This window comes from Photinus pyralis, unplaced genomic scaffold, assembly GCF_008802855.1.
Source record: "Photinus pyralis isolate 1611_PpyrPB1 unplaced genomic scaffold, Ppyr1.3 Ppyr1.4_LG8, whole genome shotgun sequence".
Lineage (NCBI taxonomy): Eukaryota > Metazoa > Arthropoda > Insecta > Coleoptera > Lampyridae > Photinus > Photinus pyralis.
In genome coordinates this window covers 9,104,462-9,176,550 of record NW_022170819.1, presented here as the reverse complement: position 1 = coordinate 9,176,550, position 72,089 = coordinate 9,104,462, and the positions used below count along the sequence as shown (strand labels likewise).

The following is a 72,089-nucleotide window of genomic DNA, read 5'->3' as shown; positions in this document are numbered from 1 at the left end:
CAAAGATCCAAAACGAACTAATTGCAATAGCTGGTAATGCCGTTAGAAATGAAATTGTCTCAAGAATAAAACAGGCAAAATATTTTAGTGTTATTTTGGATACAACCCCTGATGTATCGAAATCGGAACAATTGTCATTAGTAGTAAGGTATGTAGAGAAAAATGGGAAAACATGTTCAATTGAGGAGCGATTTCTGATGTTTATTGAGGTAAAAGAAAAAACCGGTTATGCATTGGCCAATATCCTTCAAAAAGTGTTACAAGAACTAGGACTAGATATTCAAAATATTAGGGGACAGGCTTATGACAATGGTTCTAATATGGCAGGTCAATATCAAGGCGTGCAAGCTAGGATACTGCAAGAAAATCCTACTGCAAGATTTGTCCCATGCTCGGCGCATAGTTTAAATTTAGTGGCATTACACAGTGCTTCAATTAGCCCTGAAATAATAACTTTTTTTGGGATTATTCAAAATTTGTTTAATTTTTTTGCGCATTCCACTGTGCGATGGACTAAACTAAAAAATGCATTAAATATTACCCTAAAAGGATTTAGTGATACAAGGTGGTCTTCCAAAGCATTAGCGTTGAATGCACTTATCACTCAATTTGAATTGGTTTTGGATCTCTTAGAAGAAATGACTGATGTTTCAATATATTCTGGTGAAACAGTAATTGGGGCAAAAAATTTTCAAAAAAATCTTAAAAATTTCGACTTTGTAATTCTTTTAGTTTTTTGGTCATCTCTATTAAATAAAATTAATAAAATAAATCTCTTACTGCAGAAAAAGGACTTAACATTAGATACCGCTTGCAAACACATTAAAGGGTTATTAGAAGAAATCAAGGAAAACAGAGATGGTTATTTTGAAAAATCTGAAAGAGATGCTTTGCAGATTTGTCAAAATTGCACTCTTTCAACGGAATATAAGGAAGTTCGAAAAAGAAAAATTAAAAAGATGAGCGGTGAGCTTGCTGACGATTTTTATTTAGACCCAAAAACGAAACAAAAACAGCTATTTTTTCAAGTCATCGATTCAATAATAACGCAGTTAAGTAACAGATATAAAGGTTTACATGAGATTTGCAGTGATTTTAGTTTTCTTAATGGGTCAGTTCTGTCCAAAATGAGTCTTTCTGATACTGAAAAGTGCATCAATGCTTTGTGCGATAAATATCCCAACGACTTCAATTGTACTGAATTTATTCAAGAAGCAGAAAGTTTTAAGTTTCAAACGCAAGAACTTTTTGATATCCAGGGACAATCTGCATTGGAAATTTATCAAAACCTACATAAATATGATCTAATGGCAGAGTATCCCAATTTTGCTACAGCATTACACATTTTTCTAACAATACCGGTCACTAGTGCTTCTTGTGAAAGAACTTTTTCAAAATTGAAACTTTTAAAAAACTATTTACGATCGACCATGTCCCAACAAAGATTATCTAATACTGCCATATTATCCATAGAAAGGATCATTGCAGAATCAATTTCTTTTGATAAATATATATCAGATTTCGCATCACAAAAAGCCAGACAATGTTGTTTGTAAAATTATCTTTCTACTCAAATATTTAAGTAGAGCGTAGAATTTCTATTCGTAAGTAAGTACCTATTTGATTTTATAACTACACATTACCATTTTTTTGTTATTAAAAATAAACTTGTTCTTAAAAAAAATATTAATGTTTACCCCCCCCCCCTCCCCCCCCCCCTTCCCTTGGTAGCGCTTTCTCTAGGGGGCGCAAAAAAGTAACCTTGCCTATAGTAGAATATAATGCAGTTACGGGCCCTGGGGACGACCTTTGCAGGCCGTCGGAGAGAAAATATTTGGTGACTCGTGGAGGTTCTTAAATAATAAGGTTTCCTCAAACTTCTGAAGGCTCTTAAAATTAGTTGAAAAACTCTTTCGGTACCAATTTTAAAAAATCCTCTCAGAAGGTACTAAAAGCTCTTAAGCCCTAAAGAGGTTTCAGAAGGTTGATGACCACTGAAAGCTACCAAAAAACCTTAAAAAACTTCGAAGAAACCTAATATGTTCTTAGACCACCTAATGGATGTATGTGATTGGGAAGGAAGACACGTTTCAGCTTAGAAGAAGCTTTCATAAAAGCTGTTTTTGCGCAGGCCGTTCTCTCGATAGGAGCCTTTCCTTTCAGAATAGAGAAGATATTCACGAGTTGAAATCTAGACACAAAAGGAATGATTTTGATGAGATATTGCGATGATGGTATTCGAAGAATGCAAGGGCGGATACACCTGGCAGAGTCTTTTTGTAAATATTCCGTACACAAATATGCTGTAGGTGAAGTTTTCGGGGGGAATATTGCGGGATATATAATCCAGTGCGAATATCCCGAAGCGGTCAATTTACCTGAGGTGTCGAGAATATTTATGAGTTCAGTTTTCACTACGAATTTACCTGGGGCGAAAATTCCTCAGTGTCAAATATTTTGTAGAAGAATTTATCAGGGTCGAATATGCCAAGGTAAACGACGCTAATCTGTAGGCGGATTTTCCTTTTGAGCGAATATTCCGGGAATGAATTTGTGATAAATTCTGTGAGCGGATATTTTTAAGTCAACCTGAAAGAAACCACCTTTGCGCGGAATATTCAGGAGGGAGAATATTCCTCTGTACGTTTTCCGGAAATTAATATTCCGAAGTCGAATACTCTTTTGTGGCAAATAATTCGGAAGGAGATTATCTAGGACTGAATGTTCCGATGGAAAGTATTGTACTGGAAAGATAAGGAGAAAGAATACTCCCAGTCAACTTTTAAAGCGAGTTTCCTTAAGAGATAATATTCATTAAAGCACTGGTGGTGAGGGTTCAATCCCGCAGCACCTTCACTTGGGGGAAAGAGCATTGTTCTGGAAATGTAGTATCGTTGACATGGCCGGTGACCGGTGTTAAATTTCGTTCAAAGCGGACGTGTATTACTTGCTCTGCAAGATATTTTGTAATTATCTGAAGTAATTTTCATTTTAATTTACGGTGCATAATGTCGTATCAGTGTAAAGAGTGTCGTGCACCAATATCTGCAAAAACATTGAGCGTATCTTGTGATAATTGTTCAAACGTTTATCACATTAAATGCGCCAATATTTCTAAAGCGCAATACGAAAATATAAGTGCTACACCTGGATGCGTTTGGAAATGCACTGCGTGCAATGATAATACCGGAGAAATGGCCAAATCGTTTGATAATGAGCAACTATTAAAAGCTATTGAAACATTAAATCAAGCAGTAGCAATGCTTAAGGAAGAAGTAAAGGCATTAAAAGCCGAAAAGGATCATGTAAATATGGAAGTGATTATTAGTGAAATATCTGAACGTCAAAAACGGTCTAATAACATAATAATATTTAAACTCAAAGAATCGAACGAAGATATGAAAACAGTAATTGATATTATCAAAAATATTGCTCCCAATGTCGCCACAGACGAAATCACTATAAATCGCTTAGGAAAAAAGCATGATAATTCACCTGCACCTCTCAAGGTGAAATTAGGTAGCAGAGATGACGTTTTTGCTATATTGAAAAATAAGAGGAAGCTCAGAGAAACCCATCCCACTATTTCAATTGGCACGGACCAAACGAAACTGCAACAAGAGTATTTTAAAAGGATCAAAGGAGAGTTGGAGCGCCGCAAAGACACCGGTGAAACAAACCTTTTTATTAAGTATATAAACGGCGTTCCTTCCATCACCAAGTCAAAAAACGAATAATCACCTTTAGTCACATAAATATTCGTTCACTTACCAGTAATTTTTTAAGTTTTAAGGAGTTCTTAGGAGAAAACCAACATGATGCTATAGGAGTATCGGAAACCTGGCTAAATTCAGATTATCCAGACAATCTAATAGGGGTACCCGGTTATAATATAATTAGGATGGACCGTCCCTCTCGAGGTGGAGGGCTTGCGGTATATCTAAAAAGTGAGTACCTTTATAAAACAGTAATCTCGAATATTAGTCTAAATGGAATTGAACAATTGTGGTTAATTATTTACATAAATAGTTTTAAAATTGCTTTAGGTGTTGTTTATAGACCACCAAGTGTGAGTGCTAGGTATCTTAGTGAGGTATCAAATTCAATAGAACAAATTTATTTGGAAACTGACTGCGTTGTGATGACCGGTGACTTAAACATTAACTTATTGTGTCAATCAGCTGACCATAAACTGTTTTCATCTATGTTATCGGAATTTAACATGCAACAAATAGTGAAAAATCCCACAAGAATTACTTATCAGACAGAGTCGTTAATTGATGTCATTTGCATTAGTGAAAATATTGTGGTTAACTGCTCTAATAATATTGATCTAGAAAGTAACACAGATCATTTACTAACCTATGTCACTTTTAAAATAAATGCTAAAACTGTTCCGGAACAGCTATTGTCGTATAGAGACTATAAAAATTTTGACACCGAACAATTTCATATCGATGCAAGTCATATAAACTGGCTAGCAATAGACAATATTGGGGACTTAAATAGCAGAGTAGATTACCTAAACACAGCTATTATTACTCTATTCAATAACAATGCTCCAATTCGCACCATAAAACTCAGTCGCAACTTTAAACCTTGTATAACATATAATTTAAAACAAATCCTTACTTTAAAGAAAAAAGCATATAATAAATATATAAAATTAAAGACCCCATCCAACAGACAATACTATGTTCAATTACGCAACTTCGCTAAAACTGCAGTTAATAATGAGAGGAGGGCGTATATGAAATTTGTGTTAAAACAGAGTGAGGGGAATCAAAAGATGCTGTGGAACAATCTAAAAAGCTGGGGAGTATCTACTAAAAAAGTTAAACATTCTTTGCCACAACATTTGCGCGAACCACACAAAATAAATAATTTTTTCCTCAAATCGGCAGGTAACACAAGCATAGACTTAAACGAGGTGACATACTTCAAAAACAATAAATTAAGTGGTAAAACATTTTCTTTAAAGGAAGTTAATGATAACGATATATTTTCCGCGCTATCACAAATAAAATCGCAATCATACGGTCATGATGGATTGAATATAAAGATGATTAACTTAATTTTACCTTACTGTCTGACTCTCGTAAGAAATATTTTAAATGATTCTATTAAACGAGGCACAATGCCCGATTGTTGGAAAATGGCGGATATTATTCCATTACCTAAATGTAAAAATCCTCAGACGCTAAATGATTTAAGGCCAATATCAATTTTGCCAGTTTTTTCCAAAATTTTAGAAAAGTTAGTTGCAAAACAGCTAATCGAGTATTTAAAAGAAAATAAAATACTACCATCTATGCAGTCGGGATTTCGAAAACATTACAGTACTGCGACGGCGTTACTAAAAGTCAGTAGTGATATAGCTTCGGTTAATGATAAATCTCTTTCTTGCATTCTGGTGTTATTAGATCAAAGCAAGGCGTTCGATTTGGTGAGTGACGAACTCTTATTGGCCAAGTTATCTTACATCGGTTTAGATCAACTCACCCTACATTGGTTTCAAAGTTATTTGTGTGGTCGTAGGCAAAGGGTGAAAGTTGATCAGGACAATATCTCTGACTTTATGCTAATAAAAAGAGGTGTACCACAGGGTAGTATATTAGGTCCCATTTTGTTCTCTATTTTTACCTTTGACCTACCATACGTGATAAAGCATGCTAGTGTTCATTTGTATGCAGATGACATACAAATATATAAGTCATGCTCAGTGCGAGATATCGAAGGAACAATAAAGTTATTAAATGCGGATTTGGATAGTGTCTCAAAGTGGTGTACAAGGAATGGACTAAGGCTAAATGCAACTAAAACCGTAGCTGTGTGTATAGGCTCACAACAGCAGAGAAGCTTAATCTGCAATAGTAGCTTGTCAATGGATGGTATCTACATTCGCTGGACAGAATGCATAAAAAATTTAGGTGTAATCATGGACAGTAGATTAAGTTTTGATAAGCATGTCGATCAGGTTTATAAAATTACTTTTTTTAAATTGAAGTCTTTATACCATCTTAAAGATAAGCTTTCACAGGATACTAAACTTAAACTTGTCAAGGCGCTAGTTTATCCCCACGTAGACTATTGCTGTACGGTTTACTACTACTTCTCATATGCATACAGCAAAAATAAAATCCAAAGGATTCAGAACGCATGCATGAGGTTTGTTTGTAATATACCTTATCGTCACCACGTTACACCTTTTTTGGTTATGCTTAATGAACATACCATGTTTGAAAGAATTACTTACTTAAGCTTAGTCATATTACATAAGATTTATCATACTCAAGAACCACCATACTTATATAATTTGTTAATAAGAAGATCAGAAATGCACAATATTAATATAAGAATAAATAGCTTTACACTTCCACAACATGCAACCGTAAAATATGAAGGGTCGTTTGAGTATTTAGCATCATATCTCTTAAATTTAGTATTAAGTAAAATTGAAATGCCACCGTCGACTTTCAAAAAATTCAGTAAAGAATTCGTTAGAAATCTCACCTGGAAGGAAATGTAGTTATTATTATTATTATTATTATTATGAGGATTAATTTTTGTAGTTCAATTTTTGTTTTTGCATACTGTTATTTTTCAATTAACCATGTTACACTTTTTGTATGATTTATATTTTAGATGTATACCTACCTACTTATTGTAATTATATACCTCCGCAATTTAGGAACGAGAAAATGTAAACTTTTATTTTAAGGGGAAATGGAAGAACGGTTTTTACCGAATTTCCTCCTTTTGTGTATATTTTCTGTACGCAATAAACGTTATTATTATTATTATTATTATTAAAGGGATCATTATCCGGAATTGGTTATTTCGCTAGTAAATATTCCTCTGGGCAGAGTTTGGGAACAAAATATTCCAAGGGCAGTAGACGATCTCTGTTGAGAACGGATATTCCTTAAGCAGAATGCTGTCCAGGCACATATTTCCGTGGTTCCGTTATATGTGACTTTTTGGTGCGCAATCTTTTGGAGGTGAGTATTCCTAGAAAAGAAATATTCCAAGAGGAATATCCCGAAAGCAAATATTTCGGAGGTAAATTGAATTGTGTGGTGGAGAGGGGGGGGGGGGAGATGTAAACATTTCAGAGTGTACCTTCTGGCAACCAATTTCCAAAGACTAATTTAACTTGGAGCAATCTTCTTCAAAAACTGCGGTTGGGTGTGTGGTCATCCCAGTGCAAGGCGGAGGGCGTGGTGTGTATCTTTACTACTTCGTTGCCTCGTCTGACCCAACTATTCGTGCCCGCCAGGGCTTCTAGGTTCTTGGCGCCCATCTATTTTAAGTGGGAATTCCCGGCGTGCTGGTCTTTGGATATCTCCATCACCCTTTCGCCTAGTTGGTATTGTGTGCGGGATGGTCCGTAGTTCGTTTACCGGTTGCGGTATTGAGATTGGTCTTTGTGAACCGTTTGTATTACCCCCTATCGCGCCTCCCTGGGAGAGGTTATTCCCAAGCTTTCCACTCCCCTGGCCTGGATTGGTTGTAACCGAATAATTCGTGCTTTGGTATTACTCCTGTGGCGGCGTTCTGCCTTGTTCCCAGAGTGAACAGCACTATCGGAAGTATGATGGTTGCCGAAGCCCTATGAGTTTGGAGCCCCTTATTTATTTATTGGATTGATAGTCCAACGCTCTACCACTGAACCATAAAGTCATACTTCGAAATAGACTGTATATACAGAGTATTCCTAAATATGATGTAAATACGTTAATTCTTTACCATATTTAATGACTAATAGTTCACATAAACATAGGCCCGCAAACGCTCTGGTAACAGATCAGTAATGATCTACATGGTGTTACAGTTCTACCCTACACAGGATACAATTTTCAATGCCAACTATCAAAACTAATAAAAACAATGTATTACCCAAATAAGGTCAGAACCTACTGGACCATTTTAAAAATTATACTTTCATTTGGCCAACTACGGAAAATTCATTTTTTTCGCGATAACGGTGAAATTCTTTCAATCTACCAGTGGCGCATCGAAAAAAAAAGTTCAGGTATAGAAAATGGAACATGACCAATGATTTAAGCCCCTAAGCGAAACTTTATATTTCAAATTTGAGCAAATATCTCAAAAACTACCGACGAATCAAAACGAAGCGTTTAGGGACCTATGTTTATATGACCTTTTAAAAAAATATGCCAAAGAATTATCTCCTGTATTTACATCACATCACTCAGTTCCTAGAAATGCTTAAAATATGCTTTGTGTTTTTTAGAAGAATGTGAAAGGGAGGGGGGGGAAGTCACACGCAGATTTTCGAGAAAGGTTAGAGATATTTCTACAGAATGTTGCCAAATAAAAATTTGAGGATTTTTCGCAGAAATATACAGGGTGTTTTTAATGTTATTTTGAAATTATAGCCCTATTGTGTCTCAGAAACATGGGCCTCTCGCTACCTTTCATTTTTTGCCAAGCTCAATTGCAGGAAAAAAGAACTGTTCAAACACTAAATAGGAAGCTAAGTATTAGAGGTATTCCGGAAACACTGAGTAGTAAATGTGCTTCTGCTACTACCTCAGGAAAATTTTGTGTCATTTCAACCCCAATTTCTAAAACTTATAATCAAATATTAGAAAACAATTTTTATTGTATAGTAAAATTTTGATAATCTGACATATATGGGACCACGCAACAGCGGGATTATCAATGAATCCGAATTAGCGAGGGTAATAGACTAAAAGGACAATTTTACAATGAATGTTTACATACTATACAATGAAATACAAAATATTGTTGTGTAAACAACGTTATTTCGGTTTAAGCACCTAAAATAATGACGAGACGCCCTGTGTATGAGTGTATTTAAATTACAGTAAATCCGGGGGGATCTTCGAATAAACACAGAATTGGTTTATTTCATTTGAATTTGTAATTTCCGTACTTGTTTTTCCATTTTAGAATTGTAGAATTAATTATTATTTGTGTATATGCGGTCAACTACACCACCCACAAAGCACCTGTCCAACTAGGTTAAACTTTAAATTAAGAATTTTGTAATTTCTCCTCATATACATCAGACATATGCTACAAAGAAAAATCCCAATATTGATTGAAATTCGGAAGTTGAATCTCCCAAATTTTTAATTTCAGACGTACACTCTTTACCAACCGTCGCCAACCAGCACCATTTTTTTTGTTTCTCACATATTTAACGGAATGCCACTTCCATCATAGAATAATCTTTGTCCTCCGGTATTTACAAATAATGCGCCAATTACAATTAGACGCCGCGCCGGCTGCGAGGGAACGCTGAAAATAATGCGCACATCGTTGGCCACCCCCAAATCCCGACATCTAGGAATAAGTTCAAAAAATATTTAACTACACACTATCTAATAAAAATTTCCGCCAGACAGTACTTTTCTTCGATGCGTCTTATTCTTTACGTACATAGGTACCTTAAATATTATGTGAATATGTTGTTGTGTCAAAAAAATGGGTATGGGAATCAATCAGAAATTATTATTAAACCCTTTCAAATGTTGCAGGTTAAGGTATTAAAATTCTTCCAAGGCCAGCAAAACCTAAAGATACAATCTATGATAGTAGGTACCTAAATAATTAAGCAGTAGTCCAGGTTGTTGTTAGCCTCAAGACCTTTGTTAATTAAGTATAATGAATTGAAACGGTAGTTTTATTAAAATTTTAACACAAAGCAATTAATTTGATCCCATTTGCGAAGTAAATTTGGTGATCTTAAAAGTAAAACAAAAAACGTTAGGAAAACTTTTAATTTGCTAACTTATAAGTAAAATTAATTTGTAGAAGCGCATCCTCTCTAAAACGCCTTGTCGTATCCGTGACGTGTACCGTCTAAACTAACTTAGTTAATTGTTAGTAATTGGTGGTGACACTTGAAGGTGTCTGTGTAGTGGTGCAGCTGGCAACGGCAGCAAATTAAGTTTTCAAAAGTTAGTCTAGGGGCGATAAACCCGCTGAAGTACGTAACGCTAACTACACAACACACCAGTCAGACCGAAAAGAGTAATTATTTTTCGGACGTTCGCGAATTTTTCTTTTATAAATAAATTATGCGATCCACGAACCCGCATTTGTACCGTATAACATAAAAGTGATCTCAATTTGCTCTACAGTAGTTTGAAATCCCAACGCAATAAGCTGAATCTACCCTTAATTCAATCAGGAAGTCCGAATCGAGGTGGCCGTGCAGACAATGGACAATCGTTGTGTCGCATCTGGACTACATAGTACTAACTTGCTCCCTCGAGGTTTTTGATCGTTTGCCCACTTTAAGTTTTACTAAGCCCTTTAGCGGACTTGTTAATTCATTTTATTGATTTTACTCATTCCTTTATACCTACTTAGTTTACACTTATTACACGTTTTGTTTTAATTTTGTGCCAATATATACACTAAACCGGAAATGAACAATTTTTAAAGTTGAAGATTTTTATTTTTGTTTTGTATTCTAGAGCCATCTGTTATCTCTTTGATTAAATAAGATCCTAATGTACTATTCAATGCAATAGTATGGCTATTCTATTGCAGATGTCGCTAGAAAAGTGTTACAGATCTCTATAAAGTTACAGAAATCAGTTTACGATAAGTTCCATACACTCGAGCAATACAGAAAGCAGTAGTTCACTATAACTTCCTACAACTACAGATAAATTGGGTATTTTATCTGTGCTACAACTTTATCCTCGACTTTATCCTTGTATTTCGTGCAGTTTGCGAACATTTCACTAGACACTAGACGCACTATACTATGTTGATAGGAACCGTGGCAACCTTTATATATGGAACCGTTTACCACATATGTATATAACAATCTGTGCGGTCATTAAATTTATAATATAATAAGAACCTTTACAATGAAAGGAATACATTTCCAATGATTATGTTTGAAGTGAACTGTCATTGAATTTATAGCCACTAAGAAGTGCCGATCCCATAGAACCGTTTGTAACTAAATCCAAACATGTAGCGAACTCTACAGTTCCACCGCTTATAATTTCAATAATGTCGGCCAATAAATAGGAGGCGCTATATTCAAATTGAAATTTGTAAATAGTTGGCCCGACTCAATAACTTATTTTTTATAAATAATTTATTTTGAACGAGAGTGTGATTTTAACCATCCTTATTCTTTCAATCGTTAAATGTCCATGTGTAGGCGTTCGTTTTCTCAGTTTTTTTTTCGGTATAGTCAAGAGGGGGAGGGAGTCCCGCCCCGGTATCTTAAATAAAACTATGCACCCCTAATAAATCAGTTTCTATCAAATAACAAAAAAGAAATCCTCGAATAATTTTTCAATTTTTTTCCCTTTCGCTAGGGGAGCACGTTTTTGAAAAATGGAAAAACACATGGGGATGTATGATACGTCATTTGAAAGGTTATACTCTAACGCTAACATGCGCACATTTAAAGTTAGTCCCTCATCATAAAATTGGGCCATTGTAATTAGTGTGCTAGAGTAAGTTCCAAAGCTTTCCATAAATCTTAGAAAAAGTTCCGACAATGAAGTAATAGATAAACAGACAAATTTAAAATTTTAGGTGAACTTCACACAGCCCTCCATTGCGTCAAAAGTGAACACCTATAATTCGAAAAGAACATGTGTGCGGAGAACGTCAAAAACTCTACCATCTTATTGACCATTGGTGATACCATGGAACCGCTTTGAAGTATTGCGTTCGGAGTGTTTTGGTCTGAGAAGAATCTTCGGGAACAGCTTGGATTTGCTCCCATTATACCTTCCGGGGTTATAATTTGCCTTGGAAAAATACATCTCGGCCATCGGAGATTATGTGGGACTTTTGAATCTAAGGGCCAATATTTCCATCTCTAGATAAATTTATTTGGCAAATAAGTACCTTAACAACTATTGTGTCAACAATGCTATCCATAGAATTTATTCGTAGAAAGAAGTTATTGAGAAATGGAAAAACTAGGCCTAAGGCAATTATCACGTGCGCTCACTGCTCGGGCGCCATTTTGTAAGGTGTACCAGGTTCTGTCTGCGGGTAACTCTAGCCGGTTGGTCAGAGGTCAAAAGCTGGTATAGTTTTAGACTATTTAATTAATTAACAAGTTAAAAAGGAATCGTAAACGATTTACAAAAAGCGTATTTCCACTTATTACAAAGTTATCATTCACACGGACAGATAGAGGGACATGCAGACAAAGGAACAGACGGACAGACCAACAGACAGACGACAGACAGCAATAGAAAATTATAAACGATCTTTAGAATCGTTAATAAACGGCAAAAGTGTAAAATTATGGAACATGTAAAAAGCGGTTTGTTGGTTTTTTTACAATAACTTTTTTAGCAATAAACGCAGACAAAATTCCTTCCTTGGTGCAAGCCTCGACACCATAACGAACCAAATAGCGAAAAATGTAGAACAATAGTTCTTAAGATAAAGAACAAAGTGGCCACATTAGCGCATTTTTATTTTTATTTTGGTGGAAATGCGCTAAAAAATAAATACAATACGTTTTAAATTATAAGCTTGGCAACTTGTGTTGAATCATCCGCATATAACTCATTGGCCGGTTGTTTAGACACCGACTATGGTTAGGTGACAGCTGTAAAAGGCTGAAAACGGTTGTCGGTCGAATCGAATGGTGGTCGATCGGTGTTGTTGAATGGATGGCTAATTAGAGAATAAATTACCAACGGGGAACATGTAAACTCCGAGAGATTATCAACACAAGCATGCTTTCAGTTATTTTATTTTTAGGGCTGCTACTTGGGTGTGTCAAATGGACAAGAAATAATTCTGGGTTCTAATCGGATTCGTTTATGAATTAATATGAACTCCTGGTCGAGGAGTGAGATCTGGATATGAGTTTCTAGTTGGTAAGTAATTCTTAGAAGCGACATCTAGCGGAGGAATTTTACAACCACTTTACCTTTACTGACCACGCACTGGTGGAGTAGAAGGGTGATGAGTGGCAGGAGGTGGGCGATGCGGGGTGGATTTAGATTATTGTAGTGGATGGTTAAATCTGGCTATTTAAAGCCATTACGCCAGGAGAAAATCGCGAAAGTGATACACCATCCAATAAGATGACAGATTTCCAAAGCGGAGAAAGTAACCCCACCCAGATTTTTTTTGTTATTATAAAGGTGCTACCGGTGTACCTACCTGTACCAGACTTTCGGTAGAAGATGGAAAGATTCCTGCGAGACCGATTCAAAACGCTCCATGGAGATGTTGGGCACCACCGGTGAAAGCGGAGAACCCATGGCAGCACCATCAGAACTCAGAAGCTTGTTTGTAAGACCGTTCCTGGGAATGAAAAATAGGTATAGGATAAGTAACGGTAATTAACCCGACGTCCTTGTTATCCTTCAGAATTTGGTGCTTGTGAATGTGTGAATCGTACAACCTTGGCGGTTTAGAGTCGCTAGGGATATGGCGACGTTGTCCACCCTTGGGAAGCGCAAAAGACCTAATAGCAGCTTGAAACCTCTCGTTTAATTTTAGAAATGGCGTTCAGAGGAAGGGTGACGTAGCCCGGTAGGTATCCCCTTTAAGAAGATTTTTGCCCTTGGACTCATCTAGTCTAGTATGACCGTGGCGCTGCATTTATTTGTAGAAACGATGACCAAATTGGAATGTTTGCGAGGGTTTCCAAGGGCCACATACTTCGAGCTGCTGGAGATGTTGAATTTAGGGGCTCTAGACGAATTCAACACCTTGGCCGTTTCAAGCCGAATAGAATCGGCAATCTCTCTGGGAACAGCGTGGATGGATGATTCAACCGCAGTGGCGATGTCCTCCTTCGGGACCATAACGGGAGCGAAAGCGAAACTTAAACCCTCCGAGAGATCTGAATGCTCCTCGGAAGTTATGGTGTGAGAAGACCAGTTGACAATTCCTTGAGCTGGGACTTTGTAGCAGAGGGTTTAAGGTGCCTCGACTGAAGATTTTAGAACTCCTTGAGTGGATAATGTGATTACTCAAAAAAGATTCTATCGAAATTGAACCAACGTTTTCGAGAAAGGGTAGTAGAGAGTTCTAGATGACACTTCAGTGTTCTTTTATATATCTGTGCTTACCTTTCAAGAATGTAACAAACACCATCTTTCCACTTCTCTTTATTGTCTCCTGTGCTCTTGACGCAAAAAAATCTACACAATTTTACAATTGATTCTGGGTTCAAATTCTATATCACGCATTTTTCAACATTCAAACCGCTACGGCGCTACCACACTTGCAACAATCTTGCAATTTGTACGTCACCCACTCAGGACATATAAATGCGGATAAAATGATGTGTTTTGTGGTTGCTAGGTAGATTGTATAAAAATGTCCCCTCGGAGTTACATTATGATCCCGGTTACTGCTTATGAGTCTGAATTTTTAACTTAAAATGAGAAAACAGCAGCAAGTAGTGACATTTACATAAAAATACACGACCTCAGACATTGTTCACTGACTTTTGTCGCACCCGGTATTACAAATTTGATGATGAGTAGTTCTTGCTAAATGAATAGTGCGAACGAATCGAGTATGCATAAGAACTACTGCACACATTTCAGTGTGTAATGTTTATTTATTGTAGTTTTAAATAAATGTTTTGTGGTAAATGTGAAGGTTTTTTGGTATTTTTCGTACAATTAAGTTAATTTGGCCACTTTAATAAAGTAATTTTCAGAGAAAACACACTTCGTAGATTCCTAACCTCAAAATGTCGGTTGTGATTGAAACAACTTTGGGGGACATCACGGTGGATCTGTACACCAAAGAGCGACCCAGAGCTTGCTTGAACTTCCTGAAATTATGCAAGATCAAGTACTACAATTACAGTTTATTTCACACAGTGAGCAGAGACTTCATTGCGCAAACAGGTGATCCTACCGGCTCGCGCAAAGGTGGCGAATCAATTTATGGCGTACTCGAAGGGTCGCTTAAACGTTTCTTTGAATGCGAAACAAATCCGCGAATCAAGCATACAATAACCGGTCTGGTGTCGTTTGTAGGTGACGAAGACAACATGATTGGTTCACAGTTTTTCATTACGCTTGCTCCTGAGCTGTCCTACTTAGATGACAAACATTGCGTTTTCGGCGAAGTGGCTGAAGGTTTGGACGTAATCGAACTATTAAACGAGGCGATCTGCGATATTGACAGTAGACCATATCAGGATATACGGATTACGCACACGGTCATTCTCGACGACCCCTTTCCGGATTTGAAGGGGCTGCGAATACCGGCCCGGTCCCCATCTCCCAGCGCTGAACGCTTACAAGGCGGTCGTATAGCACCCGATGAGGAAATCGATGAGACGGTCGGTAAGAATCTTGCTGAAATTGAGGAGATGAAAGCAGATCGTGAGGCGAAAGCACGTGCTACTATCCTGGAGATGGTTGGTGACATTCCGGATGCAGAAATGGCCCCGCCAGAAAACGTGCTGTTTGTTTGTAAACTGAATCCGGTGACAACTGATGACGATTTGGAAATCATCTTCAGTCGTTTCGGTACCATAAAGTCGTGTGAGGTGATTCGCGATCGTAAAACCGGCGACTCTCTGCAGTACGCTTTCATAGAGTTCGAGGAAGAGAAGGCCTGTGAGGATGCCTACTTTAAAATGGACAATGTGTTAATCGACGACCGGCGAATTCACGTCGACTTCAGTCAGTCTGTAGCCAAAGTGAAGTGGCTTGGAAAAGGCCGAGGTGTCGCGCACTTCGATGGTAAAGGGAGACGAATAGAAGACAAAAAGAACGATATCGGAAGGGGGAACTATTCCACTCAGAAAACTGAACCATCGAAAAGGCACCATGACCAAAAATACAGAAAAGGTGAGGATGTTAAATCCAGAGGCAAAGATTCGCGAAGTAGTAAAAAGGAACAGTACTACGAATCACGTGATTACAAAAGTAAGAGTAAGCACTCACGGGGAAAGGAGAGGGACCGTAGGTATGAATATGAGGAGAGGCATAGGAGGGATTACAGAAGGCGTTCGCGTAGTAGTGGGGACGACCGGCGAAAATCCAAGAAGAAGTTGAAGAAATCAAAGAGAAGTAGCAGCAGTGAATCAAGTGCTAGTGAGAGGAACCGCAAGAGATCTCATAAAGTTAAATCTCGTGAAAAGAAACATAAAGGAGACAGTTCTGATGATTAGTATTATGAACAATGTAATCTTAAGTAAATTATGACCTAATGTACCTATTTCTTAATATTATTGTGATTAGTCTCATTTTAAAAACCATAGTACATTTCTTTGTAATTGCTGTCTCTGAGAAAAATTTTCTTAACAGAGTTTTGCTTGTCAAATTAAGAACATTTTGATTTGTTTCTTGATACTGACTTTTAATTCTTTTTGGTTTGATAATTGAGTAAACAGATTCATAAATACTAATATAATAAAAAGACCTGTTGGTAATAGCTTTTATACAAACACAGTCCACCAGTGATTGCTAAAGCTACATGCAAATACAATCAACATTGACCTGGTAGGAACCTGAGAGCCCTCAGCAGTGGTACTGTTAATTAATAAGCATGGGGTATAGAAAACAAATTCCTTCATCAATGGTGCTAGACCCTTCTCCATGTCGACAGTTCTCTCTTCATCATCGCATACCCCTTTTCTTCCCTTCAACTCTGATCATTGTCATTTCTCTGTTTGGGATCATCCCTTCCACCCTTCCTTCCAACACCTCCCTCAACAAGCAGTTGTACCTTAATACATTCCCAATCCAATTACTTTCTCTTGTTGCTATGACGTGTTGAGCAGCTTTCTTTTCTTCCCTATTCTTGACAACACATTTTAATTCCTAATATTCTATCTGACCTTATGATTTTCAAAACCTTTCTCCATAACCACATTTCCATCAGGCTTTCTATTCTTTTCCTCTCTCCCTCTCTTTATATTTCCACGTTTCACTGTGGTATAAAAGACACCACACAACACCATAAGTATACAGGAACTATAGCCTTCAATTCCAGTTTCATCAGCGATCTCATAAGGCCTATTGCATCCTGAGTTCCAACCCCTTTCCTAAATCCGAACTGCTCCTCTGCCACGCTCTCTGCCGCCATCACTCGTTCTATCCTTTTACTATAATCACATTCAATAGGCAGCTAATTACCATACGCATTTCTTTGCTCCCACTCTTTGCCATCAGTGCGAAGTAATTTCAGTCTGCTAGAAATGTCACCTGCTGCCATATTATCCGTTTTTGGAAACATACGCTGCTATTAGTGATTGTATTATACTACTGAGCTCATTTATTGTTACTGCTACACTCAGCTCGCTACACACTTCCCCCCCTATCAATTTCTTTTCTAAGCTCGATATTTAAAGTTCGGTACTTCCTTTTTGTATTTTGCTTTTTATATATTTCCTCCACCTTAGCAATCATCTACGTATCTCTTTTTACTGTTTTGTGCCCTATAGGTTCTGCCTGCAAGCTGGTCTTTATCTTCTGCTTCATCCCTTCATCCTAACGGCGACTTCATTTAGCTACCTTTCTTGCTGTGATTGTTTCAGCCTCTTCAGTCCCTTTTCAATTTCTACCCCCAATTCTATACCATCCAATACATTCCTTGAATCTTTCGCCAGGTCCCATTTATCGATAGTAGCGGCTGACTTTAACCTCTTCACTTTACACTTCGCTTTACACTCTTCTATCTGTCGTACCTATATTGTAATATGATCCATTTATTTTCTACAGCGATCGCCACGTGACTAGTGCATAATGGCCCCCTATTTATGATTTTCAAACTAAGTATGGGAGGTTCCACTCTGCATAGATATATACAACCAACGATAGGTAATAGGTACCATAGTATAATACAAATATTATGGTAATACCAAAGAGTAATGGTTACTCTTTGGTAATACCAAAGAGTATTTATACTATAGTAACACAATATTCTCGAGAGCTGGTAACCATGCAATTTTTATAGAAAGGGAAAGCTGTCTGCGCCCCCTGGAGAACACCTTGCGCTTGTTATAGGTACGTTTGGCATCATGTTTCTAATGGCGATTGAGAAAGCATCGTTCTGTTTACGTTTGGTATTATTTTGTGTTATTTGATGCGCAGACACGTACCTAGTATGTAATCTTTGCATTTCTTTATAGGTAATGTAGTTGTCTTTTATATGCAGCAATTTATATTTTTTGTGTTTCAATGTTTGTTTTTGAAATTGACATGACACGATAAAACCTTCTGTTAATTAAAAGCAAGATGGAAAATTAGCATTTTATGGCAAATTGAATGTTACAACAAAATATGTGGAAATCAGTGAATCGCAACTCATATATTCTCATAAGTGCCCTAATATCGCACCCTTTTTTTGTAGGTCTTATATCACGGAAGAGAAATATTTTAGAGATGCAATGTTGGGCTCAAAATATATTGTGATGAGCAATAAAACAACATCTGGTATCAAAAATACAGTGTGTAAAGCGATGGGGTATACAAGAGGGAATTTTTTTTTTAAATATTGACTTATGAAAAAATATATATTTTCCAACTTGAAACTTTTTGTAACAAAAAGTATAAAAAATGTCACTTTTTGTTCCCACTGAATAATATGGTAGCCTAATATCGCATATACGATAAACAGAAATCGCATATGAACTTTTTTTCTTATCAGATTGGGCACATCCTTCGTGTCCCCATTTGTAGCATTGGCAACATCTTATCCATTTTTCTCTTATTTGGAGGCATTTTATCTACATGAAACAAACATTTATTATTTTTTGAAAGGGTTCTTAATATCGCACAGTGTGGTATTAGGAACCCTTAAGTGTGCGATATTAGGGCACATGACATGTTGAGGTAGAATAGTAAAAACACCTTTACAAATACCTAATAGTTATAGTATAATTTAATGCGATAAAAATTGAAGAGTGGAGCTCCTAAAGGGAGTACAACCACATTGTAATATTTCACTTACCAGTTTTGAGTGAAAGTATACGAATTCATGGATGCGGAAAAAACTCTATCATGTGGAATACAGCGTTGGCAACACTACCGCCATCTATAATTTTGCGGGAGAAGTATACGTTATGTGGCATCTGTAGGGATCGCCCACGAAACTAAAACTACAGAAAACTTTCCTTCAACCTTACCAGTTTAGGAATTAACCAAGGGTGCGATATTGGGATCCTGTGCGATATTAGGGCATTTTCCTCTATAGATTCTAAACCGAAGAGTTTTTCTATTAGCAGAACCCCCTAAGATAGATAGCAAATGGGTCCTCATTCGGGATTTCCCACCCTATAGTTGAGAGTCGAGAGCAGTCCATGTATTGAGTGTTTTAACTCATATAAGTTGAGGCCAAGACCATGTAATCGAAACAAACAAAAATTTAGCCAACATTGTACACTAAAAATGAACGGGATTTGCTGAGTTGCTGTCGAGTCGCCTTTGGAAGTTCAAGTTAAGTACGATTTCCCATGTAAACAAAAATTCCAAAGGTGACTCGATAGCAATTCATTTTTGATCGCATGGTATTAGTCACAAACATATTTACCTTTCCTGCAGAACTTTATAGATAAGCCTTTCTACTTGGTCGTTCCTCTCACCAAGTCCAAACTTTTGCATTATACCTTTCACTCCAAAGTAGCTAGTAAAAGTAAAGGGAATTTTATCAATATAAAAATGAGGCTTTGGATTGTCAAGACATGTAGTTCTAGATGTTGTTTTGTTAAAAACAGGTTTAGCGACCCGGAGAATACTGGTATCAAGATTTTGCGAAAAGGAACAGATTGTCATAAAGAACCTCAAAGAGTGGAATATGCAAGGATGGCGCACATAAATCCTTTTGTAATGTACCTATGGTTTCTTTAATTAACTGAAAAAAACTGCCGACGAATTAAATCTAAAAGATAACCTGGATAAATATTTAATTTAGATGAGACACTCTACCATGATTCAAGTAATTGCCACCTTTGGTAGTTTTAAAGGAAAAAAAACAAAATAGGGCCTTATTGATTGAGTCAAAACATTAAAGATGATTTCGCGTTTGGGGCCACAGAAAGATGGTGGATGGAGAGTAAAATTGTTTATTACCCAACCTAATTCCAGAAAACAAATTCCCCCAAAACAGCTTGTTGTGCTCCTCAATAAAGTTTATCATGAAGATAAACATCGTCAGTGGGTTTAGAAACACTAGGATATCTTTTCCCTTTCCGTCATTTTAATCGCAACATAACTAATAGATGGTGCCAAAACGAGATCTACTACAGCTCTAGACGAATTCACCGTCGATTGTTGGTAAGAGGCAAAAAAATAAACGGTCAAATCTATCAATTGAGTTACGTATGCCCGCGAAGGTTTCTGAGTGTAGCAAACTTGGGCGAGGTGAGGCTGAGTAGCCGCCAAAACCGAACTTATACCGCACTCGGGAGCGGGACATTGATTAAAGTATGAAGTTCGCCGGACCTGCTACCTACTTATTAATAAATTTTTGAAATTAAACAAAATCCAAATTCGGAAAGGACATTCAAGAAGACATGTTTGCAAGTTATATTTTAGTAATAAATATTTGTAAACAGAACTACTTGATGTCGTTTTATGGTACCAATAAGTTTGAGAAATGGCTCCAATTCTAACGATATCTATTCCTTGGGATCGTTGTTTTATCTTTAATTTGTTAAGTCTTATCTAACAAAAACAAATTCAACGTAGTGGGTTTCGGACACGCTACCGGTTTCTGGGTTACCACAGATGGTGTCGCAGTGGGATAGTTGGACATATTGAATAAAAGTATATCTGTACTGAATCTGGTACAAATTTATTTATGTTGTCAGCATGCAATTAAGTAGCGAAAAATTAATTGAAAAGCAGTTAACACTGAATTCATTAAAGGTGTGTCTGTCTTGGAAAAAATAGATTTATTTTTCAACATTCTTGTAATTAAAATTATGCTCTATAAATAACGGAAAGGTAAACATTTTCGATTAAGCAGTTTTAGACGTGTGAAAATATTGTTAACTCCTCTGAATTCCTTAATTCTAATTACTAACCTAATCTCAGTCCAGTAGAGGAATTCATACTTTGTTTTTAAGAGATCCTGACACTGCACTTGAATTTTCAAATTTCAGAAATTAAGGAGATTCCTTGTAGGTACTTACTTCAATTTGAAATTCTCATACCTGATCGCAATGGAACAATTAATTAAAAGGTTTATGTTTCGCTACATACGTATAAAATAAGAAATGTTGTCTCTTCTTCAAAAATACAATTTAGATTGTATAATAAATAAAATAATGAATCTAGGGGGGGGGGGGCTTACCTGAATATTTGAAGGATCGATATCTTGTAAACAAGATTTTGGAAGTCTGCGTTACGCATCTGACCGTAACTAACGTTTTAAATTCAATTTCTAATGATGCGTGCTACTCGAATTTGATGTTTAGTGTTGTCCAAAGTTATATTTATGTATTTACAATTGTATACAAGATCTACATAAAATAAGCGGGTGTTCCGAACCATGCTATCCAGTGCTCCACGATTTTAGGGCATGTTTCGGCGGTAAAGGATTGGAATTAGCTTCCGGCCAGCAACTGAAACGATTCGATAAGGTCAAGTACTGCTTCCCGTTAGAGTAAGGGAGTGGACCTACTATATCCATTAGGACTTGCTTAAACGAGCTCCGTAAACGTACCAATGGGAAATCGTGTATGTCTGTTTAGTTTTGCACATTGACAGGGTATGCACATTTTTGTCCAACTAGCTACGTCTTTGCGCATACCTGGCCAGAAATACCTATCGGTGGACAACTTCGTGGTTCCTCTTACCCCTGGTTTTGGTTTTATTCCTTTCAGTAAGTTATGCATCGGGGATAATGCATGTGCTGTCTTTGGAAACCATCCCCGATAGTAGCTGGGCATGCCAATAAACTGTTGTAACTTCTTACTCGTGGTAGGCAACGGCGGATTTCTGATTACCTGACGTTTTTCCGGCAGAGGAAGAATGCAGCTCTCTGTTATGACTCTGAGAAACTTGAGTTCTTTCGCACCGAAATTACATTTACTGAGGAATCGAGTACCATTTTCAGATCCTTATTCAAGTGTTCTTCTTCATTTACTGATCGCTGAAATTCCTGAGCCGCATTGCTAAGGCCAAAGGGCATTTTAATAAATTCTTAAAGACCAAAATGGAGTAGCAGTTCTGTGTCAATCTGTCGGGTTTACGGGTATTTTTGATATGTTTTCATCAAGGCGAAGAAAATGGTTTTTCCCGATAGGTGGTGCTTAAAATCTTGAATGTGGGGGAATCGGGTACCTTTCCGTTATAGTTGCAGCTTTAAGAATCCGATAGTCCCCCCACGGTGTCCATGTGATGGCATTCGTTGGGACCATGTGGAGTGAACTAGCGGCTAGCCCATGCTGATGAAGTTACGCTGGATTATACCCCCCGCTAGCATTGTTGCAAACTCCTTTCGTAGCTTATTTGGGGCCAACCTAACCTTCGTGGTTTGCAGTGGTGCATTTGTTCCGATGTGGTGTACGACGTTATGTTTTGCTGTTTTGCTATGTTCCGATGTTACCCGAACCACACCTGGATATTTTTAGCGCATTTTTTTAAGAATAAAAAAGAGTGCTATTGCTTGCGTTTTGTTCGTCCGTCCGTCCGGACCCACTTTTGTGGTTTTGAACTAGTTTTAGGGGAATGGTCCTAGAATCCTAGAAGTAAAACGTGCAAATTTTACATACGACAACCAATTGATCTCAGATTGTGCCTTTAGTGGTGCCAAGTAAAAGTGAAAATGTGAGGAGCGAGGGGGGAGGGGGGTTAACACACGTTCTGCCTTTCTTGGTATTCTAATGAAAGGTCTCATCGAAATGAATTGCTTCCTACAAATTATTACTTTCCTACGCGTGGATGGAGGGGTTGGGGAGGGGAAGGGGGGGATAACAGTTGGTTTTAACTTTCATGGTATTCTCAACAAAGGGAACTGTTTTCTACCAACCACCGTCCTTATTTCTTACTCCTTATAAAAATAGGGGTTGGGGGCAGAACTGGCTTTATCCTTCATGGTACTCTAGTGAAAGGTCTCAACGAACCATAGTCCTTCTCCTCGGGTCCTTATCGTAATCGGATATAATTCCTCATATCTCAAGAGCGGATTGTCGGAGGAGGGTATTGACAAAGAGAGATCCGGATACATGAAAGAAATACACCCTTTGGTAATAATATAGGGCATACTACCAAAGCTGTGTCTATTAAGGATTTAACCTTTGAAAATGTATCCGTTACGTACAGACGACCAGTTACGGCAAGCAGGAGATACACATTTCTTAGCTACTTTTCCAAACTTGTGAGGGTACCAACATCTTCGTGGTCCACTGACGTCGCGGTTTCGACTTTTGGAACGGCTTCTGTTCCTCTCTCTGTAATTGTTTCTGCCACTATGCTGTGCACTGAGTATTTATTTTATTTTATTTATTGCCCCTCTCTTGTTCAGGGCCCTCAACAGGCTTTCGCCCAGTTACAGGGTGACCCGCATAATGCTTTTTAGAAGTGCTCCTGCAGAAGGTCTTAAGTTGTTCTTTATATATATACTACTCCTGTATCTACCTTACGAATTAGGAAAACTGAGTATAGTAGCTTCTCTATTTTTGTGGTCGGTGTCCGGTGAGGGGTTCTGAACGGATTGTCGCAGGTGGCGTAGCAGCTGGGATGGTTTCCGGGCAACTTCTTTTTGAAGTTCGTGAGATTATTTCTGCATTTCATTGAGAATAGGGTTTCCTGGATCGGGTTGAATTATGACGCCGCTCACTTCATATATGCCACTTCCGGAGGAAGAACAGTGAGCGCATAATTGAATTTTGTCTTCTCGTGTGATATTTGGATGCGGTAATTCGAACTTCGCCTCTATCATCGGAAACCACAGCTCTGCTCTTTTGGGACAAAATACGGGTAGCGTTATCGCGTTGCTGCGATACTTGTTACTGCATCTGGTGGGTGTGGTCTGGGGTTCCTGCAATACGTTTTGGGGTTCTTCTGTCTTGGTAGGACATATTGTTGCGTTGTTGTTTTCTTTTGATAGGTAGCGAGTAGGTGTGTAACATGCTACGTCACCGATCGCATTAGTCGGGCGAAATGTAGAAATGAAAATGAAAAATGTCGGCCCGTGTAGCGCAGTTCAGTGGAAGCTCGACTGCGGTACAGGGTCCCTGGTTCGAATCCGGGTTCGGGCATGGATATTTGTAAATGTATAGTGGGTTGGGTTGGTAGAGCAGCCTCGGTTGAAACCCCGCCCACTTAAATCAAAGGCAAAATAAAATAAAATAAAATAAAATATATAAAATTTAAAAAATCTGCATCGACCAGGAATCGAACCCGGGCCGCCCGCGTGGTAGCATCAACGATTACACGAACGACGAAGACGACGGCTAACATCTTAATAGGATATATAGGGTGGCCATTTGAAACCGAAACAGAGCCTACTTTGGGGACCTCAAAACATTTACGAAAAAATCCTCGGACCCGTCAATTTTTGATCCAAGGAGGAATCATTTTTTTTGCTAGTTTTGCCCCCCTGGGAACAAAGCCTTAGCGGGGGTGACAAGTGCCCCCAAAATTTCAAATCGAATGGGAAGTCGAGTGATACCTTATTTTGAAGGTATTTTTATGTAGATTATAACTCTTAAGATTTAAATCAGTTTTATTTTAAGTTCTTAAAGCTAAAATCAATCAAGTAAATGTTGGCCTTCGACTTCCATACAATAATACAGGTTTTGTTCCCGTACATTTTGCATCAATTATTATTCTTTGTCGCAAGTTCTCTAGCGATGTTGCCTCCCTAGCATAAATGTTACTTTTTAAATGTCCCCATAAAAAAAAATCTAACGGACTTAAGTCCGGGGAACGAGGAGGCCATTCAATAGCTCCTCTTCTTCCAATTCATTGTCCTGGAAACGTTTGGTCCAAATATTGACGAACCCTTGCAGCATAGTGGGGTGGCGCACCATCTTGCTGAAATACTAGACGATTTTCCAAGTACTCGTTGTGAATTTCTAGTATCTCCACTAATGCTGGATGAATCGTATTTTCTAATAACTCCAAGTACATCTCTCCAGATAAAAAGAAGGGTCCTACGATATGGTTACCAAAAATGCCAGCCCAAACATTCAATTTTTCGGGACGTTGTGTATGCACCTCATGAAATATTCTGCGATTTGAATCAGCCCAATAGCGACAGTTGTGACGATTCACAGTACCGTTTAGGAAAAAGGAGCACTCGTCAGAAAAACATACATTAAACAGAAAGTGTTGATCATTTGTGGCTTGTTCAGTTATAGTTTCACAAAACTGTACTCGCCTATCAAAATCGTCTTCGTTTAGTTCTTGTATGAGATGTATTTTGTACGGATGAAACTTGTGTTTTTTTAATATCTTCTGAATGCTGCTTCTATTAATACCAGACACGGTTGACAATTTCCTTGTGCTCAGTGTGGGATCTTGCACAATATGGCCTATAATGGCCACTTCTGAAGTTTCATTTACCTACTATTCGATTATCCATTTCACGTTTTTTATTAGCCACAGATCCAGTTTCCCTAAATTTTTGAACCAATTCCAAGATGTACTTCCGATGGACCTGTCGATTCTGGTGGTGTAGATTAAAGAACTGGGCGGTTCTATTAGCATTTTCATTGTTCGCAAAAAAAGAGAAACTATTTCAACTCTTTCAGCAAGTGAATAAACCATTATCACTGTTCAATGTACCGATTTTGCAACTAAATAACTTTAAAGTGTTATTTGTCACTACTATGATTTGACAACAACAAACTGACAAGCACTATTAAACTTCAAAATGTTGCTATAGTAACGCTCTCAGTCTCAACATTAACCAAGATTTCCGTTGCAGAATTGCCATAGCCACCTACAGGTATTAAAAAGAAAGAAAATAACAAAAAGTGCGGTTCAGAATGTAGAAGAACAACATTTTTTGTATTTATTGTTGTAATAATTATTAATATTAATTAGTAACTAATTCATTTACAAGCATTTTTTTCATAAGAAAATGTTGACACGTTTTTGTAACTTTTATTAGCCCCTGTATCGGCTAGGCAAATTAGTAGCGATTTAAAACTTAAGGGTTATATCACTCGACCCCCCCCCCATTCGATTTAAAATTTTGGGGGCGGTTGTCACCCCCGCTAAGGCTTTGCCCTTAGGGGGCCGAATCTAGCAAACAAATGGTTCCCCCTAGAATCAAAAATTGACGGGTCCGAGATGTTTTTTGTTAAATGTTTGAGTTTCCCAAAATAGGCTCTTTTTCGTTTTCAAATGGCCACTCTGTATACATAAGCCCTAATAGACGATAATATTCGTACCTAGGTACGCTTACCGTGTCCGATTGGAAAACCAGCACGAAAAGCATGTGCTGTTCGTATATATTGTACCTAGGTGGCGCATGTGCGAATTTAACAGTGTTGCCACAAATGTTTCTGATTGGAATTTTTTGCGTATTACGGGCGCATAGCAACACCTAGTAATATACAACAGTTGAAAACATAGAAAAACAGCCTAGAAGACTGCAGGGTGGTCTAAATCTCAAGATTTCACGACGCTTCATAGAATTGAGAACGTTCATAATAGAAAATTTCAAGAAGATTAAAAAATTCCAAAAAAAACTCTCAAGATGATCCCAAGACCTCCAAGTGATATCGAGATTTCACAACCGATGTCTAGAAAAATTCCAAGAGTTATTGTCAAGAAGGTTCAAGAAGAACTGCAGCAAATTTGAAAAAAATTCAAAAATGAAATACTGAATAAAAAAGGTTTTAAAAAAATTTAAAAAGTATTTAAAAAAACATGACAATTTTTTGGGGTAAATACAGTAATGTAAAATAAATAAAAATTCAAAAAAAGATGAATCACATCTTTTGCTCAATGGACAACTACCACTAGATGACGTTAAACGATATGTTTGTTTTTTTACTGCTGTCCCCTAATTGTATTGCGAAACGCATAATATTCTTCACATTATGAACACGTTTAATAACATAGCTGAAACTGTTTACAGGTTAGTAAAAATCAAAGGCGATACGATTACCGTGCACCCTGCGGAGCAATAAATTAAGTTTAGATTGATAACTCAAGTTTAGTTTATTTTATTTGATTGCGCTCGTAAAAAAATTAATTATTAAACTGATTAATTGAAAAACATGTTATTGGTGCTAACATTGCACACGTGTGCGTAAGAATTTTTGTGTAGAAAAAAAAAGTAGTTTGGTAAATGGTAGATGATTACGTTCTATGTAATCAATTTCTTCGGAAATAAAACTCTAACAGCTATTAAATAAACTTGTTTATAGTATTTTTTTTAATGATATCAATACATATTTAATATATCTGAAGCGTTTATACGACGATATGTCTAATTTGTTATACATATGCTATGCGAGATAAATAAGATTTTTCAGCATGTTTTGGAAGGCGTAGATATTTTTTAACGTTGTATAAATAAATAAAATATTTTTTAATATAAGTGTGACGTTTTAGTGGATGTCGGGCGATAAGAAAATGAGATAAAGTGAAAAACTATGGTCCATAAAACTGCCAGGTAAGGTATCGCTAATAGGAATATATTTTTAAGGACTATACGTTGTAGATATTTTCATGTTATTTATGTTAATATATGTTATAACTATATCAAACGTAGCCTAGAGGGGGGCAATTCTGAGGCCGGGTAAATTCATGAGCTGTAGAAAATACTATTCCATAAAATTTAATGGATCTTCCAGTTATAAACGCTTAGAAGCTAAACACTAGAAGTCGTAAACGGTTTACTTTTCCCCGAGTAGGTACCTAATTACAGAACTATCTACATATCCAGTTAGTTAGGTTATGCAACTGACACGTAGTTCAAAATATGAGCACATAAGTACTATCAAAAATATAACATTATTGTGAATTATCTTTCGGCAAGTATAATTTATTGTACAGGATGGTCGATGATTGCACGGAATAATTGTACGACTTTTTATTATTATATGGTTAATATTCGGAAAACTAGTATAGTTTTTAAGATAATTCGAATTCTAAGAAAAATTTGGCAAGCGTTAGGTTATTGTCATGACTTAGGTACATTTTGATTGCAAGCCCTATATCTTTTATCCTGGGTAAAGTAAAAGTCAAATAAATACATCTACTATGAAACATTAAAAAATTAGCTTACAAGTTACAGGGTGTTTTTTTGTAGGTGCAAAGTTACAAAACGTCATATTAAAAAATCTTATTTCATTTTAGCTCCTCAAAAACCTTCAACTTTTGATAATAAACTCAGTAGGCTCAAAATTACGGTACTTACGAAACGTAACTTGTGAAGATGCAAAAGGCAAAAAGACAAACTTACTATTCGATTAAACGCCAAAAGCAAAAAGATCCCCTCTAAAAAACGGCTTTATCTTTTATAAAATTCGGCTATACCATGGAGGGAAAGACTTTTTCAGCCGACACAGCGTATTCGGTAATCTACATCCAAAAATTAAAATTTCTTTAATTATCTGTGCGGCCCGCGGGTGCCCTAAAAACCTGTAATTGGTTAAGAGCGCTTCTTTTGAGACCCCTCGCGACTTAATCGGATGGTATTTACTGCAACAGATGTATTTAGTTACTGTTAATTGAATTTACTTAATTGACGGGATTGAATTTTTTAAATTCGGGATTCTCTAGGTCGGCCTGGAGAGGATCACCTTTTCAGTACTTGACCTCGAAGTCATACTGCTGCAGAAACCTACTCCATGTTGCTAGAGGGCCGGTCGGACTCTTTTTCGGTGAAATGAATTGGGGGATTAACGTAAAAAAATTTATAGAAAATAATGTCTAGTCACGTACGTACGTTAATATCCGGTCTACCAAGTAAAAAAGCTACTGAACTGGTTGGTTATCTGCATTATTGTTTATATATTACCTACATGACTTATTTGTTTTATCGGCATCAGTTTTAACTTTTGTAGTTTTTGTATCTTATTTGAAATTATAAATATTTGGAATTAATAAAAATTTCCAAATAACTAAGAAATGTCATTTTAAACAATCCTGCCATCTTTTGACGGCCATGGAAACCTAGATGTCTGCAGTAAAAGTATTTTTATGTATAAAATGCAATATTGCAAATAATACTTAATATAAGTGTAACAAGTGACATCAAAAATTGGGACATTCTACGCTCTTTCATAAACTCCGAAATATATAGGGTAGTCCATATGGAAAAATGAAATTTAGGGTCGTATAAGAAAAACCAAACACTCCGTATAAAAACTGTGTACCGCCATGGATTCTACATAAAAAAGTTATTTTTATCAATATGAAAGTTATGGACTAAATTCGAGAAACACCCTTTAGCGACCAAACTATTAGGGAAAACCGAATTCTGTTTATTCCAGTGACATTCTCTTTAAATCTAGACACCTAGGCCGTTTTTTCTATCTCTTAAAGTAAAGGGTGTTTCCATGAGATGTCCAATTTTGATCACCCTGTACATGGAAAATTTTTCCAGACATTTTACTTTAACTTAGGACTATAATTACTTGAAGTTTTTCTCTAGAAAGTTTTAAATGAAAAGTTGGAAACCCTAATTTAGAATAACGATAACCCATCATCTAAGATTCAATTACATATAATAATAACCTTCTGAAGATATTACTTCTATTTTAATTTAATATAATCGTATTGGTTGGCGATAAAATCTATAGCGCCATGTTATACTTACACGCAGATGACGCAGACCTAGCGACCTTTTCCAACAGTTGGACTGTGGAGTTTGTCGTCATGGAAAATGTTAAGACGATGCAATATCCGCTACTCTATTTCGCAAAGGAGGTGAGGTATTTAAGAGTTTTTGGAATTTCGATCGAGAGGGAGAGTTACGCCTACGAATTTTATTCCCGGTTTATGCTGATGGTTTTCAATTTGTCATACGTGATTTTTGGTTTCATAGAGCTGTTCAAGTACGATTTCCACGATGCAGTTTCAATTGCCATCTACCCCGTTGGAGTTTTTTTTGGTAGGTAGCCGTTCGAAATTTGTGACTTGCACTCTGTCTGCACTAATTGTAAGCTAAGTATCAGACTTGCACACTATTGCAAATCAAAAATCTAACGTCTATTCTTCGTTATTTGTTTGGCGACCTAATTTCATTGTTGTCGTTACCTTTAACGTAATTTATTCAAAGTACAGGATGGGCTGTATTTATTTCTTTATTTATATATTTATTTATTTATTTAATTATTTATTTATTTATTTATTTATTTATTTATTTATTTATTTATTTATTTATTTATTTATTTACTTATTTATTTATTTATTTATTTACTTACTATTTATTGATTTATTATTTCTCTTGTTCGAGGCCCTCAACAGGCTTGCGCTCAATTACAGAGTAACCTGAATAATGTTTTTTACCCTACAATCTAAAAATATTTTCAACGAAATTGCAATTGTTATACAGGATGATTTATATCAAAGCTGCATGTTTTAATATGCATCAATTTTCTTGGGATTAATCCTTATTGCTCGGTGTTCAAGAAGTGATCCATGTGTATGAAATGAGAGCAAAATATTTTTACCCAAAAGATGTCAAAGTCGTTACTTATGCATCAATTTGCTTGGAAAAAAAGCCAAGCTCTATTGATCAATGCACAAGAAGTAATCCATGTATATTTTTGGTCACTTCACCAAAAAAAAAGGGTTAAAATAAACGTACCGACTTCAAAAGTAGTCTGTTCGTCTGCCTAGGTGAGTGGGTTTACGCTGGCAATACCCAAGTAGTAGTGCTGTTGGTTTAGTCATTTTACATACTATACGATCAAAAATGAGTTACGGTCGAGTCACTTTTGGAATTTTTGTTTACATAGGAAACCGCACTTCACTTTCAAAGGCGACTCGACCGCCACTCATTTTTTATCGCCCGATATTTGTGAGACGAATTTCAAAATGAATCTAACACACGATTACTTGCAGCTCTCTCTAAAGGACTGGGGTTCTACAGAGTTCGCCATAAGGTAAAAAACATTTTAATGAAGATTCAGCATCGCCCATTCTTGCCAGATTTGGAACGTGGTGGCGAAAAGGAGTACGAACTGACTAGTTTCTGTGTGAAAATCACCAATATTCAAGTAAGTATTAGCATTGAATTTATAACTATCAGAAGCACAGGTTAAATGGCAGGATATGTGACTGTTTTCAATAGTTTAAATTACAAGACGTAGATGTCTCTACCATTGAGAAAGATGAATAATAATGTCAGTTTTTTACCTTTGTTAATTATTATACAGGAATCTGTAATGAACCCACTATCTCGATTTGTAATTGTTGTATACAGAATTCTAGATACCCAAGAAACGTACTTATAAGGCATTTATGTGGCACACAGGATGTTGAATGACGTAAGATAAACATTCTTCCTTTCATGAATCGTGACCTTACTTAACATTCCTTAAGGAAGATTGAATTACATTTGAACAGGAAAGCAAAAAATACGCAGGCATCCTTGATCACTGTAACAGAAATTAAATGTACCTACCTTACTACCTATCTATTCTTAATTTTTGTGTGTGTCGGTTAAACCGTTGCCACCGGTTAAACTACCTAAGACAGGGGTCGGCAACCTATTGAAACGGAAGAGCCAAAAATTACAATTTACAAAATTTCCCAGTTCTTAAAGAGCCACAAATAATTTTTGATTCAATATTATAGTTTTTGGCTATATACAGGGTCCTGCAACAGTCCGACGGTTTTTCCTACATAGCTGATAGATACCTGGTAAAAATATTGGTGGTTGCGGATCTACAGAAATTATTTTTAAATGTACAGGGTGTTCCATTTTTACGATGTCAATTAATAACTGATCTTTTTAAATAGAACATCCTGAATATTTGGTTGTTTCAATGCCGTTTGTTCAAAGTGCTATAACTATTCTTTTTCAAATGGAACTACCACTATTTTATTTCGCTATTCGCTTTTGTCTTCTCTTAAATGTTTATAAGGGGTGCCCTGTGCTTAAACTCCGCAGTGTTTAGGTTATTCAATATTTTTCACAAAAGTACCTACTCATTAATTAATTACGTGTTTATACATCGGAGTAGGCTGGCTATAATAAAAAAAACAAAAGAATACCAGAAAGTAAACAAGTGTCAAAAATTAGATAATTATTTGCTGCAAGTATACTTTTGATACAAAATAAGATTAATTAAAAAGGCGAATTTCGAACAAATGAACTAATTTCTTTAGATAAATACGGAGAGCCGCAACTTTATAGGTATCAAAAGAGCCGCAGGTTGCCGACCCCTGATCTAGGATCACACGTCACACCTGGCAATTTTGATACAAAATAAAAAGGTCGTTAACCTCTTTTCTTTTAAATTCTGACGTTTGAAATTTGTTCTCAATGGTTAATCGATAACTTATCGATAATTATCGATTAATAGATAGTCAATCGATAAATTTAAAAAAAATGGTCGACCGGTCAACAAAAAAAGAATTTTTTGCGCATGGGATTTACACAATATATATTCTGACTATAATAAGCAAAAATAAATAAAAAGTGCGATTAAGACATCGAAAATATTTGCTTTTACAAAAGTTACAGCGATTTGATTGAAAGCTTTCAGGGGCGAAAATTAAAGCTGGAATCTTTGTTTTCCCTTAAAAAAAAAGAAAAATGGAGGGTGATATTTTTCCGCGGTTACTTAGCAAAGAGGAAAAAAAATCCTGGAACAGTTTTAAGGCAATAGTCCATGGTTTCCCGTTCAGTGTTTCCTGGGAAACCATAGAGCTGAAAATTATGACGAGCTGACAGGATTTGGTTTTGTATCATGGGGTATAGAATGTCTCTAAAGAATAAAGATGCACAGGTTACATTCTCATTTAGATCAATTTAAGGATAATATGGGAGCTTATTCGGAATAAGGACAACACTTTCTCGAGACAATGGAACTTAGGCACCTTCCCAAGGCCAGGAAGTTGGAAGCATGATGGAAGATCAGATTCAGTTGAACATGACAAAAACAGCAAAACTGTTCCATTTTTAAACATTTAGACTCTAAGATAAACAAATTATAAATGTAGAAACGTTACCATTTAATAAATCATGCCTATGTAAGTAGGATTCTATAGGTATTTTTATTTTTTGGTTTTTTGCATTTTTTTCACACAAAAACAAATACATAACCATTTTTTGTTCTAATTCTTATTTGTGGCTATAGAAGCAATAAAAATAAGGTATATATGTCCCATGCGCAAAAATGCTGTAGACCAGTGTAATTTATCGAAAATGTTAAAGGATTGGTCGATAAACCTATAATTACCGATAATCTATCGATTAATCTCACAACTATAAACTATTAAGATAGATAATTATCGAGAGAATTTTTAACGACATAAACTTTTCAATGTTTAGGTATACCAGTTTACTTCCAACAAAAGCGATGTAAGAGCATTGTTGAGTTGCCATATGATCACAATTCACAACCTACTGCTGTACTCATTTTTTAGGATTATCGTCCACTTGATCACCTTTGATTTCAGACAACTTGAGCATCAAAAGATCCTGTTTTATTTAAATTATCTCTCGCAATATCAATACCAAAAAAAACAAAAATGTTAGCGAGTGTACGCATGGATGATGTAATATATCGATTGAGAATATATATCGATGAGATTTATGAAAAAGTATCGATAGTTTTCTCTTGATAATTTCCGCTACTTATTTATTAATCGATAAATATCAGAGATAGACAATTTTCGTGGCAATAATAATCGATTATTATCAGCAGCTAACAATCATTATTAATTATTTTCAAAAGTTATCGATAATTATAAAAAGTTATCGATAATTATCAAACGTTATCGATCATTATCGAAAATTAGCCTTACGATTTATCGATAATTGTCGATTATTATCGAAAGTTAACGATAAGTGATTAAAGTTATCGATAATTATCGATAGTTATCAATTAATGATTAATCGATAATTATCAGACTGAACAGACTTATCGATAAATCGATAACAATTTCATTTATCGCTCAGCTCTAGTAGGTATACGAATTCACGTAAACTGGGACCGATTTATTTGTGCACAATGCTGCATGGTTATAAAAAAAGCTGATTCGCGAAATTTAGTTATCAAATGTGAATGTGGAAATGATGTAGCTGCCTGCTTGCAACGGACAATATTTTGCCTTAAAATTTTTTTTGATCGTTTTTTAATAACAAAATCTCCCGCTTTCAGTAAAAATGTGGAACCTGCCTATTTTACTGCCTGTGAATAGAATGTATGAAATTGCATTCCTTCAAGGACAAGGACTGCAAGCTTCGTTCGTCTAAATGTATTATTATTTACATTACAAATTTACGCAATGCTTCTTAAGGGATCTATTTTTAGAACATTCCAATCCTATTTATAAAACCATTCCAATGATAACACAAAAAACATCCGGAGTTCCTGACATCTGACGATTAAAAAGGAAAATATTCGAATGGTCAAAATAAATGGTTTGTAATGCTGCCATCTAATGTCAATGTAACGCTCCACTTTCGATCGCCCACGGACTTTCAAACGATCGAACTGCTCCTAGCGGCGGCCAGTTGGCACATGGTCACAAACTGTTATATGGGATCTGCGCTTCTGATAGTTATAAATTCAATGATACTATACTATCATAATATAACACAACACAATAGTAAAACAACGCGTTTGAATTTTGGTTAGTTCATATTTGTGATTGCTAGATGTCTCACGAGTCGGAATATTTGTAAATTGGTGTGCGCCCATAATACAACATTCGGTGCTACCAAGTGTAATTGAATCTTCCCTTCAGTAGATGTCGCTGAACCCAGTACAGTTAGCCATATGAAATGTGTTTAACTTCAACAGGGTAATATCTATATTACACTGGTTTACTGTAATACCACGCCAGGTGCATGCTACAGTTATCATTTACCTAACATTTATTTTTATAGATTAGAATATAAACTCCATTTCCACTCATTTTAATATACTGTATAGCACGTTTATGGCAATAATATATATAGAGAGTTCTTCATTATTAAAAGAGCTCCTAAGCGAATTCATGATTTTTGTCAGTCTGTCAGTCCGTCTGTGTACCTACATGATAACTCCTGAACGACTTCGAATTTTCCAGTTCTGTTTTCAGTAATAGCACAAATTAGTGTTTAAATCTGTGGTAATAGGTAGACAGTAGTCAAGCGACTAAGTGATTAATTTTTGGTCAATACTGGTAAACCGGAAGAGACCTTGTCGCTCGTTGTCTATATTGATTTAGTTTATTTCCTTTTCTTCATCATAAAATTTTATTGGGTTGCGATTAATACATTCAAAGGGGAATCATAAATAAAAGGTGGTTTTATCTATGATCTATGACGAATAATTATACCACAGTATAATACATACTTGTTATGATTATAGAGATGTGCGGTTAATTCATACGATGAGTGTTGCTGAAAAAGGAATACCTAACAATGACAATTTTTTTTAAACTCAATCAACCAAATGGACATGAAGCTGTTTCGTGTCAGACCGATTCGGTCCCGGCGCTCATTTCGGTCTCCGTCGTTTTGGTCCAACAATTTAATTGTGCTCAAACGAGCACTAACGAACTATTTTTTCTCCTAAAACGCACCCGTGAAAATTGCATGTCTCTTTGAGAACTAATTACTTCACGAAACTAACACCTATGGTCAATAAATTATTGCCAAATATTCGTTCTTAACGTTTTGACCTCAGCAATAGATATATTTCTGCCATGTACCATGAAGGACTAGCCCCTCCTTCCCCCAACTCTCCATTTTGATAATTCGCGAGGAAGAAAGTCGGTTTGGAGAAGAAAGAGTTCCTTCGTCGATAATTTTAATTAGATCGAGTGTCATATAGGGTTGCCACATTGATCGCGTTGAATTTCGGGATACCATCCTATAGTAAACCAAAATTATGACCGGGTAAAAATATACCATGTTCAAAAATGTATTGGATAGATACCTCCTTGGTAACTTTCTAATTTTGACAAAAAATTGTTGTTTTTTGTTGCTAGTTTTTTTAATTGATATTACCTCTATATTTAATTTTTTAAAATGTAATTCCACTATATTTTTTTAACGCACACAATAACGGCAACAGTAAAAATATTTTAATAAAAAAACCAGAATGTATCATTCAAATTTAACAAAACCAGGTTTTTTTTGGAACAAAACCAGCTTATTAAACGCCACGATCCCGCGATCCAGGTTTGTGGCTATTACTATTATTATTATTGGGTTTGGGCAAGTGTAAATTTTGAATTTTTATTCCAGACGTTGCGATATTTTTTCCGGTAGGTATGAAAAACCGGGATCCGGGTCATTGCAGCTAATTCCGGGACAATCCCGGAAAATCCCGGCCATGTGGCAAACAAATTGCAAATGTAACTAAAATAAATTAGTAATAGTAGGTTTTCTTTGTTCATATTTGTAAATACAAAGTGTATTCCTTTAAAAACAACAAACTAGTTCCTACAATTTCTTTCAAGATACACCGTACAGCCCCATAAACGGTGCTTCATTTTGTGAGACATTACATAGACGCAAGTGTGCTTAAGATACTGCCCATTAATATAACAAATAAAAAAGTAGGGCGAGTAATTTCAACGCATTTTCCAGGCATTGATCAGTACTTTCCAAAAGCCATAGCTATGTGTGCTATGTTTATCTTTACTAGAGGTACTTGTGGTTATTCAAAGACATATCTCCATTAATAAGAAAGTTGACACTGCGCAGAGTGCGTATAAACGGCGCATGCGCACATCTAATGTTTACAATATGAGATATGTTTGCTTTAAACAGAAGCACCTGCGATAAAAATTTCAAAAAAATATTTTGATAAATAAGTCAGTTGATATTGCACATGCTTATATTAATCTGATGTTCACAATATGCGATACGTTTGCTGTCACTAAAAGCATATTTGATTAAAATTTCAAACAAATATCTCCATAAATAAGTTAAGTAATAAGTTCACTGCGCAGTCCGCGCATGTGCACATCTGATTTTTACTATATGCGATATGTTTGCCTTTACTAGAAGTATCTGTGGTTAAAATTTCAACAGAATATATTAATAAATAAGAAAGTTGATATTTCGCAGTCTGCGCATGCGCACATTACTCATCAAGATTTTTCTTGGTTGAGATGACAGAGCTATACGCTACCGAATGCAAAAAGAACGAACTAAATATCTTGAAAACTGTGGGAATAGACTAGGCCTCGGACGGACAGACGGACGGACAGAGAAAGTGGCTGGCAGTAGCCTTCCTTGGAAAATGCGCTAAAAATATAATCGGATTAAGTATACAAAGACCGAGAGGAACGTTATATACTTTTTTGTCGATATCCATATTTATTGATTTTATTGAGATCGTTTTTCTTAATTCCGTATCTTCCAAACAAAGGGGCGCCCCATACATTTTTGCGCCCAGTGCCCCAATTGGTTAAAGAAAAGACGGCTCTGTAAACAGCATCTGGGAATTGGAAAAATAATTCATGCGGAGGAAAGTTATGAAGGTCGTCTGGCACACCTTCAAAGTATAGAGGTTTCCAAGTGCACCGGTTATACTCTCTTTAATATTTTTACTTATGGAATATCTGGATTTATTGAAATATCTTCCTAAAAATCCGACTAGATCAGCATAGCTTGTAAAATAATTTTCTTGATTCGGCATTAGTTTTATTTCTATTCGAGGTGCTTACATACAAAATTTCATTTTCCCATCTTAACAAATATACTGTCGATACGGTACTTACTTAACAGTGCGCAGGGGTTTTGTTAATTCGAATTGAAAATTCTCGCACATCGCCCGTGATAGTATTACAAGCATGTTACGCCGCTTATTATTAAGGAAGTTTACGTTTGCGACACGAGCGAGCTTGCGAGCGAGTGTAGCAAGATTATTCCGTGTGAAGGGTTATTTATGACTTTATAGGTTATACGGTTATCATTTCCAATGTCTCCGATGGTTGCAAGGATTGCGAAATCTGTGAATTTTTTTAATTCAATATTGGTAATGAAAAGCACAGCCATAATTGATTAATTCGTTTTTTTCCAATCCAAAAATTATTTTGTAATTTTAGTGCTTTTTTTAGGTAATTTAAAATAATAATCATATGGAAAGTAAATGAAAACCATTTGGAAAGAAAAATATTGCATTTTATTGTTAGTTCGTATAAGATTGTCATTTGTCACACGGCACTATAAGTAAAAATGTTAGCGATGTTTACTTACCTTTGAGCAAATGGACCAACTCCACGCAAAAAAGTACCGTGTAAATGCCGGCCGGTGTGGCGCAGTGGTGTGGACGCTCGAGTGCGGTACTAAGGGTCCCTGGTTCGAATACGGGTTCGGGCATGAATATTTGTAAATGTCCAAAAATAAATAAAATAAATAAAATAAATAAAATAAATAAAATAAATAAAATAAATAAAATAAATAAAATAAATAAAATAAATAAAATAAATAAAATAAATAAATTAAATAAAAAAATAAAATAAATAAAATAAATAAAATAATAAAATAAATAAAATAAATAAAATAAATAAAATAAATAAAATAAATAAAATAAATAAAATAAATAAAATAAATAAAATAAATAAAATAAATAAAATAAATACAATAAATAAAATAAATAACAATTAAAATACACTGTTTTAATTCCAATAATTTAGTTAGGACAGGCGCCAATTCTGTGTGACAAAGGCATGCGAACACGGAACAGCGCAATTTATTCTGCAAATGTGTAGGATCCTAATTGATGACAACTAGTATTAATTAATAGTTAACAAATTACATTTGCAGATTACAAAATAACAGTTGTCACTTTCAGGCGGTTGCGTACGTTGGATTCGCTTATTTCTGCGTCTTCACTGGAATTGCACTTATGATCGTTACTAACATTCGGAATCACAATTACCACGGAGCGCTAGCATTTGGATCACTAAACGTGCTGAACATAAGCTACAGCCCAAACTACGAAATAATCAGTTTGTACCAAACGATCGTGGTGTTTTACGTTAGCGTCTACTACATATCCGTTGACTTAATTGCAACAGGACTTCTCGTACACATTGCCTTTCAATTTAAGATGGTGCAAAACAACTTCCAGCGAGTAGTTTATAACGCATACCGAGAGATGTGTAAGGTAAGAGATTATGTACGAATGTAAGGCATTGTGTCTGTGTTCCAAAAATGCATTTTTTAGGCTATCATCACAAAAACGTTGATTTTGTGGTCGCTTTTGCGGCCATACAGTTTCACTTTATTGTACGCTTCTGTCAAACTTTACTTTATTGTACACATCTGTCAAACTGTACTTATTTGAAACTGATGTGTGAGAAACAGTAATCTGTTTGATACAAAGCGTCTATCTGGTCTAGCCCCATCAAGGATAGGGCCATCCACGTGTGTTTTTTTTCATTTTCGGACTTGTAGGAATGTTTCACACTATTTTGCATAATCACAATGTTCACATTTAAAATGATAGTTTGACGTTTCAATCTTTGCTGCTTGCAGACCTTTTTGAAGTGTAGAACCAAAACATGAGGAAGATGTTATTGCTTACATTATTATACGAAGAAATCACCAGCAATTAACCGAGAACACAAGTAGCTACCTATAGGTACCTACCATCAAAGTAGGTAATCAGGTTTCTAATAATTGTACAGCATGTTAACTATAAGGTCTTGGAAGCCACAGTTACGAAGGACCTATTGCATTTGACATTATTAAAATCTTGTGCAACGGAGGAAGTTGCGATTGTACTTTTACTCTCAAACGCCTCCTCTTATATCATACGTATATGACTTAGGGTCGCAACGCTTGCAGCTTCCAAAATTTCATTTGGGGTATCTGAACTGTCGCTATCACCCATTTTGATACGCACAAAACACACGCAAAGATGCTAATTATAATTACATATGACAGGAAATGCTTTGTTTTTAATTGTCTAAGATAACTATGATTTTCAGAAAAAATATGTTTATGAGCAAATTTTTGAATTCTTTTTTGATGATCGCCTAAAAAATGTTGTGTGCACCTTGGCCAAAAGTGATTTGTTAGGCCTCATCTGAATTGCGGCCTCGGCTACCGCCTCGGCCGCAAACAGCAGCTTCGGCCAAAAAAGATCACTTTTACGGCCTTGGTACACAAATAACTATTTTATTATACCTGAATCACAATCTCCGTTTTAAACACTCAAATGCGTGCGAAAAAGGGCCTTTAAAACACACGTGCTTTAAAGTTGCTAAGTAACGATACTTCAAGTATGACTTTTAAAACTGTCATCTGGATGAAATAAAAAAATCCTCTTAGGTCGCTTTCTGTAAATGCAGAACATTTCTTTGGCTTTTGTACCTATCCTTTGGTTGAAGCTTTCACAAACGCGCGTAATTTAGGGTATGCTTCCAAATCTGTTCCACTTTTTAATCGCAGCATTGCTTTGAAGTTTTGAATGAATGCACCAAAATATAGAAGATTTAAATACCTTTGACATTTCCTTCATATATGCCAGCATTATGGATGCATTTAAGACTGTATTCGTAAGTAACTTCCTATTCATCCATGGAAACAACTTTTCATATTCTTTATAATAGGCTTTACTGGAGTTGGATTTTACACCTACCAACGTTTGTTTAGATTTTACAACAATCGATTTAATGGACGGTGTATTATCTTTTTCAACGGAAATCGTTTAATTCACAAAGACGATGATTTTTATAAGCAAACGTCAAGTGACATTTCCATGGCAATCGTGAAATTACGAACACCCAGCCCACTTAATCGAAGACATGTATTCGAGTATAACGTCAATATGACTTCATTGTATTTCCTATTTTTAAATTATACTGCAGGTATAATAAAAAATACTATAAGATACACGTGTATAATTGGTCTTTAAAGCACTTGCAACGTTAAAGGCACTCCGCTTTGCGTCGTGCCCTTAAACTCGTTGCGCGTGCTTTAAAGACTTGATTATACACTTGTATCTTAATATAGGTACTGTTCTGAACAGTACAGTTAAACGATATAGTATATTGCATAATAAGTGTGCTAAGAAGCCTATTTCGCACGAGTATTTTGCGACACGAGCGAGCGCAGCGAGCGAGTGTTGTAATAAAATCGAGTGCGTAATAGGCATTAGCACTCGAATTATGTACTATACTTTTTCTACGACTTGAATATAATTGATAAAAGATTGATAGATTACGATTGATTTGGTTCTAAATATTCGAACTTCGAACTAAAAATTAGAACTGTCAAGTGTCAAATGTCATGGTCTATTTCAAAGGAATACAAAATACAACGTAACCTCACTTATATTCCATGAATGCACGCAGCGAGCAAGAATTTTATAAATACTTTTTACTTAGATTGGAAGTGTATTGCAGGGTTTTGACATCCCTATTCCTTACTGCAATGTGAGTTTCATTTTAGCACCATAGATGCAATAGCCAATAGGATACAAGATACAAGTGTTGAAGTTGAAGATTACTACCTAACTAGCTCAGGTGGTGTTTGTGCTCTTTTTCATTACAGTTTTGAACGATTTCTATTGTTGTAGTTGCCAATGTATTAGGTACCTAACTATCGATAATACTAAGGCCTTCAAAACGCTGCGTCTTTTAACGAGTTTTCCCGGGAAGGAAGCATCGGACTACCCAGTATTCTAAAGTGCATTATTCCGTGTTCCATGCAAGTCGTAATTGGCACCATCCATTAATTCTTCGAGTACTTATTGTAGTTTTCTAAAATACAAAATAGTAGCAACAGAGTTTGCTTAATTAACTGAACGCAGCTTCAAACCATTCTTGAGTAGCCCATTACGATTATGAAAAATAATTGGGCACGGCTAATAAATTACGTACAGGCTCCATTCTCCATTCTCATACAAATGGCAATGTTTAAACAAATTATGAGTAATTCTGTTCAAAGAAGTTTACAAAATGTGAAACATAACCTACAACAACAATATCTGACGTTACTTCATTCATTAGGCAGGGCTGACAACCTACTAAATTAACATTTCGCGTTTGACCTTTAACCTGTTACGTAATATATATATATTAAGTAACAGTTCTAATTTTCATTATGCAACCGTATGATATAATGAACGATTTAGACGTGCAGTACAGGGTGACATTTTGGGTATGTTTACGACATAGGAGTAGAAAAAACCTTTTATGTATTTGAGTTCAAAGTAAATCATCACCTCGTTTACTAATTCATCCCATTTCCTTCTCTAGCGTAGTTCCCCTTGTCCTGATTCTTTCTTTCTCCCCTTTCACACAAACAAACAAAAGGAGGAGTAATGAATCGCGATTTACAAAATATTTCAAGGTAGTAATATGTAACGTCTGATACGGGAGGATAAACGTATACGAAAAACTGTAATTAATACTTAAAATGAATCAATAATTCAAATGACTTTACACCACTATTTCTGAAAAAATCGATATTGCACATACTCTGGTTACTTTGCGGTATTTTCTGATAACAGCTCATGATATGTTGAACTAATCCGATTATTTTTATTTTTGATCTTCAATATTCAAAAATGAACGTGAACACGATAGTGATCATCCTTCCTTTTAGAGCGACATCCACGATTCGCTCTCATTGAACTTCGAGACTTTCAGTAAAGGTTACGAGACCGTCACTCCTCTGATTAGGTGGAAGTATTTGCGCTCGTCGCTGCAGAAAGCGGCGAAGTACCACGCTGCCGTTTTAAGATTAATGAACGACATGGAGGAGATGTTCAGTTTGATGTACCTCGTCCAATTCTCAACACTTATGATAGTCATGTGCTTTGAGATATACAACGCAACCGCGGCAAGCAGACGACGATTTTGGTTTGTGCGGATTAACCAATATTTCATTTTTAGGTGGACAACACATTGGACATCATCTTCAGTCTTGCGCAGTGTGTAACGTTACTCTTGCAACTGTTACTTACGTGCTTTTGGGCCGAGTACGTTTTGCACGAGGGTGTACAGGTGAGTTCGGCGGTGTACCACTCGCACTTCGTAGGAACGGATGTTAGGTTCCAAAAAGGCTTAGTGCTCGTAATCCAACGTAGCCAAAGGGAAGCCACGTTGACCGCCGGAAATATGGCTACTGTAAAACTAGCTACTATGGCATGGGTAAGTACTACTACATTCGTAATCGACGAGAAACATAACGAGGGTTTTAGATAATAAAATCGGCGTATTCGGCCTTTATGATGATGCGAAGCCTCAAATAAATGCACAGAATATGATTGTAGTTGTTAATATGTAGTCACTAGTAAAAATGTGTGTAGAAGCTATTAAAGCTGTTACATTAAAGATGGTTTAATAAATGTAATGTAAAAGTTAGTTACTATGGTTTTTTATGACTTAAAATTAATTTATTATAAAAAATGTGTATACTGTTGTCATACACTCTCCAATTTCACTGTTGCAGTAAGGTACGTAACAGGTTCAAGATGGAAGGAGTTTCGACAGAACCAGACAGAACTAATCTAACCAGTGCATATGAGAGGGCACTCGGAGATAAAGATGATGAAATTAGACAAGAGGCTCTAGTCCCAAACGAACTTATGCCACAACCAGAGAAGAAGGGAGAGAAATGCTACAATTACTCTAAGATGGGACATAGAGCACAACACTGTAAAAAATGGATTAATAATGGGAGGCTACCTAAACCAAACAGTTCGGGATCGAACTCATCATCGAATCAGTTTCAGAATATTACGTTGACTCTAGTGGGTCTAAAAAAGGCAAGAAAAATTGATACGTCGATAATGGAGCGACCATGCACATTGGCATCATCAGTGACGTGTTCTAAGGGTTTCATGAATTTGATTCAATTCACAAGGTTAAAACAGCAGATACCCCGACAGTTCCTGGCAAAGGGAAAGGTACGGTCTTTATGAAGTCGAATGTCAATGGCAAGAGGGAGCATATCAATGTAAGTGAGGTATGGCTAGTACCATCGCTAACGAAGAACCTCTTCTCTACACTGGCGACACAAGATAAGATAAAAAACAGAATTCTTTACTTCAGCAACTCGCGAAGACACAACAGACAAGGAAAGTTAATTTTGTAACAAATTCAAATATGCTGCAAATACATCACGAACGATTCGTACATCAGGACAAAAAACTTTATTTTATCACCGATGACTAATCTTTCATAGTGCCTCGGTTTCAATCAAGATTTCTGGAATGCTCGTTACACTGCCCCCCTTTTAAACCTGTTGCGTCTCTCTCTCTGGCGCAGTTGTTCCACGTACTCGTGCCCACAGTTTCTTCTTGGCCTGGTCTTGTACCAAACCGCAAATGCAAATCGCACGACAACCGGAGTTTTCTGACAAACAGCACCGAAGTAGGTCCTGTAGTTTCCTGCACCGCATAACATGAAAATCAAGAATATGAAATTAGTTTTTGAGAATTCGAAAAAAAATTTCACTTTAATTCTGGGTCGGACAACGAAAATGAAGAGAATTAATTCCACGAAATTCGTAATTTTTAAAATAACTTTTCAAACAAAAGTTGTACTCATTTGCCTACGGGCCACGAAGTGTCCCCCTCCCAATTTCTTTAAAATGTCGGAAATAACTAAAAAAATAGAAATTTTATATTCAAAGGCTTCGGCCAGAGCGAGAAGATCCACGGGGGCTGGACCAACGGCGGTGATGCGAGATAATGCATATGCTACGAGACCGTCAATGTGCTAAATGTCTCTTGTGAATTGCGCTATGAAAAAGAGCTGGTTAAGTTGAACTGGTGGTATCTGTTCGCTCCGTTGTTCAAAAGCATAAGTAAGTGGTTGTGAGCAGTATACATGGTTACGTAATGTGCTGTCATCTTTTGATCGCCATGAGAACCTATATGCCTGCAGTCAAAATATTTTAATATATAAAATGAAGTATTGCAAATAATAAATAAAGGGTGTTGCCATAAGAAAGTGTCCAATTTAAACCACCTTGTACATGAAAAATTCTTTTTGACACTTTACCTTAACTTAGGACTATAATTACTTGAACTCTTTCTCTAAAAAAGTTTTAAATGAAAAGTTGGAAACCCCTATTTAGAATAACGATAACCCCTCATCCAACAATCAATTACTTATAATAATAACCTGCTGCAGGTGTTACGTTTATTTTAATTTAATATAATCGTATTGGTCGGCGATAAAATCTATAGCACCATGTCAGCCTTGCACGCAGGCCTCTGAAGTTAATAAAAAGCGACACTTTCCAACTGTTGAACTGTGGAGTTTGTCGTTATGGAAGATGTTAAGACGATGCAATATCCCCTACTCTATTTCGCAAGGGAGGTGAGGTATTTGAGAGTTTTTGGAATTTCGATCAAGAGGGAGAGTTGCGCCTATGAATTTTATTCCTGGTTTATGCTAATCGTCTTCAATTTATCGTACGTGATCGTTGGTTTCATAGACGTATCCAAATACGATTTCCACGATGTAGCTTCAATTGTCATCTACCCCGTTGGAATTTTTTTTTGTAGGTAGCCGTTTGAAATTTGTTACTTGCACTTTGTCTGCACTCATTGTAATCTAAGGTATAGACCTGCACACTATTTCAATTAAAAAATCTAACGTCTATTCTTCGTTATGTATATTATGTTTAACATAATTTACTCAAAATACAGGATAGGCCATATTTATTTATTTATTTATTTACTTATTTATTTATTTATTTATTTTTTTATTTTTTATTTATGTATTTATTTATTTATTTTCCTCAAATCATTTGCTGCATTTTACTATATATTCTATGTATTATCCCATGTTTCGATTTTTTGGTCAATTTTAGTGTGACTATGTTAGTATTACACATAATACCTAAATTGCTTCATTTAGCCGCCATTCGTCATGTTTTCAAAAAGTAGATGTTCAACGAAAAAGTTGAATATCGCAGTTATCATAAAAATTAAAAGGCAGTGGGTCTTTTTTGTGTGAAAAGAAATCACTCCGTCAATTTTCAAAATTTCAAACATAGTTAACTTGATTTCGTTTATACAGCTTACTAGGTTCCAAATACACCAATTTGTTACAGAGACGAGTAACAGGGGCGTAGCTGGTTCAAGGTCGCTCGCCACCTGGCGGTGACATAGTAAAGTAGGTCCAGGTGAATTTAAAAGACCACCTACCACATTGTAGTGACCTTGGAAAGAGTCTGATTTTGAAAATAATCTAGGTAAAGCTGAAGGTAAAGCGGAAAGATCTCTCGCACACAAAGGTCAATGATCCCATTTTGTGCGTGTCATAATTCAATTTCAAGGTCAACAATGGTCAATGACCTCATTTTATTGTTATTTATGTTTACTGAACCTTCATCTTTGGGTTTGCGTTCTCGTTTGGTCATGCCCGCACCTTTAGGTTTGCGTTTTCCATCAATCCCTGATCAAGATTGTAGAATACTGCCACGTCAATCGATCCCAAACCGAAACGCAATCGAACCAAAGGTGAACACGAGTCAAAACGTGAACGCCTGTCCGTCGTTCCGCTCTATAGCCCAATAGCCCAGTCTCTACACCACGTATCAAAAATTAACTTTGGCATCCATCACGGTGCCCAAAATATTTCCAGTCAAAATAAGTCGAAATCGTTATTTTTGGATTTTTCTTGGGAAAAGGCCAAGCTCGGCTGTTCGGTTCCGAAGAAGTGTGTATTTTGGCGACCAAAATGTGTTTATTCACACTATATCAAAATCGTTTCCTATGCAACAATTTTCTTGGGAATAATCCCTATTGCTCCATGTAAGTGATGCATGTGTATTTAATGACAGCAAAATATTTTTACCCAAAAAATGTCAAAATCGTTACTTATGCACCAATTTTCTTGGACTCGATGCGCCAGAAGTAACCCAGGTATATTTTTGGTCATTACCATATTTTTGCCAAAAAAAATGTCAAAATAAACGTATCAACTTCAAAGATAGTAGTGGTTTTGGTTTACTTATTTTTACATACGATGCGATCAAAAATGAGTTGCTGTCGAGTTTTGTTTACATGGTAAAAATCGTAATTAACTTGACCTTCCAAAGGCGACTCGACCGCCACTTATTTTTGATCGCCCGTTATTTGTGACACTATTTTAAAAAGGAAGCTAACATACGATTACTTGCAGCTCTCTCTAAAGGACTGGCGTTCTACAGAGTACGCCATAAGGTTAAAAACATTTTAATGAAGATTCAGAATCGTCCATTCTTGCCAGATTTGGAACGTGGTGGCGAAAAGGAGTATGAACTGACTAGTTTCTGTGTGAAAATCACCAATATTCAAGTAAGTAGGTACTAGTGAAGCGGTTCTCGTTATTTTTTAATTCAATATTGGTACTGAAAGGCACAACAGCACTATAAACAATTTCACGATTTTAGTTAAAGGTTTATTTAGCGAATGGACCAACTCTACGCAAAAATGTACCGTATGTGGCATGTGTGATGTGGGAGCTCGACGGCGGTTTTAAGGGTCCCTGGTTCGAATCCGGGTTCGGGCACAGATATTTGTAAATGTATAGAGGGTTGGGTTGGTAGAGCAGTCCTGCCTGAAACCCGCCCACTTAAAATTAAAGTAAATAAAATAAATAAAATAAATAAAATAAATAAAATAAATAAAATAAATAAAATAAATAAAATAAATAAAATAAATAAAATAAATAAAATAAATAAATAAAAAATAAATAAAATAAATAAAATAAATAAAATAAATAAAATAAATAAAATAAATAAAATAAATAAAATAAATAAAATAAATAAAATAAATTAAATAAATAAAAATTGAATTAGTTTGCATTAGGTGGTTGACACTTGTTTGTATTTTAAGTTAATTTTTTTTGTAATTAGTAGACTGAAGGACCATAAGATATATTTTTTGGTTAAATGATAATTTCCGCCCGAACCATACAAATACATAAATGTTGGGCACGTACCTGGAGTGGCTGAGTGGCTGATTTCGGTGAGCTACTGTACCGGCTGATGGGGGCCCTCAAAGATTGGTTTGGTTTTTCACTTTTTAAATTTATAAATGCGCGTAAAACTCGTGCACTCAACTCAACTCTTTCGCACATCGTTTCGTCTTCACTCGCCCTTCTCTCTTCATTTTTAAGCGTTTTCGCGAATCCGCCCGAGTGCCCCGAGTGCCCGATTGTACTTGTATGATTTGATAGCGCGCCGAAACAACTGAGGTTTAAACAACACTATTACATGGTTTTAATTCCAATTGCGTGTGACAAAGATATGCGGACACGAGACAGCGCCATTTATTGTGCAAATGTGTACTAATTATATTTAATAAAGTACATTTTTAATGCGGATTACAAAATAACAGTTGTCACTTTCAGGCGGTTGCGTACTTTGGATTGACTTATTTCTGCGTCTTTACTGCAATTGCACTTATGATCGTTACCAACATTCGGAATCACAATTACCACGGAGCGCTACCATTTGGATCACTAGACGTGCTTAACATAAGCTACAGCCCAAACTACGAAATAATCAGTTTGTACCAAACGATCGTGGTGTTCTACGTGAGCGCCTACTACATATCTGTTGACTTAATTGCAACAGGACTTCTGGTACACATTGCCTTTCAATTTAAGATGGTACAAAATATCTTTCAGCGAGTAGTTTATAATGCATACCGAGAGATGTGTAAGGTAGGTAAGAGATTACGTAGCATTGTGTCTGTGTTCCATTTTCTGAACAGTACATTCAAACATTAAACCTTTTATGTACATATTTGAGATCAAAGTAAATCACTAAATGGAGATTCAATTATCTGAAAAGAATTGGAGCGCTCCTCTGAATTGTACCTGAGGAACTCCCCAGTGCCCAACCTTATATCAGCGTCTATATCCATACGATCTCAGAAAACTTCATTTAAATATTCAGGCTTAAACACAACCTCAAAAATACTAAGCAAACCGTAGTTAGCGGTTTGCAGGTTAACTCAGTTTCGCTATCCAGGAACAGATTTCCTGCTTTAACATTCGAACTTCGAAAATGTGTCAAAGTAACAAAAAAAGTGTCAATTTTTGACGTTTTGCACACTATGGGGATTTACGATAATTCAACCGTTTTAACAGGATTGGTAGAAATCACCATAGAAAATAATAAAAAAATCTACCAACCCGGTTTAACCGGTTAAATTATCGTAAATCCCCAATAGGTTAATTATTGCACGTAATTAACCAAATTTGGTACATATGTTCTATAGACACATTACTCGATACTCACTTTCAGTTCGCCGGCAATCCGTGGACTCTTAAGTCCTGGCCGGCCGGCCATTACCGTTGCTCAGAATTATTTCGGTTAATATCGTCCGGCCGAGCAATTTTCAATTCCAACTTAAAAAAATTTCATATTTTTGTGATTTTCATTTTCAAAAACCCCAGACACCAAATTTCGTCGAATTTGTATTCGCACCCCCCATTTAGGTGTGCACTCGTTCGTAGTAAAAATTTTGCAAAATTGGAAACGGCATACCCAAAACCTATTCTTTCTAGCTCTTATGGTTGCTGAGAAAAAAATTAAAGTAGAAATGCAAATTTCACCACTTCTTTGGGGGTGGCTCCCAAACGAAACACGTTGGACCCTCGGTTTATTTGGCAGTAGAGCTTGTTTTGATCCCCTCTACCACCTAAATGTTTTTACATACTTGTAACACCCTGTATATTGCGCAATAGTTTTACCTGTATGGCAGTACGGGTGCCTCTTCGTCCTTACTCTAATAATCGATATTGCACATGCTATTGTTACTTGGTGGTATTTTCTGATAACAGCTCATGATGATTATTTTTATTTTTTGAACTCAGTATTCAAAAATGGACCTGAACACGATAGTGATCATGCTTCCTTTTAGAGCAACATCTACGATTCGCTCTCGTTGGACTTCGAGACCTTCAGTAAAGATTACGAGACCATCACTCCTCTGATTACGTGGAAGTATTTGCGCTCGTCGCTACAGAAAGCGGCGAAGTACCACGCTGCCGTTTTAAAATTAATGAACGACATGCAGGAGATATTCAATTTGTTGTTCCTCGTTGAGTTTTCAATCGTTATGCTAGTCATGTGCTTTGAGATATACAACGCAACCGCGGCAAGTAGACGACTATTTTGGTTTGTGTGGATTAACCAAAATTTCATTTTTAGGGAGACAACACGTTGGACACCATCTTCAGTCTTGCGCAGTGTGTAACGATACTCTTGCAGCTTTTACTTACGTGCTTTTGGGCAGAGTACGTTTTGCACGAGGGTGTACAGGTGGGTTCGGCGGTGTACCACTCGCACTTCGTAGGAACGGATGTTAGATTCCAAAAAGGCTTAGTGCTCGTAATCCAGCGTAGCCAAAGGGAAGCCACGTTGACCGCCGGAAATATGGCAACTGTAAAACTCGCTACTATGGCATGGGTAAGTACTACGACATTCGTAATCGACGAGAAAGATAACGAGAGTTTTAGATCATAAAATCGGCGTATTCCGCGTTCATGATGATGCGAAGCCTCAAATAAATGCACAGAATTGGATTGTAGCTGTTAATATGTAGTCACTAGTAAAAATGTGTGTAGAAGCTGTTAAAGCTGGTTACATTAATGGTGGTTTTTACTGTTGTCATTAGAAAATAAAAGGTCTTTTAAGAGAGATAGGTAATAAGGAAGTACATTGTAAATCAAAAGTAAAAGAAAAAAGCCTAAAACTGATTATTAAAACTAAAAGTGTATGCGTAATTGCTGTTACATATCGCAAAACGGCCTTAAAACTAATAAGATAAATCCGCAAATAGGGTCAGCGAAGCTTGAAGTAGAATAACGAGAGAAAACTTCACTCAATTTAACACAGCGCCAGTATATCCCAAAAAATAGTCGACAAAATTGTCAAGTTAATACAATTGCAAGTAATCTAATAATCGACAATGCGTCTTGTACAAGGAGTATGAGCGTCGGAGGAAATTAAAGAAAGTTCTGCGTGACCTCGAACGACAACAGAATGAACGATTCAAAGAAAACTATCACAAGAGAATAAATAACTATCAAACTAAACCTAACTAGTGAATTTCAAAGAAGTTACCTAGATGGCGTAAGGGTTTAAATAAAGCGTGGCATTCAAATGAAAGCACCGAGTAAGGGTTCACAAGCAAAATCCAGATCGATAATATCAAACGACGTTACAAATAGGCCAATGTTTAGCCCTCCACTGTACGCAAAAATACCATTAATAATGCGGGTAAATAGGTATTGCTATCCTATGCTAGGAATATAACACTGAGGTTTGTTGACAGTGGAAAAAGGAAGCTTTTGTTAATTTGCTGATGCTACTTCAAGGAGAAGGAAGTGGGGGGCAAGACTTATTGGAAATGTGAGTATTATCAAAAATTCAACTGTCGAGCACGAACTACCACTACTGCGAATGATAATATGCGTTAAGTCAAGTGAGATTGTAATTCGCCAAAGAGATTTTGGTAAATTGATATCGGTGAACTTTCCGTGACCGATACACATATAGAATGTATAACCCCGATCCTATTTTTTTTTAATTTTTACAACTTTTTAATATCAATTTATACACTAATAGTTTATTATTTGCATAACGCAGCTATTATGGTGATAGCAAAACTGGTTGGAATAAACACAACTGTAACGAACATACATTTATTGGCACTAATAAATTAGTATTTGAAATTTATTAGGATGCCTAAAAATATTTTATAAACAAAATTGAGGTTCAATAGCTGATGTATATTATAATTCAACTATTTGCCTGCACCGTTACGTCTATTCTCATAAATTAGTTGCCGGTGGGTGGACGTATTGATGTTTCACATTTTGATTGTGGTATAATATTATTTATTTATATATCGGAAGATGAATCGTAAACAATGAATCAGTTTCGGTCATCCTGGTCCGCGTTGATCGGTAGCGATTCTGGCCGCGTTCGTTCATTCAATTCCGAATGAATCCCAATCGCGACCAACGCAAAATTTCTATAATGGTGCCCTCGGGTGGTAGAATGTACCAATACGACAAGCACATTTAGATAAGATATTTGTATGGACATGCGATATATTAAAGCTGCCCGAAATTAATTGTAGCGGATGTTTAAGCGGTACTGGGTTAATAATAAGAACTGCCCGTAAACGATTTACTGGTTTGATTTGCTTACCATAAGATTCCTAATGGTGTCTAATGACGATCATAAAATACAAAATCGTTGATACTCGTTCCGTGTTTGTTACGGATGTGCAGATATCGATTGGGCACGAATTTTGCCCGGAAATAGCAATAACATTTGAGGCCCATATTATTTAAACATTCTGCGCATAAATTAATACGACCAAGTTGGTAACCTTTTGACAAATATAAAATAAATGCCAAGTGCGCAAGCGAAACAGTTCCGCCATCAATAATAATAAAATTTTATTCATTGCTAACATTTCAGTCTGTCACTTTGACTTGGACACAAACCCCTTGTAATGACCTTCTGTTTCTAAAAAAATAATTTACCTTCTACAATGGAGTAGTATTTGAATTTGACGGTGTTAAATTTCGTTAACAGTTATGACATTAAATTAGGTACGTAATACTACTTTAGCATAGTAAACAAAAGCTAGTAAAGAAAGCATTCTTCATTCGCTCGCCGACTCTGAGTGCGGCCACGCATTAGTGAGATTTGTAAATAAGCGGTACAAATTTGTGATTTAAGAGCGGTTGGTCCTATAGTTAAGGACTAGGTGAATTAAAGTATAGACATTCCAGGGTTCAGAACCACTACGTGAAATCTTGCAGAGAGCAGATCTGTGGAAATTGGAGACGAGGTGTTAAAAGCTCCATTCCGAAGTTGGCGTTATCAAGTCTAATTGTGATTGGTGGCTGATTTGAAAATTCTTGAAGAGTATTATGGTGTAGTGGAAGTGGTGGTTTTTTAAATACTGGAATCAACTTAAGCACGAGGCTTTTTATCGTCCGAGCAGCTACCGAAGATTATTTCAACTTCTTTACCAAGCTAGTTCCAGTTTAAACAAAAAAAGTGGTTTCCTGAAGGTCTCTGCAAATGTTTTTGTGTCTTTGATAAGTGCGTCTGAATATCGGAAATCTTTTACGACCTGATTATTTAGATTATTAGAACAAAAAACCGTAATTTAAACTTTTTTATTTTAATTATCTGCCGCCTGCGTGCGGGGTATTATGTCCAAACCTTGTAGCTCTTTTTTTTATTTCAGGAACTTTGTTTGAAGTGTTTCGTATGTAATCGGAATAAATTTTTGTTACTGTCAATCAAATAATTGTGTGTTTATTCGAATCTTTTGGGCGATACGGAGTTTTTATGTTATATTTTGTTTCTATTGGCGCCCAAGATTTATTTCAGGTGTCTGTAATAAATCCTTTGTAAGTTGATAGAGGCCACCGACTCTCTCAAATTGAGATGTTTTAAATCAGTATTAGGATTTTTCTTTATAGCAGATGCTGGATGTGTACGAGTAGAAATTTTAAACGCCTAAGTTTCAATTTTGTTTGTTTTGAGCTAGCAGGATAAGTGACTTGTGGGTTGCGTAGTGACAGCACGCCATTTCACACAGCAGTATTGACGTATGTACGTTGGCGATGTTCTGAATTCACGTTGCGTCGTTAAAATGGAGTCGGTTAGTTGACTTCAGACCCGTAATTGCTGCATGGAATCAGGACTGGGCTAACTGCGTTTTTTCGCCTCAAAAGGGGTTGGAAAAAACAGAAAAAGTCTGTGTTTATGGGTTTTCCGGAAGGGTCCATATTTTATTATCTACGTGTTGAATGAGAATACATTTTAGAAAATAAACAATTAGGAAAAAATGAGGCAGGTAGCTAAAAAGGAAAATAATCAGCGATATACATTCATCAGTAAATTCGATAGAACTTTTAATTTAATTTATTTAAAATTAAACAAAAACCAATGTTCAGTTATATTGGGACACATAAAAATCGGGCACGGGCTTTTGTTTATTTGTAAGTATATTCTCGGTGTCAATTGAACTGGGGACAAACCGCAATTTTTGACAAACCCGACGGGCTCAAAACGGGAGGGTCAAAGTGACGGTGTCGAATCGTAATGTACCGCCTTAAAATACCGTAAAAGCAAACCAATTTTTATATGAAACGAAATGGTCGGCATTTACATTTGGCGTATAAAAAACATTACTAACAAATGCAAGTAAACTGAAGCGGTGTATTTGAAATGTTCTTGCAATATTTACAATGGAAAGTCGAGAATTGTAAATTGATAAAGTTGATAAACGTTTACGAACAGTCTGTATAAAAACCGGCTGCTGTCTAAGTGGTATTTCAGAACGCATTGAGTATTAACAGAATTCAGAGTGTCAGTAGCTAAATTAATTGTGTACGTGAACTTACTGTCTCTACGAAATCCGTAATGAATGTCGATAATATAGGTCAATCCCCGAACGACTCAACTATAATTCTTCTTTATGTCTGCTCCACTGACACAGAGCTACTTTTATTTCAATAACGCATTCCAAAAATTACATGCAACCTTAAAGAAACAAAACTTCCGAATTTATTAACCATATTCACTAATACTGCTACTAAGTAAATGTAAAATGATACAATACAAAGGCTATTACACTACGAGCAGATTAGTTGCATACATACTTGGGATTTCCAAGGGCATTGCAACGTTACTCAAGGCAAATGCCACTGAGAAACCCCAAAATTGTAACAACAGCGTTTCGGCGTGGTCTTCAATCTTGATCTCGCTATCCCTCTTGGGCTTTAGTCGCACAGATGAGATGCTGACAATAACTTGGGACTTAACAGGCCAGTAGAATTTTAATGCGATCAACTGAACCGATAAGGCCCAAGCCAGTTCAACTGTCGATGACATCAAAGCGATGTTGGATACTCGTGATCTTCGTCGGATTTAGCTACAGTTCTATGCTAAAACGAGTATGGATATTGACTAGAGCGGAGTTTGGGGGTTAACATGTGAAAGTTGTTAATTATAAGACAATTACATAAGAAACCTTAATTACTAACAGTTTTTTTAAAATAATCCAATAACCTACTCGTGATAATTTTGCGATATTTAAGCGCTCTTAGCACTGACTCGCCGACAGCTTCAGGAAGCTTCACTTCTTTTACATTAAATCGAAATTTTGGGGGTTTTTGGACGGTATAACACCTTTACTCACTATGCTACAAGTGCTGGGATGACTCCCACTCGTACAAACTTTTCCTGAAAACGGACAAACTGTTTGAAAAACTTTCCACGAACTTTTACTACTTGACTTGCCGATATAATAACTTAAATATTTTAGATAGCTTAACTTCTACACACTTCATTCCGTTACCGAAGAATTACGTTTCCACATAAACAGGCTGACTACCCGAAAAATTTAGTGTAAAGGAATGTACACGCTTTCAAAACGCGGCATAAAATAGTCTTTTACCTCAAGACTTTTCAAACGCTAGTCATAAGTAATTAGTTTCTATAAACGCCAGCCACGGTGAAGGTCGCTCTACTCGTAATCAGCTTCTATACCAGGTACGGTACTTAATGCTTCGTAATGGTTTAGAAAATAAATCGTTACAATTTTGGTGAACACAGTCAGTCTTGGTTGTTGTAAAGTTTATAAAGAAGAAAGTTTTGACATTCTTCTCTGAGAGATTTCAATTCGTCGTTATAAAAGTAAATGGTCTGATTTGAATAAAGCTCAAGTGGTGTGATAGAAGTTTGTGTTCATCGAGCAGTTATCGCTTAAGCGAAGTCTTTCTACAAGGATTTCAAGTAACCGATAAAGTGAAGTTATCAATGTTTTCTTCAACTTTTCTTTAAGTTGCCAGTAAATTCTTTTTAAGTTCATCAGTAGATATGGGGCCCCACCTATGCGAGACAGTCCCGTGGCGCGCCAGACGAGAGGTTCAAACGTGGTCTAAACTCATTGAAGGTCATCGTGGTTTTTGTTTAAACTACAGGTCTGTCAAAAAGAACGGGCCTGTTGAAAAACAGGTCTTTCATCAGAAACAGGTCATAACAAACAGGTCTATTCATCAAAAACAAACCTGTTTTTATTTAACCGATCTGTTTCTGATGATCAAACCTATTCCTGATGAATAGACCTGTTTCATATGACCTGTTTATAATTATCAGACCTGTTTCTGATGAACAGACCTGTTTTTTAACAATCATTTTTTTAAAAACAGACCTGTAGTTGAGATTTAAACCACAACCACGATGACCTTCAGTGAGTTTATACCACGCTTGAATCTCACGTCTGGCGCGTCACGTCACTATCTCGCATAGGTGGCCCCCTATCTACTTTCATCTCAACATTTCCCTAAGTTATTCTTCAACGTTCCCTCAATTCTCATCGAATCCCTATCAAGGCCCAAGCAAGTTTCTCTAAAATTCGTTCTTCTTTTCAATCTCCTTTATAAATTTTCTTCGAGTTTGCTTTCATCTGGTTTCTCAGATTCTTGACAATTGCTCCTCTTTACATTTTCTTCGAGTTCTTGCACATGGATTAAGTTCGCATTTAGGAACTGTCGAATTCTCTCAAAATTCATTTGATTGTCCCCCAGTGTTTCTGAAGTTCCTTATCAATCACTCCCAAGTTGTTCTCAAGTTTTTTTCTAGACCTTTTAAGCTTCCCTTATGTTTCCATCACATTTTTCTCATTGTTCGTATATATGTAAAAGCTAATAGTCAGTATGTAAAGGATGAGGGGTATTACACCCCTAAATTAAACACTATACACCAATTCACAATGGGCGTTTATTGAACAGTAACAATGGCTCGATACATTGCTCTATTTCTCGACCGTCTTTCTTGGATGTCGCGTACAAAGTCCCCATATGTGGGCCGCGCTCCTTCGTGCACCCCCTGGTATAATAAAACTGCCTTAGTGAGCCGTAATAAAAAGTGATGTTTTCATGTTTCACGAAGTTCCGCTTACACGGTCATCCTTTCATCGGTGCGTCCTCGCGCCGATTTCTCAGGTTAATCTGAAAATGCAAAACAGCGAAACAGATTTCTATTGGAAAAAATTTTTTTTTGTTTTTAAATTTTATTTTAGTATTAAATCCTTTCTTCTCTTCTTCTTTTAATAAAAATTTTTGTTTCAATTAATTTTTTTACGCTTCCCCTTACACGGCTATCCTGTCATCGGTGCACCCCCACGCCGATATCTCAGGTTAATTTTAAATCGAAAAGCAGTGATTTTTTTTAAAATTTGATATATATGTTCTTTTGTAATTTATTATTATTCTAGAATGGGATCATTGGGATGAGTGGGAATTTTTTTTTAATTCCGGAACACATCTCGGAATTTTGTTTAATTCCAGAACACATCTCGGAATTTTTTTTTTTTTAATTCTGGAACACATCTCAGAATTTTTTTTTCATTCCGAAACACATCTCGGAATTTTTTTTTAAATTCCGGAACACATCTCGGAATGTTTTTTTTTTAATTCTGGAACACATCTCAGAATTTTGTTTTCAATTAATTTTTTTTACGTTTCCCGTTACACGGCTATCCTGTTATTATTCTTAGAATGGGACAGCTCCAAGCGGAAAAAGCGCATGCGAGCGGTCCGCTTGGTGCTCGACACTCGAGCGTTTACTTAAATTGCTCGGCGCTCGAGTGCTTTTTTTCTGCCCACGAGCGGTTTTTCCGCTTATGAGCGTTTTTTAACCGCCCTCAAGCGCTGAAGGATTAAGCGTCGCTCGCGTTTTTTCCGCTTCCGAGCGGTTTTTTCCGCTCGAGATAAACCGCTCGAGTACTTTTAGGAGTGCTAGGAACTCGCAAGCGGTTTCGCTTTGAAAAATAACTCGATGCTCGCGAGCATTTTTGAGACAATTAGAGCGCTCGTGGCTCGTCCCTCGAGCGGTTTTTTAGAACGCTTGACCCAGCTCTGGAATGGGATCATTGGGATGGGTGGGAATTTTTTTTTAAATTCCGGTACACATCTCGGAAATTTTTTTAATTCCAGAACACATCTCGGAAAGTTTTTATAATTCTGGAACACATCTCAGAATTTTTTTTTCATTCCGGAACACATCTCGGAATTTTTTTAAATTCCAGAACACATCTCGGAATGTTTTTTTTTAAATTCCGGAACACATCTCGGAATTTTTTTTAATTCCAGAACACATCTCGGAATGATTTTTTAAATTCTGGAACACATCTCAGAATTTTTTTTCATTCCGGAACACATCTCGAAATGTTTTTTTAAATTCCGGAACACATCTCGGAAAGTTTTTTAAAAATTCCGGAACACATCTCGGAATGTTTTTTTCGCGCACCCCCTGGTATAATAAAGCTGCCTCAGCGAGCCGTAATACAACGTGATGTTTTCATGTTTCACGAAGTTCCGCTTACATATACAGGGTGAGTTTTTTTTCATTTTAAGCATTGGGATCTCGGAAACCATAAGACATACGGATTCGGTTAAATGAGGAAAGAGTTGTAGTTTTAAGAGCTTATTTAAGATATGCTTTTGTTTTTTGAAAAAAATCCACAGTCCACTAGATATCAGCGAAAAACAGATTTAGTGATTTTTCATTTAACTGTTGTAGAATCGTTATTATTAGAAATACAAGAAAATGACACGAATTTTAGACATTTTAATGCTTAACATGATGAACATACTAATTTATTTTTAGATCTTACAATTTTTGAGTTATAATATCTACAAACTTCAATTTTTTTAAATGGTAGTCATAGTTGCCTTTGACATTTTTAAAAAGGACGAAATTTTCTCTTTATAACGATATAAGGCTTGCTAAATGTACTTTAATAAATAAGCGCCCTGCAGTAATTTTCGTATTATTGAGAGGTAAGTAAACAGAGTTGACAATGGAAAACAATATCTAGTGAGATAGGTACCTTTCATTTACGACGAAAATTGGACAGGCCAATGTTATCTTCATTCTCTACCAAATGAATTTCAAGATATGTAAGATGGGTTAGATTTGGAAACACAATGTAATTTACGCTGGTTTCAACAGAACGGTGCCCCGCCGCACAACTAACTAACTGCAAGTTAAATATTATAATAGACAGTAATTAAGAGAACAAAAATGTTTCCCATGGCAAAATCTGTTTTTACTACTCTTAATGATACAAACAGTTCTGTATCATGTTTACTTGTCAAAGTAAGTACAATGAACCTTATATAATTGTAAACAGAAAAAAATGCACTTTTTAAAAATGTCACAGCCAACTATGATTTACCATTTTAAAAAATGTAAGTTTTCGTTATAACTCGAAAATTATAAAAGAAGAATAAATATTAATAAACGTATCTTATTAAGCGGAAAAAAATCTACACTTTTTGTTCTTTGCATATTTCTGTATTCCTAATACTAACGATTCTACAACAGTTAAATGAAAAATCATTAAATCTGTTTTTCGCCCACATCTAGTAAACTGTGGATTTTTTTCAAAAAACAAAAGCATATCTCGAATAAGCTCTTAAAACGACAACTCTTTCCTTATTTAACCGAATCTCTATGTTTTACGGTTTCCGAGATCCTAATGCTTAAAATGAAAAAAAATACTCACCCTGTATAAGCCATAGAGTTCACATTCTACGTTGATAATATGTATGTATGTATAAACGTTCTTTTATCAATAATTTGATTAACGTATATAATACCACTTTGATATACCATGCAAGAATATTGATATATTTACTTGCTCCTTACGAATAAAAATTAGGAATATTCTACGGATCAAGATTACCTACGTATTATTTATGCCATAATCTAACGAAACTGGTATTTATAAGAAACGTTGAAAATAAGTAGATTAATAAACGTTTTTTAGTGTTAACCTGACAAACGTATATAATACGTTTTTAATTTACCATATCCCTACTGGAATTTTGAGATTGGTATAAAGAATAGGTATTTTGTACGATCGCATTCTTTCGTATTATATACGACCGTTTTACATATTGAGTATGCGAAATTTAAACTTATTCAGTAAACGCATGTATCGTATAAAAATGGGAATAATAAACGTATAATATTCCATATGAATATAGCAATATCCGCCGGACATTTATGCGTACTATATACTATAGTATATGATTACGTTTCTTAAACGTAGGGTTTTAGTCTACTAAAAACGCACTATACACCGAACTGTGTTGGTTGAGAATGTTTACATGTTACATTAGTTTCCCCCATATCTCATTCTTTTCAAGTACTCAAGAAGCTTCCTTCAAATTCCCTCTAAGTTTTTTCCATTTTTTTATAAGCCACTCCCAAATTCTTATCAAGTTTCTCTTAGAATTTTCTCAGGTTCCTCGTAAGATCCTATAATGTATGCAACATCGAAACCATAATCCGATTTCGCGATTTTCTCCATGGTATCTCCAAACTGGCGGGTTAATTAATTGCGGTTCAGATCTCGTATATTTATTTCAAATCGATATACGGATAAAGTTGGAATTCCAAAAATGTTGTACGAATCAGCGTCTAAAAGAAATCTATAAAAGCAACTTATAGGATAAGTAGGTAATGCATTTTATTTCCATCGAGATTTATTTCTCAATCACTCGCGAATATAAGTGGTCCTCAAATCGGCCAACAATCAGACATAACTATCTGAAATAACTCCGCTTTATACACATGTTTCGTTTTATAAGGAAGTCAATTAAATTATAAGAATAAGAATTCTATGAGCGCGGACCACTTCATCGATCGCGAAAAAAAACCGTGGTATTTCAATAATTTAGAACGTGTTCGATCTTTAATTAAATAAAATTAAAACCAATCAAAAATCAAGCGAGATAAGAATCGACTAAGTAGAACAACATATACGTTGGTAGACGTAAATCAGATAAAGGGAGAAGTGATTTTGAAGCGGAGGCGAATTACAGCGATCACTAATCAAAGCACGTTTAAAATGTAACGATGTTAAAGTTAGCCATATACACATAATTAGTTTCATTCTTAATATAAATTTTTAATCTAAATAATTATTAAGCGCGCAGCGGCCGCGAACATTAATTGGCGCGGACATTTGTATTCCCTGAAAGAAGTTGATGTGTACGTGACACTCTTGTTGTCGATCACCTGCCTTTGCTGATTCATTGGCTTTTCTTTGATGGAACTTCTATCATTGCGATATTTCATTACCGTCGAAGCTTAACCGGTTCGTCGCTATCCGTCTCGATCTAGCATTAAAATTTCGAATGTTTCTCAACGAAACAAATTAACGTAGCTGTAGAGTTGACGAAAAATGATCCTTTTTTGACAAGCATCAGTTTCTCGCTTCTCACTGTGGATTTATGACGGTTTTGCGGTGTTCGAATTGCCGGTTGCTAATGAAAATCGGTTCTCTCACACGGTAAATTGCCGGTTTCCGTATTATTAACTCGCAGCGAATCCAGTACGAAATCATAGGTTGTTAGTAATACGATCCGTGATCAAATAATGATTTGAGAATCGACGGGAGAATTTTTTCTGCGGTTTTGGTAGAGCTTCGATTAGATTAATTGACACGTTTGATCGCCCAATTTATCTAAATAACTAAGGTTTCCGTTACATACCACGTATATAAGTAAGACGGTACGCCAATTTCTTCTCTTTCTACCAATTGTTGATCAATCAATATTTTTTAAAGGATGTTTTTGAAAAATTTAATATTCCCTCAAAAAATCACTTGCATGTTAACAAATTCATATTATTGAATTGTTCGTTACTGTCGTTGGACTTCTCAGCTACATATGTACCTATAGACAGTCTCTGGCGTCTCTCTTTTACACCTTTCCAACACCCTACTGGGTATACAATTTGAACACCCTCTTTCACATTGTTGAAAGAAGGCTCAAGTTTGTGGTTTTTCTAAGCACGCTTCTATACATTGGCATCCTTCATCGGTCCATTGATAGTTCGCCACTAATCCACAAATGTGGCTATAGACCCAGCAAGTTTCATATCAAATGAAAGGTGTTTATTCGAACTACTCAGATATAATCGAATATTATTTAGTTGTTGTCATTGGTTCGAGATATGACGTCATAATGGCTGGCTGGTTGGCAGCTAATGCGGGCCCATAGAAGAACGCTCTCAGAAAGCCGAAGAATGTACCGGGGCCGTGTAATTTCTCGTGTCGCCAGTGGAAGCGTGAGCTATGAGAAGTGCCCCAAAAATTGGATACTAGTTTGAGGAGTTTTCTAGGGAAATTGCAGGTGATCGGGACGTCTGAAGCAAGTACCGCAAAGAAAGTGTGGTATATCCCGACAAGATCTTACTGAGGGTTAGGCTGAGGGTGGAGTCAAAACTTCAAACGCAAATTGCGGGTGAACGGGACGTCGGAAGTGGGTATAATAGAGTACTGATCTGCCACACAAAAAGACGCTGAGGTCCCTTCCATCTCACAGGAGAACTTTGAACAAGCTCATCGTGAACACACAAACATTGCCTTACAATGAATTAGAAGTGTAGTAGCTCAGTTCGGGTAATCTCGGTGGGTTTACAATAATTCAATGTTACCAAGTCAACTTCGACGTCGAATTTTAAAAAAGACCCGTTATTAACCTTTTGAAGTTGGGAAGTAAAGCTCAATGTATTTTATGGGAGGGGCATCAAAAATTTTTTATTTATTTTTGATTTGATTTTTTAATTTTTTATATAAACAAAAAAAATAAACCGCAGTCTCCTGCTTCGTCAATCCAACGTATTCATCCGCCATCTACCGATTGACTTATGGATAAAACAATTTATCAAACGTCTGAATAAATAACTACTACGACAACAAAATGAATGCGCACACGTGTTACCTGAAACCGTTTTTAGCGCTGGACAAAACTAAATTGAGTCGTGTTGGTACTCGTTGGAAAGCTCACGAAATGGGCTTTCCGATGGTGTGCAACTGATTGCAGCACGTAGATATATGGAGGTAGCACAGCATTTTAAACAGGTACAACGTACGTCGCACACAGATTCCGCATTTTCAGAAATTTTGTTTGTAGCACTCAAATTATGGAAAAAAATTCGACTTTTTAGCTGTATACAGGGCGTTCCAAATAAAAGTAACTACATCGATTCGTTAACGCCATTCGATTGGCTGTAGTCGTTTGTTGCTCCCGATGAAAATTTAAAATTTTTAAATATTGTGTTTTTCAACAAATTGAAACACTTATGCTAGCTAACAGTTATCGCGATAGCCGTCAGCTAGCTTGGCCGTGACCTAAAGTACCTGATATCTATGATCTAACGGATAGTAGCCAGTTAGCGTCGTCGTATACAAACGTAAAACGTATTAGTTTCGTTACATATACAGGGTGTTACATATATGTATATAAAAAAAATTGGTGGTAGAGGGGATCAATACAAGCACTTTTTCCAAATAAATCGAGGGTCCAACGTGTTTCGTTTGGGAGCCAACCTCATAAAAGTGGTGAAGTGGTCATTATGACGTCATATCTCGAGCTATAGAAACTTTTGGACGCTCAAAGTCGACTACGTATCGAAGACGTGCGCCTTGCAAATGGTTAATTTCGCCCCTAGGAGAAAAAACAAAATTCCGTCACGAAGGAGTTGTGCGTGCTAAAAGATCACCAATTCGATTAGTTCGAATAAACACATTTCATTTGATATGCAACTTGCTGGGTCTACAGCCAGATTTGTGGATTAATGCGAATGGTTTTGATGAATAAGCGAATTTAATGCATATGACGTCATAACTCAAAACCTACCACGAGTTGGAACGTCCACCCAATTTTGTTTGAAGTCGTAATGGTCAACTTCAAGAAAAAAATGGGTGATGCTCTATACACCACATTGCATACAGGGTCTCCTTGTCAGCCAATGGATTACTGTGATGTCTGCGTTCAAGAAACGTCAAACTTAACCTGTAGGTTATCTACCAAAAAACGTAATTTCCCGTCATTTAGTATGGGCAAAATAACCTTTGCTATTGATAACCTACACGTTAAGTTTTACGTTAGTGATACATTACGGGGGTGATTATTTCGTAGCTCTGATATTGACTATTGATAGGGTCATCCGCTACTACGAAAAATGCCGATAAAAACGTAAATTGTACTATGCGAGAAGCTCAGCAGCCTTGATCAACTCCCCACAACTCTCGGAGAATTATGTAACACATTTGTAATTAACACCTAACGGAATCCTGGGTACGAATAGACAAATTTATCATGAGAACTCTTACATATCCTGGGAACTTGAAGACTACTTTAAAACTTTATAGTACTGTAGCGAATATTTCAGAAATCTCGAAGAGATCGAGGCGCCATGAATGATTAGTCATCTGCGATAAAAATCGAAGGTGAATATGGCGTAATATTTCCGAGAAATATCACGTGTTTGTTCGAGAACGTTCTAGAATAGTCGGATGCCTTCGAAAGCGCTCGAGATCTTTCGAGAAAGAGGAGGCATTTGCCATATATGCAAACGAATTAAGTTTCAGACTTTCAGTTCAGTTCTAATTTCAACGCCGAAGTAATAAATAGTTCGAGCTGTGTAAATGGGAGTGATACATAATATTTTAACTATTATAAATCAATCACTTCAAGACTGTTATAAATTTATTGTTAATTAACTGTAAATAAATAAACGACGTAATTAAATTTACATTACACTGGTGTCAGGTGTGAGGTAGTGTGTAAGTGGACATTTAGTGAAATTTATGCCAGCAGAGACCTGATCTACGTCAGGAAAAATGGAAGAACTGCTGCAATTAATGCAGGAAATGAAAGCTGGTCAAGCTAAAATCGAAGCCGGTCAATCTGGCTCAGGCTTTGGTGCATGCCCTGGAGTATGACGCTGAGTAGAAGTAGAAAACGTATCGTGGTAATGCTCGCGTCCACCCCATTACTACAGAAGAAATGAACGCAAATATGCAAGGAATAGAGAAAAGGTTGGAACAGTTGGAGCAGCAACGAACAAAACGACGAGGGCTGCAATACTTGGACTATGGTAAAAACGGAGTCATTAGAAGAAATGCTCCGAGAGCACAGCAACCACGAAAACTGGAACAGATCGATGGGATGGGGCGAACGTCGACTCGCCTAAGTTATGCCCTGGAGACTGCCATCAAGTATGAAAGAAGAGCTTGACAAGGGTTTTGATGGGAAACTGAAGGATACACGGGGAAGAAAATGTAAAGTGGGACTTGAAAGGAAAAATAAATAAACAAAACTTGATAAAACCTTGACAGGAAGTTAATGGGAATTGAGAAAAAGTTGAGAGAAGCACTAATACGTCACGCACTCTTCGGCGTTTTCTCGTCCGTGGGGTCTAGTGAACCTCTAAAATGTACCTAGCGGCTATGGAGCGTAGTGTTTGCCACATTACCGTCCTGAAAGTCCTTACAAATAACCCCGGAGCTGAATTAAGAGACCCTAGCATCCTATATGCTCAAAATGCAGAACAATTCTACGGGGAAAACTTGAGACAAACTGTAGAACTTGCTTGAAAAGAGCTCATGTGGAAATGGAGAGACGCTTTGTCAAGGGGGTGAAAAGAATTCGAGGAAAATTAGACAAATATTTGAGAAATTGAAAAGAATACGAGGGAAACTTAAAAATGGTGAGAAACTCGGAGAAAGTTTATAGAGGAGTTTGAGAGGAAAAACGAATTTTAGGGAAATTTCACAGGAAGTGAAGACGAATTTGATAAGTTCGTTAAAACAACGTTTTATCAATGTCATGCATGATTGTATTTGTTTCTCAACAATTAATAATGCTTGTTTATTCTGCCGCGAAGAAAAAGAATTGTTATCGCTGTTAAAATCCTGGAGTTTCTCGGTAGGATTTCAAAAGCTTTTTGTTAGTTTACTGAGCGGATTATGCAAAAACTAAATACACGCTTAGAGTAAGTGGTAGTTACTTTTCTGTTTTTTTGGTAGTAATAATCCAATTAGTTCAGCGGATTATCCGCGTTAACGTGTTTCATTAGTTTAGACTTAGTTAAAAGAATTGGGACCCACATCAACCCATTAAGGAATAATGAAACTATTTAACTTTCACTTTTTCTATGATCGTGATAGATGATCGAAACGATTTTTTTTTGCGGGAACACAATTAACTTTCTCAACATCCAAACAAGACAGTAATAACCTGGTTAATTACGTGCTGTAGGTTTTTACTAAACAGCGACATAAATAAAAATTGTTAAATGCTTAACTTAAAATAACAAAATACTTACAATTTTGAAATGGGGAAACTGTGATAGCAGAAATTTACATTGAAACAGGTTATATTTGCACCCACGAAGAGGGCGAAAGTGGAATTTGTTTATTGATCGAAAACTTATTGGGAAATGGCATTGATTGAACCTAAAGATTAAACAGGTTGCTGTGCAAAGTATAAACCATTGAGTACCAGCCAATAGGTACAACGCTCTTGCACTTCAACATTAGATAAGCAAGACCGGTTCTGTCTCACTTTATGCATGAGATCTGCGCATGCGCTAATTTCAAGGTCATTCGATGCAGTTCTGTTTGTCTGTTTATTAGAAACAGGTCGTTTAAACAAACCTGATTCGCCTAAACGGAGCTATTTCTACAGGACAGAGATGATTCTATGGAATAGATCTGATTTTAATGAACACACCTCTTTCCGTCGACAAACAGAACTGAACCGAATGCGCTTGAACTCTCAAGATCAAAGTGAGTCATAACCAACCGGCCTCGCTTATCGACTACCTAACGTTACCATAAAATACCGCTTTGAACACCATGTCCCAAAAACCTTCAGATTACAATTGCCTAATTGAGAGGAATATCATTGACAGACGAGCGGTTTGCCCTTTCAAATTTGCAAAAAGAAATTGTCAAAATTCCGTTCCATGGAAAAAGAAGACAAATAACGCATCCGAAGATTTTAAAAATTGGAAAAAGATATTAAGATAAGGGAATCCAAGGAGGATAGGTACTAAGAGTTATTCCAGGATGCTTCTAACAAGATTCTAAGAAGACTTTATGAGGATTTTAACAAACATTCTGAAGGTTATGTAGAATCTAAAGTTCTACAGACTCAGAAGCTAACGAAATCCTAAAAGAAGTTCTACTGCTATCCTACAAATTTTAATGGTTCTGAAGATTCGAGAAAGAAGACAGTAAACAGATTCGAAATAATGCTAGAGATTCCACTAGGATCTATATACGAGTATTTTAAGACCCTGAGAAAAGTCCTGAAATTCAGTGACATATTTAGGAATGAGAAAGGAAGAATAGATAAGGAAAGGTGAAGGAGGAAGAGTGAAGAAGGAAAATTAGAGAAGGGATAATTAAGAAGGAAGAGTGTACAGGAGATGTGCAGTAAGGAAAATAAAGAAGGGAGAGCGCAGAAGGCAGAGTGAGGAAGGAAGATTGATGAAGATAAACTGAAGAAGGAAGAATGAAGAAAGAAGAGTGCAGAAAGGAGAGTGCAGAAGAAAGAGTGAAGAAGGAAGAGTGAAGAAGGAAGAGTGAGGAAGGTAGAGTGAAATAGAAGAGAGTAAAGAAGGAAGAGTGAAGAACGAATAGGGATGAAGGAAGAGTGCAGAAGAAAGAGTGATCAAAAATAGTGCAAAAGGAAGAGTGAAGAAGAAGGAATGAGCAAGGAAGAATGTAGAAGAAAAGCGCATAAGAAAGAGTGAAGCAAGAAGAGTGCAGAAGGAAGAGCGAGGAATAGTTCAGAAGAAAGAGTGAAAAGGGGAGAGTGTAGAAGAAGAATTTAGAAGAAACAGTGAAAGGAAAAGGGAAAGGAGAGTGATGAAGGCAGACTGCAGAAGGAATAATGAAAAAGGAAGAGTGCAGAAAGGAGAGTGCAGAAGGAAGAATACAGAAGGGAGAGTGACGAAGGGAAAGTGAAGAAGGAAGAGTGAGGAAGGTAGAGTGAAGAAGAAAGAGCGAAAGAAGGAAAGTGTAGAAGAATGCAGCTGCAGAAGGAAGGGTGAAGAAGAAAGAGTCCAGAAGGAAGAGAGCATAAAGAAAAGTGCAGAACGAAGAGTGAGGAAGGAAGAGGGAAGAAGGAAGAGTGACAAAGGGAAATGAGAAATTAATAGTGCAGAAAGAAGAGCGAGGAAGGAAGAGTGCAGAAGGACGAGTGAGGTAAGGCAAGTGCAGAAGGGAGCGCGCAGAAGGAAAAGGGAGGAAGGAAGAGTGATGAAGGGAAAGTGCAGAATAAAGAGTGAAGAAGAAGAGCTAAGAACGAAAAGTGTGTAGGTGTAGAAGGACGAGTACAGCAGGAAAAGTGCAGCAAGGAAATTGCAGAGGGAAGGGTGCAGAAGGAAGAGTGCATAGCAAAGGGTGAAAAAGGAAGAGTGAAGGAGGAAGAGGTCTGAAGAATAAAGCTTGTTGCAACAATACATACCTAACGGTTTTTAACACATCTAAAATTCTTTCTAAAACTAAATAAACTTCACAGACAAACTGCCAAATAAATCCCTTAAAATGTACCTAGCCTTTTATAAGCTAAAACGAACAACAAACGCAGCTATGAGTCTTTTATCGGGTTAACTTTGCGCATGATTAAAAAGAACGAGAAAAATTATTAAATACAAAAAGATACTTTGCGTGACCTCTAGTGACAAAACAAGAAACTACGAAGTTAAATCGATACCAACAATCTATCTACAACGAATTTACAGATGGCGTTGGGAATATCGGAACGAATTTAACCGCCATAAATCTGTTGAGAAAAACTAAAGCAAATAAAGAGTTCGTCATGTGATGTATGTAGATGCAAGAAACACATTGATTTCCGCCGTTTAATGAAAGATCATCCCACCTTTTCGTTAAATAAAGTATGAGCGCTTTATAAGAATTTTGGTTTGTTATGATGGCAATGGAAAGCACTTTGGGATTTTGATGCGCCGCTAACGATAAGTTGCAATTTGAAATTGTGAGATGGGAAGTGGGAGGGGGACGGTAGTTGCACTTTCAGATTGGTTCTCTCTCTTCATTCTATCCAAACGAATGAAACTTCCCAAAATCTCAGTTTCTACATACAACAGTAGGTATAGTTTTAAATTTTAACGAGTTTACATATACACTGTGTCCAAGAATGTCTGTAATGGGGATCTTCAAAACCATGGAAGATACGACAATGGTCAAATTAGAGGTAAGAGGCGCAATTAAGGAGTAATTATCATGCTTTAGAGAGCACCAGAAAATTCCGATTACTTCGGAAGATATGGCAGAAAATCTCATTGTCACATTTTGAGCTCTACAGGTCACCGTTGAGAGATTTTCAATACAACGTTTCGTTACGGAGAAATCATCAAGTTCATTTTTTTATATGGCCCGTAAAAAAAGTACATATTGTATTAAGTACAAGCATTGAATAATAAATCTGAATAGAAGGTCAGTGAGATAGGAGAAAAGGTGGCCAGTATTCATTATCTAGAATGTGCTGGTATCGTACGGCAAGTAACAAAACGTGATTAAAGGAAACTCTTCAACATTTTTTAATTCATACAATATAGCCGAGATACTCACTTCAAAATGAGTAGAGAGGTGAGAGAGAATGTTTTGACTACGGTGACATCATGCCATTGATAAACTTACGCACGTCGGTAACTGGATACCTTTGATACAACGATCGTCTAAATATAGTTTTCAGATGAATATCCGACTTAATTTTTTAACAAGTTATAAGTTCTTAATTCAATAATAATAACAGCGTTGTTGCAGAACGTAAAAAGTCAATTATTGGATACAAGATAATAATTAGACAACAATATGCTATGATAATATGATAAAGGGTCCGTTCACTTAGCCAAAAATGAACTAATTTTTTTTACGTATTGTGCCTCAATAATCATTTGTGCTCAATAGTGCATTTATGCGCACCGTTTGTGCCTTTTTGGTTTTGGACATAATAGGACAAATCAAATGGGGGCAACTTAAATCGTTATTTTTTTGTTATTTGTGACATTTTCAACTAACTACATACGAAATTAGATCATTCACTATAGTAGTAGGCGAGAGACACTTTGTAACCCCAAGGCCCATTCTCCAAACGAGTACCATAACGTTTGTTTGAAAAGTTATTTTAAAATTTTGTTCCTTAACTCATCCAGTATGTACACAACCAATTTCGTGAAATTCTCTCCATTTTCGTTGTCCGGCCAAGAATTGCAGTGGAACTTTTTTTTCGAATTTTCAAAAACTAATTCCAGATTCGTGATTATTATGTTCAAAAACCCCCAGGCACCAAATTTCGTCGAAGCAGGGGTGCGCCCTTCCGTGATAGGAATTTTGAAAATTTTTTTCAAAATCGGAAAGGGCATACCCGAAAACCTAATTAAAAATGTGTCACTCATCTTTGTAACTGTTGTGTAGTGATTGTTTCAGGTACGGTGAAATTTTTTTTGCGGTTTTAGGTCACTAAGTAGGTCTATTTTAAGAATCCGCCCAAAAATGTCTGCAAAAAATACAAAAATTAAATTTTTTAAAAATATGGACATGTAGCACATCGATTTTAGGGTTTTGAAGTTTTCTGAATTTAAATTTTTAGTTAAAAATGTTTTTGGGGGCGTTTTGGAGGAGTGGGGGGTGTTTTTAAGGGGTGGGTTTTTATATTTTTTCAATATTAACGTGTCGTACATCGATTTATATGTTTTTATGGATAAGGATCCCGAATTCCATATCAAAATGGAGGTACAGCAAGTTATTCAATGTTAAAAAAGTAGAACGACGCCGACAGACGGCCCGAAAATAACATAAAACGCGCGGTACGCTTCGCCCGCGCTGCACGACATCATTTTAATAAAAAGATAATAATTTTGACGCTATCTTGTATATCTTTCTAGGATTTATTATTCAATGCTTATTATTCAATGGTACAAGTAAAAACAAAAGGTGAAAACTGTTGGTTTCAACAGAATGGTGCACCCTCGCGACTTCAAGAATGCCTATCGGACAAATTTCCTGGAAAGTGGAAAATTTCTCCGATATGTATTTTTGTGCGATGAGGGCATTATGCGCGGGTTCCAATTTTTTAATTTTTTTTGTGTACCGTACATTCCTCATACGCAGTGTTGTATACACTGTATGTGTGAGATCTTTATATTCGTCAATTGTGGCAACTCTGTTTTTCTTGCCCCTAGCTCCATACAAGCAATTTTTGTCAGTTTTGTCTCTAGAATGCGTAGACCTTAACCAAAGAATCACTTGATTCCAGTGCTATATTTTCTTCAAAAAAACTAAAAGGTACTTCAGTCGATCACAAACTTTATATTATAAAGAACCAAAGATGCGCGAGAAAGCGATCCTGGGACGCTTGCATTATGCAAGTTATACAGGTATTTCTCACAGCAGAAAAAACTCTAATATCGCATTTTCTCTGTCAAATAATGCAGTTTATTCGTAATTCCTTTAATATTTCAATGTAAAATGTGTTGGGACATATTTTTTCCATATGTCCATTATTATAGGAAGTTTACTTCGATTTGGATCGTAAATACTAAGCTCGGGGCTTAGATCGAGAACGTGAATAGTAAACAAATAGCGTGGGCAAACACGGCGCATAAACTGTTCACAAAATAATACCGTTTAAAGCATAATAGTTTACGCTTTACCGTTCGTGCAAAAAAAACCGCGCTGTTTGCCTAACCCCCAGAGGAAAACGAGGAGAGAAAAATCGCGAGCGATCCCACTTTATGGTCGGGTATTCAATATGAATAATTTACCTTATGCGTACCTAACACTACGTGTAAAAGAGATTTATATCTGGTTCATGTCTTAGAAAGGAAACGCGCAATTGCAGTCCTAGTAAATTAAGCACCGGTCATTTACATCGAAAAACAATTTTATAAATTATTGTTATCGGGCGATGGGCGCGTTAACAAAGACGATACGTATCCACTTAATTAAACTTGTTGCATTTTTAATTATAACGTAGATTAATTATCCCGATACGGACGAGTTACACGAATATGACACGAACAAAGCTTGTCATCGTGTTCATAGCGAACTATCTGATTCTTACTACCGTTATAAGTGCGCTTACGGGATTTTTTATACACGGGACCAAAAATCCCAGAAATTCTCGCTTAAGGCTCGCAGATTTAAGATAAGTATTGGCAGCAAATTGCTT

The 72,089-nt window shown here is 36.4% G+C and overlaps 2 protein-coding genes across 3 annotated transcripts; both read left to right on the top strand.

Moving 5' to 3' along the window:
- The first annotated feature begins 14,484 nt into the window (after window positions 1–14,484).
- On the top strand, window positions 14,485–16,326 carry LOC116179231 (peptidyl-prolyl cis-trans isomerase-like 4). The gene is made up of 2 exons (XM_031498963.1): window positions 14,485–14,624; window positions 14,678–16,326. The coding sequence occupies exon 2, from the start codon at window positions 14,711–14,713 to the stop codon at window positions 16,145–16,147; it is 1,437 nt and encodes a 478-aa protein (XP_031354823.1). The 5' UTR covers window positions 14,485–14,624; window positions 14,678–14,710; the 3' UTR covers window positions 16,148–16,326.
- An 11,014-nt stretch (window positions 16,327–27,340) lies between these two features.
- On the top strand, window positions 27,341–43,360 carry LOC116178810 (odorant receptor 4-like). 2 transcript variants are annotated; one of them, XM_031498429.1, is made up of 8 exons: window positions 27,341–27,449; window positions 27,498–27,558; window positions 30,960–31,000; window positions 31,047–31,114; window positions 38,867–39,181; window positions 42,631–42,867; window positions 42,921–43,178; window positions 43,229–43,360. In XM_031498429.1, exons 5-8 carry the CDS (start codon window positions 38,921–38,923, stop codon window positions 43,277–43,279), a joined length of 807 nt encoding a protein of 268 aa, XP_031354289.1. In that variant the 5' UTR covers window positions 27,341–27,449; window positions 27,498–27,558; window positions 30,960–31,000; window positions 31,047–31,114; window positions 38,867–38,920; the 3' UTR covers window positions 43,280–43,360. The 2 variants fall into 2 exon arrangements, with proteins under 2 accessions (XP_031354289.1, XP_031354288.1); XM_031498428.1 differs by having other exon boundaries at window positions 30,960–31,114.
- Window positions 43,361–72,089: the final 28,729 nt, after the last annotated feature.

Bases quoted from the DNA above. Each gene is read 5' to 3' on its own strand.
- LOC116179231 (XM_031498963.1), top strand. From the start codon at position 14,711: ATGTCGGTTGTGATTGAAACAACTTTGGGGGACATCACGGTGGATCTG.
- LOC116178810 (XM_031498428.1), top strand. From the start codon at position 31,016: ATGAAGATTCAGCATCGCCCATTCTTGCCAGATTTGGAACGTGGTGGC. The intron at 39,182-42,630 runs GTAAGAGATTAT...CCTTCCTTTTAG, and splicing joins CATACCGAGAGATGTGTAAG to AGCGACATCCACGATTCGCT. The intron at 42,868-42,920 runs GCAAGCAGACGA...TTTCATTTTTAG, and splicing joins AGATATACAACGCAACCGCG to GTGGACAACACATTGGACAT.